This window comes from Crocodylus porosus, unplaced genomic scaffold (genome assembly GCF_001723895.1).
Source record: "Crocodylus porosus isolate Cpor-Errol unplaced genomic scaffold, CroPor_comp1, whole genome shotgun sequence".
NCBI lineage: Eukaryota > Metazoa > Chordata > Crocodylia > Crocodylidae > Crocodylus > Crocodylus porosus.
In genome coordinates this window covers 74,959,240-75,031,328 of record NW_017728949.1, presented here as the reverse complement: position 1 = coordinate 75,031,328, position 72,089 = coordinate 74,959,240, and the positions used below count along the sequence as shown (strand labels likewise).

General features: G+C 40.3%; 1 long non-coding RNA gene across 1 annotated transcript; it reads left to right on the top strand.

Annotated features, from left to right (window-relative positions):
* The first annotated feature begins 12,030 nt into the window (after positions 1-12,030).
* On the top strand, positions 12,031-24,469 carry LOC109322554. The gene is made up of 3 exons (XR_002104397.1): positions 12,031-12,041; positions 16,138-16,141; positions 24,028-24,469. It is a non-coding gene; the product is annotated as an uncharacterized LOC109322554 (long non-coding RNA).
* Positions 24,470-72,089: the final 47,620 nt, after the last annotated feature.

Below are 72,089 nucleotides of genomic sequence, written 5' to 3'. Positions count from 1 at the left end.
CCCTAAGTTACTTGGTTCTACTAAAATCCATACGTCTAATAAGTGTACCATGCTGATATTCATTAATAAGGGGCGTGGGGGGGGGGCGGCAGAACCTGATCCTTTCTTTAAAATGATGCATGAGATATCTTGAAATATCTGGAGGAAGACCAACTTATTTAAAAAAAAACAAACACAGAGGTGGATATCAGTTTCATAGTTGGTTCACATGTTTAATGAGAATTGTAGAGCATAGTGAAGAAAAATATAACCACTAGATTTAGACACTGTCATCCAAATCTCATTCTCTCCTTTTGCTCCAATTACTATTTATAGGAACTAGAAGAGTTTCAAGAGAGGTATTGAAAAACCTACCCAATAACCTGGCTTTAGAGCATTCATTTGAGTAGCTGGCCATGTTCCCTCTAAGCTGTGTTGTGTGTGCAGCCGTGCAGGCATGGCATGAGTGCACCTGCATGGCCATGCACGCTGCACAGCTCAGGGGGAATGCTGGCTGGTGGCTGGAAATATCCATTCAAGTCCTTCAGTCAGAGAAGAGAATTAAACTCGGGTCCCTCACAGTGTATGTGAATACGCTAGTCATCTAGAGTGAGCTGATGGGTAAAAGAGAAATAGTTGTGTCATGGTTCTGCTCCTGCTGTTTTGTGTGGGGTCAGACCTGGGAGGTGCTACAGATCAACTCTGTAGGAAAGACAGGGAAGGTCTGTGTGTAGACTGGAATTCTACTTTGCTGGACTGAGTGACCTCCAGGTGTAGGCAGCAGCTGAGCAAGTGTTTTGATGATCCAGATTTGGGACTTTGCCATATACAGTGGTAGATAGGCAGAATTTAGACATGCATATTCTTTTGTACATGTAAAAAAGATACATATAATAGCTATAGAAAGAGTTCAGAGATGGTGATGACCATGGTCAGTAGCATAAGATGATGGGAGAAAGACTGTGACTAGTATGGAGAGAGGAAAGGCCAGTTCCTGTGCCACTTATTGGGTGTCTAAGTGGCCTAAATGCAATTCTGTTCCATCCTGTCCAAGTCTCCAAAAATGCATTAATGACCTTGTGAAATCTCTTCCATCACTATTTTTCTATGATCCTGTGATGTACTTTTCTAAATACCATTATCTCAGACTTCAGACTGAGTCACAAAAAAGCAGCAAGAAAGAGGAGGGCCCATCCACTTTTTTTGTTAACAGTATTTCAGGGATCTCAAGCAGACTGGAACAGAACCACAATGAGGCATGAATGTCCACTCATGTGTCTAATACGTGGCGTTGTACTTGACCTCTAATGGATAAGAGGAAATGTAATATTGGTAGACAAAACTTCAGGAGCTTCTACCTATCCTTTTGTGAATGAAAAGGAAGGGACATTCAGCAAAAATGTAAGATTGACTAAGAAAAAAATGCAATTTATAATTAACTTGTGAAGCTCTTTGGCTCGCAATATGATTGAGTCCAAAAATTTAGTTGGATTCAAAAACAAGTTTCAACCTTTATATGAGTAAATCTCTTATGACAAATAAAGAAAAAAGGATGGGATAAAATATTTGGGGTATGAATTTAATACTAAATGAAAGCAATTAAGAATGTTCATTAAAAGAAACTTATTCTATAATGATCTACGATACAGATTTCTTGCAGTTTTACCTTGCATTACCTACTACTGATAACTAACAGAACTGGTTGCTGTACTAGAAAAATTGTTAATCTGATGTAGCATAGCATTTTATTTCCTTGTTTCATCTAAATTTAATCTTGATTTTGTAAATTTCTGCTGGAAGACTGGGGCTAAAATTTCTCACCTATTTAACATGTGGTTACATATCACTTAACTGCTCCTGCCAGCTGCATGAGTTCCCATTAAACAGAATTTATGTTAATACTATCCCAGTTAACCAGTATTCATTGCAATTGTAAGGCTCTATTATTAAAATAAATCCATTCCCTGAAAACCATGCAGACAAAAGTGGTCATTCCATTTAAGTATAATTTCATTGGAACACAGCGTATTGTACTGACAGACTAATTACTGGTGGTTTCTCCACCGCTTTCAATCTTCAGTTTGATGCCTGCATTTCTGTCTTTTTCTTGATAGTGGGAAAGAACAGAAAGAAAGGGCTAAAAGCAGCAATATCATGGTCAAAATCTCAAACTTGGGCTGCCATTGTGCATGCAGAAGCCAGACTGTTTGTTTGTAGACTGCTCATACCAGTGCCCTCTGACATTGAGGAGGGTGTTGCTGACTTCTGAAATTTTATTATGAGGCTCATGATTTTTGTTTTTTGTGGGGGTTCCCGTTGTGGATCTTTTTAGAAGAGCTTTCAGATGTATCCTCTCAAAGTTCAAAAACAAGAAGGCAAATAAGGAGAACATAAAATGTGTTAATTGAAAAAGTCACAAGATATTTTAGGCAACCATGGGATTTAAGGGGGGGACAGCATGTGATTTTGAGCACATATTGTTGTTAGTACCATATAGAGATTATTTTATTGCTCCATGATACATTGCTTCTGTCACATAGCATTCCTGCAGTTGGGTGCCACAGGGGTGGTGATTTCCAACAGCTTTCTTTTTCTTGGTAAGAGGGTGAACATAATCACAAGGGGAAGTCAGGCCCCTAAGTACATGTAGGTATCCAAGAGCCCTGACTTCAGCAAGGAATAGGAAAGGTTTTAATTTAAAATTTGATTTAAGAGAGAGAGAGAGACTTTTTCATTGCTGTAGCAGTTAGTCAGTTGGGAGCTATTGGAAGAAATTAAAGTACATTTGGCAATCTATATGCTTCAAGTGAAAGAGGGATCTATCTACCTATCTATCTAATCACCTAAATACCCTGATATCATAGGATATGTTTTCCCTTCCCAAATTCATTCAAAATTTGGCTATGTGTAATATCTACTTATTTTTAAAAAAATTAAATTAGGTTTTACTATAAGCAATGGCAATTACTCCCCTTTATAGTCTCACAATGCTCATTTTTGTGTTACTAACATAGAATTATTTTTCTCACTGGCAAAGTTTAAATATGACACACAAAAGCTGTTATTTTTTTAAAAATAAGTATGTCTTAGGAACAAAAAATGAAGGGAAGTGAAAAAATATAGTAAGTTGAAGCTTGACATAAAATGCAACAACTAGTTTGGAGTGGGGTATATGTTATGTGCATAACTCCATTACTGACAGGCATGCACCTCCTTTCTCATAGAGCTTAGCATAAAGTTTTGGGGGGGGTTATTTTTTGTCAAAAAAAATTATGAGAGTGTCACTCTCCCTTTGCAGTTAATTCAGGAAAGATCCTCAATTCGAGCAGGGCACATTTTCATGCAAATACAGCAGCACAGTTTCCAGCCCCCTAATAGCTTCTTACAAATGATGTGCCATTACAACGAGGTTTATTTAAACAAATTTAATACATCTTTAATCAAGCTGGAGAGCATTTTCAAAGGTCACGCTCCAAATCAGGATCACTGTACAGAGCTTATCAAAGTATTAGCTTAAGGGGGAGGGAGAATTATTTCTTGGACAAGTAATTTTAGGCAAATCTTTATTTACATTTTTATTCAGTTATTAAATTTTATTCCTTTCCCTCCTCCTCCTAGTCTCCATTTATGAACCTATAAGAAAGTCTGTAAATAGAGCCATAAGCATATCACAGCAGTTAGTGTTTCCAGGGGCTATTCCTTTGAATCTAGAGGGCCTATAAAAGCAAGGATAAAGTCAGATTTTTTTAAACACAAGCTCCATGTATCCATTTCATATAACAAGCCTTAGCCTCAGGTTCTGATATTAGGATAAATATATGATTATATATATTTTAAATTAACAACCCAAGTTAAAAACAAATTCTGAACTTAATGAGTATTTAAGGGTACTTGTGTATTCCTGCTGAGAGAGGACAATTGTTCATGCAAGTCCCATTAGAACTAATGGGAGTTACACTAATGTGTAAAGAAAAATCCACCTTAGTTCTGAACCCTGATATTGTTCATTAGAAATGTATCTTTAAATAGGTCACAAATATTTAACTGCTGCATAACAAGTGAGTTAGTCTTCAGTACCACATGACTTGCCTGTGTCTAAAATGACAGCACCTACCCCTGTTTTGCCGTATTCTCTAAGGAAATGTCAGTGTTTTTACAGTGCAAACTTGTATTCATAAAACACAATCCTTTGCCCTTCTGCTTTGTAAAAGAAACTAATGAGGCACCAGGATTAAAGAAGTGCACTCTGGAAGCACATAGACAGAAATACTCCTGAGATTTTAATGCTCATTAGACTTGGGAGCCTTCAAACTTTTCAACACAGAGAAATAAAACTGGGCATCTGAAAAGATAATGAAAAGATCTTGTGTGGGCTCTGCTAATTCTATTTTAAGGCTCACCTTGCTGCTAGCATTTGACTATAGGGTTAAAGGGAACCATGTTAAACAATAATCAAAAGACTTGCAAGGAAAATCAATTATTGCAGGCCAATGAGTTGGTTAGTTGATGTCAAGCACAGCCCTGCACCCAAGATTTTGATCCCCACAAACAAGTATTTGCTTCTGGCGCACATAAAGTTGACATAGCATCAAGCTCAAAGGCAAGCACATGTACAAAATAAATAAAGCACATACATGTCTGAGAAGTCTCGTGGATTTAACATTCACTAGACATCAGCTTAAAAATAGAGCAGGCAAACCCTGAATATAAGATTTCATTTGAGTCTAATTTCCATTTGTTTTTCTGTTTAATGACTCCTTTTTTTATAAATCACAAAAAACATGGTGCACTGCTTGCTTTCTAGTGTTCCACTAAATTTAAGATGAAAAAAATCTTTGAAGAAATAATTTTCCAGATTCTTGGTTGCAGCTAAGCATCACAAGGATCAAAGCTGGATTAATCATATATAGGTTGATTTTTGATGTAAGTTAAAGTAGCATGGAGGCTTATCCAACCACATCCAACCACATACCAGCAATTACATCATGTGACAGATATAAAAATTCACAAAATTTGGATAGTCACAGTAAAATCATGGTATAACTGAAATCAATGACAAAATTCCCTTTGGTTTTTTTGGCCCAAACCAAGTGATTCATTCTCACTATAGACTGTTCATGATTATCCATTCAGTAGCAAAATAAATAAATAAAAATCAATTCAAACAGTTAATAATATCTTCCAGAAGCAGAGGAAAAATGTGGTGGACAAACATCCACTCATATGTCAACTGAAATGAAGGCTGTAGGAATGGCATTTCTCACACAGTGTAGAGTCCCTGTAAAATGAATGATCACCCTATGATTTTCTGTACCTAAAAGGAGTTGGGAAGCCAACCTGTCTTGGTCACTTCTGTTGGTTTTTTAAACAGAAATATACATTTTAACCGAGTAAGCTATGCAATGGTGAAGTGGTACAGGTTCTACACTGTGGGTATGTTTACACATGCCCCCCACTGCGCAGTTGGTACTATGCCATCAGTTAAGAACTCGCTTTAGGAAGTACTAAATGATACCACAGTAACAGGCATTACTGCACTGCCCCGGTGGTGCACAGTTATTTTTAGTAGCTATGTTGCCGTAGCAATGGGCTACTGATGTAGCATCACGTGTGGATGTGCCCTGTGTCCACACTGTGAACTCAAACAATAGGTGTATCTATACGAGATGCTGACTGCGCAGTAGCTCATTACTACTGTGCAGTAGCATCACGTGGCAGGAAAGATGATGTGACGCCAGTGCGCAGCAGTAACAAGGTACTGCACAGTCAGCATCTCCTAAAAGCCATTCAGTGATGCTACTGTGTAATAACACTGTTAATGATTTATACAAGTACTAAATGATTGCAGAGTAATGTGAGCTTAGTCAGTGTCTTGTGTAGACATGGCCAGTGAGTACATTTACATTGTGTTTACAATTTAGCATACCAAACTAATAGTAGTATATACTATTATACTTATACTATCACTAAAGAATGAACCTTTGCAACCCCAAAGACCCTTCTGCTTCATTAATAGCATTAATACTTCTAGTAAATTGGAGTGGTTAATTCTCAGAGACTAATATATTCAGTGATTTTTGGCATATGGCATACTTTTCTAGAATGTATTAGTTATTGATTTTTTTCTTTTATTTTTTTTCTCAGTTGCTTAATCATGAATAGCTTTTCTATGAATGTTTACCATGAAAGTTAGCTGTGATTGGTTTCATAACTCACATGGTATTGATTCTTTCCTCTGTTTGGATGAGCCTAAGACTTATAGCCATGAGGTCATGAAGAAGCCAATAGTGCTTTAAATTCCAGAGAGAGTTTGCAGAGAGATACCATATCAACAGGGACAGGTACATTAGAAAACATCAACAGCTTGAAAGATTTGGACATGTGATTACTGTAATACTTTACCAGCATCCAAATACATTAGTTTTGAAATTTTCACATCATCCCTTGTTTTTTCTGGCTGACATAAGGTACCCTTTCTAGGAAAAAAAAAAAGACTACTCTATAAGACCAGGCTATCCAACTGGGTCTCAAGCTGCATGTGGCTTGTAACAATTTAAGTTCTGACCTCTGAGCTTCTGCCCAGCTGCCACTCCCCCAATCGCCTTGGCTATGAACAGAATCAGTCAGCAGTGTCTCTAGGCTCCCCCTTCTCTGGATTCTGCTGTATATATATACATACCTCAAGGTACCAGGTGGCTCATGAACACTGAGATGATGGGCCGGATGGAGCATCCCTCGGGAATGCGGGGGGGTCCTCAACACACTCAGTGGTGAACCCAGAAGTGGACAGAAGCACTTCTGATTGACTTCCAGGTCCATCACGGAGTGCGTGGGGGGACCCCCCCCATCCCCTGCCTTGGTGACTGGTGCCTCCTGGGTCTGGGGGGGGGCACCTGGAGTCCTCCTGCAGCTGATTGTCAACCCAGTGGGATGTGGTGGCGGGGGTGTCCCCGCATGCTCAGTGGTAGACTTGAAAGGGGACTGGAAGTACTTTCAGTCAACATCTGGGTCCACTGCTGAGCATGCGGGGTGCCCCCCACACTCCTGTGGGATATTCCATCCACCCTACCATCTCAGCATTCACAAGCCTTGCCTGGTACCTCAAGGTATGTAGAAAAAACATTTAAAGCTGTCTCTGGTTGAATCTCTGATTCTCCAAATCAAAATCACATCTTCAGATTTGGATTCGGCCAAATTGAATTGGGACACTGATCCGAATCAACTAATCAAATTACTGTCCCCTGAATCAGGCTGAACCTGAATCTGAATCTAGTACGGCTCACTTTGCAAAGCCCCATATACTGCTGACTCTCTGTATGTATGGAAAGTAGGTTGGGATTGTGTCGGTACCCAGTGTAGCAGTGTTTGTGAGGTACAGCAGTGTATGTGGGGGTGCCCACATGAACGAGTGGTGCAGCTGGGGGTTCCTACACAGCACGCTGCCCAGTGGGCCCATGACTCAACCTGGTACAGCCCACAAGATGTGCAGCCCTCACTGGTGAGGTTTGCAGGGAGTGTGGCCCCCAGCTGCTTAGAAGTTGGACAATCCAGATGTAAGGTATATGGACCATGTGCAGAATTTTCATTTCATTGCAAAAGAAATGTTTGTTTTTTTAAATGCTTGCATGAGTGAGCGAAGCTCATGTGCACAAATGTGTTAAAAACCAGCACAAGAATATGTGAGTGCATAGTTGCATTGAATTAATCTTTATTTCCAAGTGCACATTCCATAGAAGGTATTCATTCAATACTTACTTAGATCCGTATCAGTAAAAATAATTACAAACATGTCATTTCCATTTTTAGTATACTCTCCTTCTCACATTCCTGCAGACCAAAATTTTACTGTAATCATTAATAAAGTTCATTAGGAAATTTCAGTTTGAAACTAATTTTTTTATTGTAGAACTGTAATTATTTTATACTTAAGAAAAAACAACAAAAAAAGTCAAAATCTAAACAAAACATTTTGAAACTGTTGAAAATAATGTCTTGATTGTCCAGATCTAATTTTTTTTTCAGATTCAATTTACAAAAAAAAGAAAGAAAGAAAGAAAAAAAAAGAAACTTTGGAGTTAGGAAAAAGTTTTGAAATCTCAGATCCTAATGGATATAAAAACTGCATCCTCTCCTTGTTTTAATTGTTAGTATAATCTCTTTTTCTCATCTCTTTTCCCCCTTGTTTATTTTGTAGTTGTTTCAAAAATAGACAAAATATACGTGTTGACACTGTAAACCCTAAGGGCTCCTTTGAAGATACACTCAGTTGAGTCAGAGCAAATAGGTCAGCTTGCTTTGCAGACAGAATTCATGGCCTTCCAGAACTTACATGACCCACCAGGCAGTGGATAATTTTGGCCAGATAGAGCCCTTACATGCTCCAGTGAAGCCAAAAAGACACTTTTTCAGGAAATAACAATAACCGACATAGTAGGGACTGAACATCCATTCCCAGGAAAATATTCTGCTCTGTGCCATGAAGCATTGTTAACACACATGATTTTGATGACATATTTCTATCATTTAGACTATATTGACAATAAGTAAGGTATTATAAGGCTGAAAATTATTGACCTACAAATTCATTACTGTATTACTTTGGTGCAGTTTGCCAGTGCAATCTATAGTCAACATAAACACAATGTATTGACATATGTGTTTAGCCAGAAAAAAAATAGAAATTAGAAACTCTGGGTCTAGACTTTGATTGACAGGTATGTATATGTGTGTAAATTACATATTTGTCTGACATGCATGCACCTACAAACATGGCATATGAAAATGAATTAATTTTTGTTTCTGCGTCAATGAGCAGTACAAAGCTCACTCCTTGGGTCCAAGTGCAATTTTACACGAAATCTGACTAATTACCCAAGTTGTTCCTGAATATTGTTTAAACCCCTTCTATAGTTCTACAAAAAAATTGGAAGGCATTCTTTTCTCTGAAAATTATACCATTGTGCTATGCATATACATGTTTTACATGGGTGTAGGTTGTAGCCTTGTTGGCCTAAGGACATAGGCAGAGAAGGTTCTTTGTGTGAACCTGATATCTTTTATTAGACCAACTTAAATAGTCGGAAAACAATTATTAAGCAAGCTTCTGGGTTCAAAAACCCTTCGTCAGGCTAAGGAAGTTTCAGCAGTTGGTGTGTGCTCTTCCTGGATGGAATGAAAAGTAAAGAAGCCAGAGGCTGGGCTGGTATGCATACAAGACAGGTAGTCAGTGAAAATGTAGACTGAGGAGTCAATGGGTGAGAGATAGGTAGGGGGGATGAATAGTGGAGAGATACAAATATGGACACTGGATTTATGACACATTATAACCTGCCTGACTTCTGATTCCCTGGGTATCTCCTCCATTCTTTCCCACAGTCTTACCCTGAGTTTAGGTGTCAACCTCTAGTGTTTTCAGCATGTGCTTTTGACTGTATTACAAGGCTTACAATGATCCCTGCTTCTACAGTGATCCCTGCTTCGCAGTGGAGGTAGTGTTTCTGGACTTTAGGAAGGACTTCGACGTTGTCTCTCACCTCATTCTCGTTAAAAAATTGGGAGATCGTGGTGTCAATGCCTACACAGTCAGATGGGTCGCCAATTGGCTGGAGGGCTTCACCCAGAGAATGGTAGTGGGTGGGTCATTTTCAGTCTGGAGGGATGTGGGCAGTGGGGTCCCCCAGGGCTCGGTCCTTGGGCCTGCACTGTTCAACATCTCCATCAGTGACTTGGACGAGGGGTGAAAAGCACCTTGTTCAAATTCACAGATGACACTAACATGCGGGGAGGAGTGGGCATGCTAGAAGGGAGGGACAGGCTGCAATTGGATCTGGACAGGTTATAGGGGTGGGAGGATGAGAATAAGATGGGATTCAATACTGATAAGTGGAAGGTACTGCACCTAGGAAGAAACAACCAGCAGCATACCTACAGGCTGGGGAACTCCCTTCTCATCAGCACAGAAGCAGAAAAGGATCTTGGAGTCACTGTTGACTCCAAAATGAACATGGTCTGCCAACTGCACCTTGTCATGCATCCACAGATACATCACGAGCAGGTCCAAAGAGGTGATCCTCCCCCTCTATATGACATTGGTCAGGCCGCAGTTGGAGTACTGTGTCCAGTTCTGGGTGCCACACTTCAGGAGGGATGTGGACAACATGGAGAGAGTCCAGAGGAGGGCCACTCACATGATCGGGGGCAGCAGGGCAGGCCCTACGAGGAGAGGCAACGGGACCTGAACCTGTTCAGCCTCCACAAGAGAAGGCTGAGAGGGATCTGGTGGCTGTCTATAAACTGGCCAAGGGGGGCCAGCAGGCAATGGGAGAGTCTCTGTTCCCCCAAGCACTACTGGGAGTAACAAGGAATAACAGTCGTTATCATTTGACCCCAGCACTCTTTCCTGCCCAGGGCAGGGGGTCATACTGGATCTGCTCAGGTCCTTTCCTACCCTACCAACTATGAAACTTTCCTGTCCTAGATACAGAGTGCCTGGTAGATGCTTTTGTGCAGCTTAAGTCTTCACATGGGCATCTGTTGGGTTTGCTTCAGCTAAATCTATAGTTAGACTTCACGCTAGAGCAATGTATCCCATTCCTGATCACTTTTAATGCCAACTTCATTGGTGGCCCCAACATTATTGTACCTGTAATACACTTCTTTTCATATGCTCATGTCCAAAGGCTCATGTACAACAGCTCCTTCTAGACAGATATGTTGTTCATTTACTCAATGATGCATAGAAAGCTGGGAGAACAGGTTAAACACACAACAGGACTAAACATATAATGCTTGCCTGTAGCTTGGTACCTCTCAAAGGTTGCTAAGTTCATGTACCTTGGACATACCCTATCAGAGACTAGCCTTAATCTGATCACTCTGTAGCATGTGCTATCTAAATCACTATTTTTATCAAGCAAGATGCTCTCTATCTTTCTTCTCCTTTTTTTTAAGAAAGACCAGGACTTCGTTGTATGTTTTAATCATAGTTTCTGTCCTTAGAAACCTAGACTAGTCACTCTTCTGGCAACAGGTAGAAAGAGATTTTTAGTGACTGTTCCACCTATTATTTCTTTTTAGGACCTGGTCTCCAAAGTTATTTCATTTCCTGCTTGTTCCCCTGACATCTTTGATTTAACTTCAGTCAGTCAGTCAAAATACTATCAACCAGGTAAACTGAGGCATGTACAACAGTCCTACAAAGTAATAAGAATATCTCCCTTGTTCTTCACATTACGGCCAAATTCATGGGTAGCACCACACCAAACAGTTACTGCATAGTGTACTTAAGAGATGAGAGAGAAAGAATTCTCCTCCCACCTTCTTGGCCTATGAAAGAGTTGTGGTTCACCTTAGCAACTACAGCATGACTAAGGGAAATGACATTTTTGGCAGCTGGTTCAGGCAGGAAGGGAAAAATGTCAGTAATATTACAGAGTAAGAAAGGATGTGACTAGGTGAACATCTGTATGCAGCGTGGGCAGAGGAATGGAATATCAACATCGGACTTAGTATCGGGGTGGTGGTACAATTATAAAGAGAGGTGACAGGGTTAATATAATGGGTAAATTCCTTGTCCCACTGACATCCAAACTCGCTTTAACTTTTATGGGTTTACAATTTCGCTTAAAGAATTCAGCATTACAGTGAGATAGAGAATCCTAATAAATTATACAGGCCCAATCATAAGGTCCTTACTTGGTCATTATTCATTAATTAAAGCGAAACTATTACCAAACTGAATGGGAGTTCTGGCTCAATAATGACTTCAGAATTTGGTCTAAAAATAGTACATTGTCAGCAGTATTATCATCTTTCCTCCATGAGGATCTTAAGAATTTTACAAGTTTGAATCTAGGCTAAAGAATGCTCTTTGATAATCAACTGTGCCATATTGCTGGAAATAGTTTTCAAAAGCTGAGCTTGAAAACAGATCCAAAATGTGAGTACATTTGCATCCTGGAAAGAGGCTTTAGCAGCATGAAAACAAGTGAGCATCTGTGGAAAAATGGTATTATATGTAGGGGTATCTGGTTGGACATATTTTTGCACTCGTGCACATTTTTGTTATTTGGGACTTTTCAGTGCTACCTAGTAAAAAATAGTAAACTATCTACAGTTTGCCTTCTCTTGGAGTTTGCATCTGAATGGGTTTGACTCGTTTCTCAGAAGTCCTGAGAAATATTTTCTGTTCTTACTGTATATGGAGAAGTAGTCTTACTTTCCCACATTTTAAATCAATCTCAGGTTTAAGCGAAGGTGCAGGCTTAAAAAGTTATTACAGCTCCACTGTTTCCCCTGATAAATTACACGAATAACATTTGAGACCATGCATTGTTAAATATTTATGTCTAGTACTATAGAACCAGAAAAAGCACAAGAACCCCTAGAAGAATAAATATATTTACCTAAATAAATTACTAAGACAAATATACTCCTATGTGCTCTGTACCAATAAACAGTAGGTATTCACTAAATTGTGGAATATAAATGGCTCATTTCCTCTAAATGTACACTGAAAGATCTATAACATGTTACACATTTCCTGTGCTTTGCATATATATTTCAATATTCATCATGAAAAGGCTTGCTTATGTGTCAATATACATTACTTTGCATACATTAAAAAAATATTTTTTTAATTTCACCGTTACAGATGTGCTTTATTATTGGGGGGTGGAATGGGGGTGGAGAAAGTGTAGCTCTTATTTCATGATTAACCCTTTCACAGCTCGTCCTTTTTTATCAACATGACATTTGCACAAAATGAATTGCTTGCTTAGACACAGCTAACTAAATAAAAGCAGGCCAGAGCTGATAGTATGAAAAATGGATTTTCATTACTGTTTCATTGATTCTTGTAAATAAGGGCCTGAGGCCTGCTCCGAAAAGGCTGCAAACAGTAATAATTTAATCTGAGGTGACATAGACCAAAATGTATGTGGACAAAAATCATCCTTGAATATTAAACAACAGCCTCAAGACAGAGAAAAGTGTCGCAGGCGAATTTAAATGTATGCAGATCGGTGGGTAACATATTTAAAAACAGAAATTAAAGATTCCTGTCATAAATCACATTTGCTGCCATGGATATGCCTTGTTATGCTGGCGTTTAAGAAAACCTGAAAGGTTAAGGCAGTTGGTGCATTAAATCGTACAAGGATAATTAATACTTTTCTTGTGGCTATTTATAAGAAATGGAAAATATAGTTAGATCAGCTGTGGCACTGTAGTAATTTGAGGGGGAAGAAATGAAAGCATGAGTCAATAGTTTTAACTGGACAAATGTCAAATGCTTAATGATGCAGTGTCCCAATTTGGAGGCCCTTTGAAAGTTATATGTGAAAAAAATTAGATAAAATAGTTCATTCTCCTATTACAAATATAATTTGTTTGGCTTCCCTCATCCACACTGTTTAAGAAAGATATTAATTACTTCATTTTTTTTTTTTTTACTTTCCCACAAACCTTCATAGCTGAAACAAGTATAAGTTAGTTCTTGAAACTAGACCCATGAACTCTGTCTTTTAACATCTCCTGATTGGAGTATAACAGTACCAGTGGTCACAAATGTTGTCCTAGTGTTGTTGAAGCTGTAGTATTTGGGCCTGTTACAGTAGAATACTGAAGTATTTCGCACAAAGGCTCCCTCATATAAAAGAGTAATGTGAAATGAAATGTTCTCCTCCAACCTGATATAACACTAATTTTTCTTTTATTCTTTATCATGGTGTTTACATTCCTACAACTCCTTCCAACTACTGTAATTCCCCAGAGGAAAATACTCCTTCATCATTCATTGAACTCAGGCTTATGATCGACTTATTATTTAAAAATCCTATTTTTTTTCTTTGCTTTACTTTCATGAATAAAAACAATAAACTTTACTGGTATCAAACATTATTAAAGAGTCTCAAAGCAACAAGACAGAAGGTTTATATGGCCAAGCACTCCTAATATAAAGGGGTAGTATATTTTCAGATGTCACTGCCATTCATTTCTTTCTATCTCCCCATAACTCTCCCAAAAGCTAGGAATTAAGATACGATCACAAATTTTCTTGATATTAGGGAGGATATTATTTTTTATCTGTTTCATGAAATATGAAAAAAAAAGAGTTTTCTTATTTTTCTTTCTCAAAACATAGGCAGCATTATTTTTCTTTTTTGCTAGGAAAAAAATGTAAGTAATCTGCGGGCAGATCTACACAAGGTGCTTAACTTCACTTTAACATATTTTACTGAAAAGTAAAAATGTGAGTCTACGTGTGCACATGCTTACTTCACAGTAAACTTCCCTAATATTGAATAAATTTGCTACCTGCAAATACAAGTAGCAGATTTACTCGGCATTAGTAATGGTGCCATAGCTCTCATGTAGGTGCCTGACTGGGAGCAAAATATACTTCTGGTCAGCCAGTCACCGTGGTGCAGGAGATAGCTCCCTGTCCCCAGGAATGGTTTGCTGCTCGGGTGGGCTCCGCCACAGAAGCCCAGGTAGGGACTATGTCCAAGCTCCTGGATCGCCATTGTGATTGAGGAATGAGAGCTGGCAAACCCTTATCTCCCAGGCTGAGCTCTGTGGTCACAGGGCTCAGCCTGGTTATGGGGCTCAGATTGGGAGACAAGGGTCTCCCAATTCAAGCCCCATGATCATGGAGATCAGGCTGGGAGATAAAGAATCCCACCCAACTTTGTGAGTGCAGAGCTGGAAGAAAACAGGCTAGGGAACTTGTTCCTACCTCCACCCCCCCACCCCCCCCAAGCTCTACGCTCGTGGAGCTGGGTGGGAAACAAGTTCCCTAGCCCCTGGCCTGCATGCCTGGGTAGGGACAGGGAGCTTCAAGCCCCTGCTCCCTGATCACGATAACAGAGTGGGGGCTGGGAGCTTGTTCTCTGGGATTGGGAACAAGCTGGGACCTTATTCCCAGCCCCTGCTCCTCAATCGCAATTATGATCATGGAGCAGGGCCGGGGAGCTACTTGTATGGGGCACTTCCCCACCCAGCTGGGACCTGCCTCTGAGTGGGAGATTTCCCAGCTAACCACAGGCTGCATGGGGAGGCACATGCAGCCTGGAGGTGGCTGGGGACTGTCTTGTTTTGGGCAGTCCCCAGCCAGCTCTGGGCTGCACATACAGACTTCCCTGCATAGCCCAGAGCTAGCTGGGAACTGTCCTGGTCAGAGACAGGTCCCAGCCCCATGCACCGATTGGGTGATTGAGGCACAGGACTTGGAAAGAGCTGCAGGGGTGGGATAGGTCCCAGCCCTCTGCCCCAATCCACCAGTGGGGCAGGTAGCAGCAAATTAGTTGCTAGCTGCCCTCCTGGTGGATCAGTGCAGGGGGCTGGGACCTGCCCCCCCTGCAGCTCTTTCCAAGTCCCATGCACCTGATTGGTGAGCCAGGACCAGGAGCTCCCTGCTGCCAGGGAAGGCACTCCCTGCTGGCCCCTGAACTAGCACCCACAGGTAGTCTGGAGCTCCCCCCCTGTGGCAGCAGGGGCCCATTGCAGGGCTGCAGGGAACTGGGTGCAAATTTGCTCCCTAATCCTCGCATGTGTTGACACCTACCCAAAAACCCTTACTGTGCAGTAGTTCACTGCACAATAAATCTAGGCTGGAGTAAATGCATGTGTAGATGCTGCCTGTGAGAACTATTATTACTGAAAATAGTGCTTTGTTTCTGTGAAGGTAAATAACTTTTTAGGGTCTGACAAACTTCTGATTTTGTTTCAGGAAAATTTCACCACTGTTACAATGAAAAGATACATTTTCAAAATGTTATTGTTTAGATTTGCAAATATGGGGAACCCCCCCCACCCCAACCTTCTCTGTATGCAAAGTGAGAAGTAGCAGTTTTTCACAGCGGTAGTTAATATAAACTGTCTTTGGCAAGTTCTTCTTTGCCATGCGTGTGCATGCATGCATGCATACACAAACACACATACTATGATGCTTTATGGGTTATATTATTAGTCATTATCCTGATGTGTCATTGGTATGTGGTGTTACACCCAGCTGCTCTCTGGACAGCACTGCATTTATAAGTATTATATAGCATTTTAAACATTGAGGTTTTAGGTGTAAAAACTCAATCTAAACTAAAAAGTAATAAAATTTCTTGAAAATTACTCTAGAAGAATATTTTGCAAGTAAAATATGAGGTGGGTACTGGATTACAGAAGCTATTTTCACATCAGTTTAAATTAGTATGAGTTTCAAAGGGTTGTATGAAATAAAAAAGTTTACCTCTGTGTTAGTCAGAAAATTAAAATAGGTCATAGCTTGAGAAAGAATATCTAAACAGTTTTTAAGTGCTTACATCAAACTGATTTCATTATTTCATGGAATTACTTCCTTAACATTGTTAGGTAAGTATTTCCATGAATGTAATAAGGTTCCTGATATTCTGGAAATGCCATGCACTAAAATAGAAAGAATATAGGTATTCATTGTGCTGCAAGGGACTGAGAATCTGTCTAATTTTTATACTATGACCAAGTATCTGAATTTCAGAGTTGATAACTATTGATAAGTGAATGCACTTATATGTAGCCATATTATACTGAAGGCCTTGTTACATATTGCACTTTGAGCTACTCAAATGCTGATTGGTGTTAGTGCTAGCTTGAATTTGGAGCAATCACACCTTAAGACTAAAAACCTTCTCTGACTGTCTCCTACTCTCTGCACAGCTGTGGCTTGCCACTAGCGGGCTGGCAATCAGGGGCTGGACTAGAAGCTACAGATGCAAGTTGCCACTACAGGATCAGTGAGCCAGGACAGGTTTCTATCCCTGCTCTAGGTGGAGGCGGGGGGTGGCAAGAGATGGGTTGGAGGGGGGAGGAGGAACATGAAGTTGGGAAATGGAGATAGGAATGGGTAATGAGGTAGGAATGGGTAATGAAATGGGAGGTGGAAATTAAATGGGTATGGGTGGTGAAATGAAGGAAGTCAGCCACCGAAGGATAAAATTAGAAGTACAAAAATAGATAAAGGGGAATAAGGAGGAAACAAGTAAAAGAAGGTCTCATATTTGAACAAATTGGAATTTGCTGGTCATGGGGGTTACTGGTTATGCTTCCTGGGGTGGCTGATAGATGATGGCAATGAGTGAAGGAATTTTTGGAGGAGCTACTGCCTCTTCTCTGGAAGGGAAGCCCAGCTTATGGGGACCTGATTCAGCCCCTACCTTGTTCCCCTGCAAACCCTCTACTTCACACTTCTGGATCCCTCCATGATTTATGACCCACATGCCCTCTGAAGGCTGTTTGCATGGGGTTTCACCCCTAGAGATGGGAAGGTCACAGCCCTGGGGGTGGGAGGGGAAGTTGGCATGGTGCCAGAACTGCTCCCTGAGCATTAGAGTTCTGGGGGTGGACAGTTCATCCACACAGAAGAGTAGCGTTGGGGAGGGGACACTGCATCCTGGGATCCTGGAGGACTGCAACTTGAGCAGTTCATCTACAGGAAGTGGCCACACATTAATGGAACACAAGCTGAGTAAGATGGATCAGAAATAAACCTGCCCTGGAGTAGCTTAACTTTAAGCCACCTAAAGTGTTTAAAACTAGTTTCAGGTGTTAATATGTGGACTGTTCAGGGGTTAAGAGCTCCAGGAGACACCTAAAATTAATGTGCAACAAGTCTTTAATTTATAGTATAACTTAAAAGTTGAACATTTCCTACAAGCCATCGTCAATTGATGTTCTCATCACAGCGTTGTGAATCTTATTTAATAAACCAAATTGTTCTGCAACTACTGTATAAATATTTTTTTTTAAATGACTACCTCTGGCTTCTCAACTGTTGCATGGAGCATGCTTTTCATAGAATGAATCTGCTCCGAATGGTAGACACAAGGTGCATACAAGCATCACTTTCAGATTCCACTGAGCTTAGGGTGATTTAATGACTGTGTGCACAAGTGTTTATAGGACTTAGGACTTAGGTTGGCCTAAAATTAGCCAAATCTGATGTTAGTTCTTATCAGACAAGAACTAACATTACATTGGCCTGTGTTAATTTGACCTAAAATGGGTTAACCCATCCTAATGAACACATGCGTGTGTTCCCCACACAGCCCTGGGGCTGAAAAGCTCAGTCACACTACATCACCAGGGCTGTGCTATTTCTATACCCCAACCCTGATCAGGTTACCCCCTACCGGGCATGCCATATGCCTTACACGCCAAGCACCTTCCCCCCCTGCCACCGCCACTGCCTCCCACCCCCAGCACAAACCTTCTTGCCCTTCCTGTTATGAAATAGAGATGAGAAGTGAGAGCCCTGTCACTTACCTCCTACCCACTTTCTTGCCTTGAGTTACCTGTGCCTCCACCTAGAAAGAGGTGAGTGCCTGCATGTAGCAATCCCAACCTCAGATTTAACTAAACCACCTAAACCTGAGCTGGGAACTCTGGATGCTTGTTCACACTCCCACTGAGACAATGGTTTGTCCGTATCATGTTTGAAGTGAACAAGTATAAGAACTGACCATAGATATAACCATAGACAGAATCACAGAAAATGAGGGTTGGAAGGGACCTCAAGAGGACATCTAGTCCAGCATTTCTTAACCCATGGGTCACAACCGAAAAGTGGGTCACAAGGATAATGAAAGGGTCATGAACAAACTTTAAAAGTGAAGTCTCCTTTAAAGGAGAAAAATGTGGGAAACCACAGATTTCTCCATGCAGGCTGGCAGAGTTAAGGCCTGCAAGGAGCTACATGGGGTCCCTCATGCCCCATACTCACACCACACACACTCACCCTACCCTGTATACAGGGGGGGCAGGGGGCAATGGGTTGGGAGTGAGGGGCACTGAATCGAGACTGGTCATCAATGTTTTAAAATGTCCTGGTACAAAAAATGTTGATAACTACTGATCTAGTCCAACCGCCTGCTCAAAGCAGGACCATCCGCAGCTAGATCATCCCATGTAAAGCTTGGTCTACACGAATACCAGGTCTTAAAAACCTCCAAGGATGAAGATGCCACAACCTCTCTGTGTAACCTGTTCCAGTGTTTGACTACCCTCCTAATAGAAAATTCTTCCTGATATCTAAACTAAACTTCCCTTGCTACAATTTGAGACCATTGCTCCTTGTTCTGTCATCTGCCACCACTGAGTCCAGCTCCATCCTCTTTGGAACCACCTTTCAGATAGTTGAAGACTGCTATCAAATCCCCTGCAATCTTCTCTTCCCTAGGCTAAATAAGACCAGTTCCCCAAAGCCTTTCCTCAGAAATCATGTACCTCGGGCCCCTCATCATTTTCATGGCCTTCAATTGGACTCCCTCCAATTTATCCATATCAGTTCTGTAGTGGGACACCCAAAACTGAACACAGTACTCTAAATGTAGACTCACCAGTGCTGAATAGAGGGGAATAATCATATTCCCCTCTGCAACACTTTTTCCAGTGCAGCCCATTAATCCGTTAGCCTGCCTGGCAACAAGGGCACACTTGTAGACTCATATTCAGCTTATTGTCCACTGTGTAACCGCCAGGTCCTTTTCTGCAGAGCTGCTGCCCATCTAGTCAGCCCCCAGTTGTGTCAGTGCAAGCTAAACTTCTCATCAAAAGCATGGCATAGCTTCACTTTTTAAAATAGCTTCGTTTGCTAGTATACAAACAGCAAGAAGTAGCCACCTCACTTAACAGTCTATATGTCCTACTCTACAAGTTTAAGAAGTGATTTGAACACAACTTGGTTTATCCTCATTTGGCCTAGACATCTGCCAGTATATTTTGAGCTCTTGAAGATCAGTGGAGCTGAGCAAATAATTGTAATTAATGTTTTCCTTGAATTATATTTCTTTTTCTGTTCATGAGATACATGAAGAAGATTGTGACATTTTCAAATGTCTTTGTTATTCAGAGTTATTTATGAATTTTTCCATGGCATCTTTTTCCCTATGGGTGGTATTCACTCTTATGCCAGCACAAATCACTCTTTAGGTTGCAAGTAAATCTTCAAAACAGGCCTTCTAAACAGGATGGATTTTACACAAAAAGGCTGCATGCTTGAACAAATTGGTATTCATTTTAGTATGTCAATGAATATTAATAGAAAATTAGTATAATAATAAGCACCTTGCAAGCTCTATAATAGGCAGTTTCAGGGATCAAAACAAATTAAAATATAGGTATCATATGATACTTATGAGTAAAACTTAAAAATGACATACACTGGTATTATCAAATCCTATCCTTCTAGTAAACAGAAACTGCTGCCTTTATCTTTCCAAGGAACATGCTATTGTTTTACTTCAACTCTAGGCTGCCAAGTTCTCCTGCTCTGTGCTATTTTTTGGAAGTTACATTGGGAAATAGATAAGAATGTATTTCTGATTTATAATATCTACCTTCCCCTTCCTTGTGTAGCCTGGAAAGCCTCCAAATTTCTTGTTACCTGTTAAATTATATTTGCAAGAAAGGAACAACCTAGAACCAAACTGTATGCTACCTCTATAATTTTTACACAAAAATCTTGGAGTTGTATGCAGTGGATGACTGCAGCACTAATTATATTGATATATATTAGAAATCAGCACAAAATTTGAACCCATATCAGAAGTGATACACTAAAGTTTGTTAGTGAAGAGAAGTATACCTACCATAACATAAACCCTGGGGCAAGTACTGAAGACGTTCCAATTATTAGAACAATATGGACAACTAATATTCAGTGGGTTCATCCATGAATGGGACTCTTGATACTCAGTGACTGCATCTATACATGCCCCTATGGCACCGTTTACTTCTTCCTTTTGGAAGAACTAGATGATGGCACAGTAACAATCTGTACAGTGCCATGCTGGCAGTGCAGTTATTTTTAGCCAATACAGTCTTGCCCTGTCTTGCAACAATGCACAAGGGAGCAAGGGAGTGTCTTGCTACAGCAAAGTAGCTGCAGCATCACAGTTTGTGCCTGCTGACACTACATCACCATAGCACATTGCTACGGCAATGTAGTGTCTCGTGTAGATGTGCCCAATAATTACAAAACAGGGAATTTTCCTCCTGGTCAGATATAAGGCAGCCTACATTTTCCTTTCCTCTGAACTCAAGCCAAACACAACCCTCACCTTCACCAAGCTGAATTCCCAGAGCTTCCTTGTCTTCTTTTAAATAGAGTCTACTTCCAAGTGGACTTTTCTATGAAAGTCAGCAAAAGGGGATTAATCAGGACTCCCTTTCCTCAAGTCGGATTCTGGGAGCTTTCCCTGCTCCCCTTAATACCGGGGGTGGAGGTGTCTTTACATGTGTTCCAGGGGAGAGGAGGAGGTACTCTAATTAAAGAGCTCACAGAGTCACATGTATGCAGTATCCTGTGCTTCAGCATGGTGGTTGACAAGCTTTAGTTAAAGCACCTCCACTGTCATTTTGAAGCACAGGAACACTGAATATACATGATGCAGAGGCTGCTGGAGCATGCTAATTAGTACACATCAGAGCAGATGTTTGGTACATGTATAAGTGCCCAGGGATGTTACTTTCAATGTTCGCTATGCATAAATAGCTCTTGCTACTGTTCCAGCTGCAGTATAGGTTCATAGAGTTTAAGGCGAGAAGGAGCTATTGGATGATCTACTCTGATTTTCTGTATATTATAAACCATAAAATTTAATCAAGTTATCTCTAGATTGAACCCAATAACTTGTGTCAGGCTAAACTTATTCTTTAAGAAGTGTATAAAATATTGATTTGAAGATACTGAAAGAGAGATTCCACCATCTCTCTTGGTAGTTTTCATCAGTGGTTAGGCACAATTGGCAGAAAAGAAAGGACTCAGTTATGCATTAAAACATTCTAGGCTAATTTCCTATGTAGTGGCATAGTCCCCTGTAGAAAACATGGTATTGGGCTTCTCAAGGTCCATTATATAATATATACATTTAGTAACATTTGTAAAATGTCATCTGAAAATACATTTGGGAATCTTGTTTGAATTGTTTAGATATTCCTGAAAAATATCTTCTATTCAAAAGTTATAATGGTAAATCCAGGAAAATGTGCCATTTTTATTCTTGCTTTCTATGTGAGAGAGCAGTCTGTCATCTTTGTAACGTGCTGCATCAACGATCTCCCACCAAATGGCTGTTCAGACAGATGGACTTCTTAAACATTTAATATTGCTGTGCACAGGAACAAGTTCATTATGGTTTATAGCTAGCATGTCCAATGCAAGTTCCGCCGTCCCAAAGGAGTTAGGCTAGGGAAATGCTTAACACTGTATTCTGAGAAATGATTTGTTTGTTTATTTAATAGCAGTTTAGTAAACCAAATATTATCTCTACCCAGGATTGCATCCAGGGGATGATTCTCACAGATTTTTACAGCACCAGTCAGTTTCCGTTGAGTAAAAGTAAAATAAAGTTCTCTATTTTTTTAAAAATCTGAGCAAAGAATTCAAAGCCATATTTTAAGGTACTCATTAATAAAAAAGGTCAGTTAATGCTGGCCTGTATAATACTCATAAAGAATTAGGTGGCTGCACCTCGGTTTCACTACACATTCTAGACTATTTCCACGTTAGTCAAAGTACTTGTAATAAATAATTGTCCACTGTTGAGGAAACCCTATTTCTATTACATATAAAATAGATCTGGCCATGGTGGTTGGAATGGCTCACAGGAGTACCAGAAATCTTTAACCTAATCCACAATATTCTGTGATGTAAATCACATAAGATGTCACATTTTTAAAGGAAGTATTATTTTTGAATGAATACTGATAAAACTATTTGGCATTTCTTGAAGTGGATGGGAGTATTGTGACCCAGGAAATGCATTATATTTATGGTATTGACTCAGGATGCCATGAAGCCATATATAAAACAGAAGGTCCAAAGCAACATTTTTCTGTGTAAGGTTAAGTCTCACATACCAAAAATCTTTTTGTCTAGCTTCAAGACTCAGGCCCTATGTATTGATATATTTTTCAGATCTTCATTTCAAGGTGAGTGAACCACAAAGAAGTAAGCTTTCATCATAAATAAAAGTATATTTAATGGTGGCCTTACAGGGATGATTAGGGTGTTTTTGAATTAACAAGGGGAAAATCTGAATAATTAACATACTCTACAATAGATAGATTGTATCCTGGAAACTTACCTACTCTCATGTATGCCTGAGTAATAATGTTTCAAGGTACATCTATATAAAGCATGATTCTAAGCCCACTGAAATCAATGGGAGTCTTTTAATTATTTCAGTGGGCTTGGATCAAGCTGACTGTCTTTAGCATGAGTATTGTTAAGCATGTGCAAAATGTTTGTAGGTTTTGGGTCATAGCAAAGATAGAAGCTTGGTTCCTAAATAATTTTCAGACTGTATTGTCTTGTCAGAATATTGGGTCCCCCAACAAAAAATGGCAGAGACATGTTTGCCATCCCCTCAAGTTTTCTAGTTTTGGCAGTGTAGTAGAAAGCCCCCTTTTCCTTTTGCCTGCATTTGCTTTCCCCTCTTTGAATAAGTTTCTTCTCTTCTACCTTTTCTTCCTTCCTCTTTCTTTCGCTGTAAGATAAGGAATTGTGTTTTAAAGTTTGTGCATGTGCATTTTGTATCCCCCTTTGCATTTTGGTATTTTTATCTATTTGTGTGCCATGGCATTACTCTTGTAGCTTATATTTTATACTCTTCACATTCGTTTTAGTTTTAGAAGTTAGTTATATACTGTAACAACATTAACAAGGGCAGGAATCAAACCACGGCTTCCCTGTATCAGGCGGGCCCCTGAAAGAGCAAGTGAATCAGTGATTCAATGTGTAACACAGTAGCGAGCTTCAGTAACAACTGGCAATTAACATGTATGGAAACTGTAGATTAACCAGCAGAAGAAATCAATAGGAGACAATGTAGCAACCGGAAATTCTCTAAACTTCACTGTTCAAGGGCTAGAAGCCCTGGTCTGAGTTAATCAATGACAGGGACCAACTTTTGGGGCTGAATATCTCCAGATCGACCACTCCCAGAGCCCTATTCATGACAGTGGTAACTTAATTAAAATTAATCAGCAGACTCCCAAAACTGCATGTACATGCAGATGACCCCTGGGGCTGACAGATGCCATCCAGTAGCCACCAAGGGGGGTGTCCCATGTGGGTCAACGACCCCTGGATTGGGCAAACCTGAAAACTGAAGAGTCACCAAACTCTGCAAAGGACCGATAAAGAGTAGTGAAAAGTGACCCTCAGTGGTGCCTTCTTGATCTCTAACTTGACCAGCACCTGATATGTTCAGCCAGAAAGACCAGCTGGTGACTCCCTTCTAGGAGTCCATGCTGGAAGAAGCCTCGACTGGCCATCGATGGCAGACCACAGCGCTTGTGGGATAGGTATACCCGACTCTGGTGCCCTCCCCCACAAACATTTGTAGATCGCTACTGTGTGTGTGCATGTGGGGGGGGGGGGGGGGCAGCCCCCAGGTTTATGATTTGACTTCATTACAGTGTTTCAATCCACCTAATAAACCAGAATTTTAAGGATCCTGAGTTAGAAGTTTGAAGCCAACAGCAGAGCCAACGAAGGTAGTGTACTTTCTTGTATACCACCCTCCTCCTCCCTCCCCTGCCCTTCCCAAATAAGACACATCTTAATTTTAGGAAAGAAAAATAAAGAAAATGACATTTTCCAAGAGTAATGGCCACATATAGCAGGGACAGAGCCTCATCTTCAGCTCATTCACCCTTCCTTTCCTGCTCAGGCAAAAGCTATGGTTTTAACCTTTTCACAGATTAATTGTTACAGCTCTTTTGGCTGCTCAGCTGAAAATGTAGCTGTTGCTAAAGACTAGACCCTATGGGAAAATTTAGGATTTTGAAAATAGAAGAAGATAGACTAAAGCTGTTCAGGGCTGTGGAATAGGAGGATAGAGACCAAAAATAGCTGAATTGCAAGTCTACAGTAGAATTGCTGAAGAAAGTATAACCTGATTAGTGGAACATCAGGACACCTAAACAGGAGAATGGGTTATTAACACCTGTTGAGTGAAGAGCAATTTGTAAGAATCAAATGATTATAAAGAGCTATGAAACAATTTGCTCCCATTAGCACTGCCTAAATAGAAATGCCACTGCTGAAAATCAGCTCCCTCAAGACACACACCACAATTTTGGAAGGCTAATTTTTTGTGGGAAGAGGTATGTATGGTATGCAAATAAATATGGCTTCTTTTTTTTTAACAAATCTGGGAACTCTGACAGCATTTAAATCTTTATGCATTTTCGCAAGAAGATGCAAAGCAAAACTAATAAATTTCTCAACTTATAACTGAGGTGCCCCAGAAATGTTTAAGCTTGTGATAGAGTGTGGTAAAAGTCTGGGTGGAAACATAAATGGGTACATCAACAATACTTACATAAAACTGTATGACTTAGAATAAGAAATGCATATCTGTGTAATCACTGGATTCAACTCTTATTTTTAGTCTAGGCAAGGAAGTTAGGTAAAAAAAAAATTTAACTCCTTGAATCCTATAACAGACTGTACAAGAAAAGCCATCTTCATATAATTCCAGACCAAACTAAGCAAAGAATACTGTTGCCTTCCTTCAGAGCTTTTCAATCTACTTTTGTTGGCTCGTATTGACAGGACTTTTATTCCAGCCTTTGGGTGCTTGGTTGAATAGAACCTATGAATCTTTTTGAGATGTAGCCATCACATTACTCAAAACTTACTTTGTCCATAAAGTCCCAAATAATTTTATGCATTTATTGATCGTGTTTAAATAATTTTGGCAAGTGTATGAAAAACACTAAGACTGGTAATAATTAAATCAATGAAATCCTGAGCAAATGTGGACACTTTATTTCAATCTTTTCATTCAGTCAGGATAGTCTAAATAAGATATTTTAGGCACCAAGAATCATATTAATCTTTTCCTGCCTGTCACTGCTCTCTCCAAAATACCCTTTACAATTGTAGGCTTTATAATACCCACCTGTTTCATACCTTGTTTTGTATGTTGTCGAACTCTGAAATTGATGTTTACTTTTCTCAGCCACTGTCTCATTCAGTGACTATATTGAAAGAAGCAAGGATTATGTCATTCTTAGTAGGAAACAATAGAATACATCAATTTGAGAATCTACTATACTTTTGTTTCCAAAGTGGGGGAACTAAGAGGGTAATAAAAATGTAATTTAGAGAGAAATATAATTAGGTTAAAAATAATTTTAATAGGCAATAAAACCCAGATGGAACATACAATGTACAATAGAGAGCAACTATTTACAGCAGTCTGCTTTTAACCACAGCTATAAAATATTATTTTCTTGTAAGAAGCTTATCTCTACTTGGCTAATTTTTGTGGAGCTTTCATTTATACAGTAGGTCATCCTCCCAACCAAGCTTTCTACTGGCCCCTAATCCTCCAAGGAATATTTCATTCTGTGCTTGGACCCGATACTCTACCTCTTTTCCTTACTGGCCCAATTAGCTTTATACTACAGAGTTGACACCAGCCTAACTACCTTGGAGCCATCAGATAAAAGCTACTCTTCCCAAACTACCCTATTCATCATGAATCCAGCAAAACCTAGGTTTGTATAGCCTCTATGAGGAACCCTCCCACTCAATTGATTTTTGGTCCCTAATGAACCATAGGCTGATGGACAATTATTCATCTTGCTGAGACATATGGGACTTTTAAAGCTAGGGTACTTGGGAGCTTGTAAAACTATATGCCTTCCAATTTAACATTAGCTATAATTTTTGACACAAGAAGGATTATAACAATAACACTGTTAAACATCAACCAGAATTGCTCTGTAATGGCAAAAATCACTTTTTAAAACTCTGAAGCTCTCCATTATTTGTCTGCAGATAAACATGCAACAGTGAGGTTTAACAATCTGCTACATTTACAAAAGTGTTATCACCCATCTGAAAAATACTACTGCAGTATTCTACATCAACAGCTCAAAACAGTGAACTGTTGCTATTGTAAGCTGGAGTGTTTTGGACTATTACCCAGATGGATACAATTAAAAAGCAAGTATGATTATTGCCATTATTATATTGCATTATGACTGCTATGAAGTGCTTCAGAAACCTCAGTTAGTGCTTTTAAGCTGAAGTTTGCCACAGTAAGCACTTTAAATATCAGCATTGATGAGGCTAGCAACTAGAAATTGGAATATGTAGAACAATAGTGTTGCTGTGCTTAAACACACCAATAATTAGACAGGATAAGACTGATAATTGTGGAAACAATCAAACTACTGAAGGGTAATATATTATTTAATAAAATCGCTTTGCACAAAGTAAGTACATGGAGCTGGTTGAAAACATGGCTACATAGGATTAACCTTAAGTGTTATCTCACTGGTTATTTACAACTTAGTAACAGAGAGAGAAACAGTACAAAACTACTAGTAGAGTTATGCTAATGATTTCCTTTAAACAACTTTTCTGTAGAGTGTTCTGGGAGTGGGTCAACAAAAATGTAGTTACAGCTGTAGCTATTACTCCAGGCCTCATTCAGTTATGGTATTGCAGTATGATTTTCCAGTCCTTGTCTGCATTGACAATACCGCCCAGCTGTCATGTCCTGAAAATTATTCACTGACAGACAGACAATATTTATTAGCCTTATATGTTTTAAAAATGGCTTAGACAGAAAGACTTGAATAAGAATTTAAAATTATTTTAGTGATAATGTATTATTCCAATGTGATTTTGAAATTTCCAAGATGTATGTATTTGACTAACTCAGAGAAGGACTAGGGAGAGGCAAACTGATTTGGGTAAAATGAGAACTGACAAGAACACTTGGCCTACAAGAATTCTTTTTCTCTTATTTCATCTCATTTCTTTTAATTTTGAAGAATCATCTGAATTACTATCTTCTGGTTGGATCCTGAAACAGGAATGCTCAAATAGCAGGAGAGACTATATCCAGTGATGAGAAATCACGTGTGAACACTTGTTCTTACGAGATTTCCATCCTTCTTCTGCAAAGTGCTCATAGTATGGAAAGGTTGCTGGTTATAGCTATGTTGGTCAAAGGACATAGGCAGGCAAGGTTCTTTGAGTAAATGTGATGTCTTTTATAAGACCAACTAAATAGTTGTAAAAATCGTTCTTTTCAAGCTTTTGGGTACTGACACCCTTCTTTGGGCACAGGAAATGTTTGCTGTTTCTTTGGCCACTTTCCTGGGTGGAATGGAAGCCAGTATGCAAAATGCAGGTCTGTGAAAATGCAAATGCATGGCAGTGAGGATCACAGTCCCTGGAGACAATAGGTGTGAGACAGGTGCAGGGAAGGGGGAAGAATGTGTAGCTGGTAAAAAGCAGACACTTACCTGGCGTAAGTACCTCATCCTGTACTTTTAGAGCAATATTCTGGTCTCTGACTAAACCAGTCCACTTGCAATAAAGGCCAGTGGGTAGAAACAAGGACAGTTCCTGCCTTTTTGACCTTGTACTTTCCAACATACATTATGGTTTTACTGATGGCTGAGATACATGTAGCTTCTGTTAGACTATGCCAAGGCACTTGGTAGAATTTGAAATAGTGAAAAAAAAAATGTACTTTGCTTGAAATAATATTTTGTCATTGGCAGACTCATCCTTGACTCTCTTTAAGGTCCTGTTGCATCATTCTGATGGTAAAAAGTAAATTTGGATCTTTGCTAATGGTAAAGGTTGGGTTTATGCTGATGTGAGAGAACCTTTGAATTACCCATGTAACTAAACCAGTGGTTCTCAACCTCTTTAGACTCCTTAACTTCAGGGCACCCGTCCATAACTTTTGTGAACTGAGCAGTGCCCCATTTCAAAAAGCAACCTATTTGTTGAAATGGTTACCTTCTTGCAGAAGGGGTAGGAAAATGGGTAGGTGGGGAGACCCTGAGCCAGTGCTTCCCTGCCTATCTCCTCACACCTATCATATCTCCTCACCAGGCCCTCTCACAGGTCGGGAGAGGCCCAGGCCACTTCCATTTTTTGAGGCTCCCAGTATAGTAAAAAAATATTAATTCATAGAGCACTACAGATGGTGTGGCCTGGTAATGGGACACAAGTTTAAAGTTGTATGATGAATGTCTTCTTCTTTCAATCCTGTCAGTGTATCTCTGTGTCTGTATGTATAACCTCATTTGGAGATAATGTCAAAAGTCTAAATTTGAGGCTTTCTGTAAATGAGAGGCCTGGGCCAAATGGCCCTCCTGGTCCCCCCTGTGATAGGCCCTGCTCCTCACACTTCACAGCACCCTTCAAAAGATCTCATGGCACCCCGCTTGAGAATTGCTGAACTAAACTAAACTAATTTCTCCTTCTACTCAACCAAGAGTAATGGAAGAATAGGGCAAAGCTTTAACTAATAAAGATCTATAGTTTTGGTGGAAGTTAGAGCAGCCCTGGGGCTACTTAAACATGTGCAAGGTTTCATATAAATCATTGGCCAAATCAGAACTACAGGAGCAAAGGTCGGCATGGCTTCCTTTCACTTCTCCCTTCAAATGTTTACCCCAGGCTCTCATGAATATTGAGTTCTCTATAGTAAATTGTTCTTCAGGGATTTTTTCCAAATTTTGTCATGGAGATACAGCACTTTGCCTTCAATGAAACTTGTGATGCAGTTTGGAAATGGAATCCCTGTGCAAAGTAAAAGCAGATAAAGCTTACAAAAGATTTTTTTTTCTATTTTTTTGTTTATTGTGTCCTTTTCTTTTTGTTAAGGATGCTCAGCTATGCTGTCAGCGCAGCTTGTGATGTTATAATATTCTGAAAATGAAATTTGTGTTCAGTAACTAACTTTCAAAGCAACAACACATATATTTTCCTTCCCTTGTGGGAAGAATACCTATTATATAGGATTGCTGTATCTAGATGTGAATAAAATGAATGGTCCCTGCCCAATAAGCAATGATTTGTAACCATTAAATATGGGCAGATTTTGCCCTTCATTTTATAAAGATCTGACAGACTTATTATAGGTTGAAAAGCCCTTTGCTAAATGTTGGCTTCTTCAAATGACTAAGTCCTACCTCTCGTCATTATTTTTTTCCCCTTTTTCTTACAACTCCATGTGCTTCCAGAATCATGGGGTTGACTTGAAAATCATCAGATTTTTTAAATTTAGAAATCCCTTTTCATATTTTTATATAATCCTTTGATTTAAGTTGCATTTAAGTCACATTTTAAAATTTTTCTCCAGATCCACAAGGGCTAGAAGATTATCTTCTGATCTGAAAGCTAAGATTCATATTTCATATTCATAAGATCATAGGAAAGTAGGTTGAAGGGATGTCATAAAGTCATCTAATCCAGACCCCACCTCAAGGCAGGATCTTCCTGATTTGTTCCTATCCCTGACTTGTTATGGCTAGAAAATGGTATTTAGAGGTTTGCTTTTCTGAATTCTCTTGTAAGTAAAGCATTCAATCAATAAGTTTATGTCTAGAAATAATCTCTAGATTACTAAAATGTATATTCATAGACAGAAATATGATGTCATTGTTCAGTGTTTACTTATAAGAAGTTTCACCTTCTTTAGCTCCAGCTGACTGCCCACCCTCTCATAATGTACAAGTATAGGTAGATTTTTCTCTTACATTCTCTCTCTGTTGGCAGTTTGCATTTCATGCATTTGTGTTCAGGTGATGCCTAAACAAACCAATCTCCTTTTTATTTTAAGACCAACCGTCTATGTTCCACTTACATTCTTCATATTTCCTAGCATAATTTTACCTTTTACTTGGAAGATGGAGCCAGTTTCTAGTTTTCTAAGATGCTCTAGTTTTCTAGCTATAATATTAGTCTTTATGAGAAGTAAGCAGGAACTTTTTTTTTGCACTGGATAAACTGAGAAGAAAGGTGAGCAGACTTGCTTTGTTTTGTGCATTTCACCTGATGCATGGGTGAGAAATCATTTCACTAGCACTAAGGGTGACAGATTGTGAGGTGCTCAGATACTCAGGTAATGAAGGCCATATAAATATCTGAAATAGACTGTTTTATTCCAATTCATAATGTAAGTATTCCACAGCAATTTTTAATTTTTTTTCTCCACCTTTCACCTGACACAAATGTATATTCTTACTCTCTGCTGTCTGCTTGGCATTCTTCCCATTAGTTAAGCTCCATTCTACTTCTAGGTCTATCGGTGTTAGGGTTTTATATTGCCATCCATCAAACAGTATATGAGTCCTTCCATATAAAATTAGTAGCATTAGAAAAAAACCTACTAGATTCCCTAACGCTGCTGGAAGTTCTCCCTTGCGGGGTTAAATATGTTGTGTTTTGATTTATTGGCAAGGAGGCTGAGGGTTGGAATAGACAGGAGATGTGAGCATTGTGTCATTCTGGTACTGGAAAAGCTTTCACGTTCCAAGTGTAATAAATTAAATGTATTACTAAGCTCTTATTCCTCATAGCTTCTCACCTTCTTATTTTTGGGCACCGCTGGCAGCTCCTTTATAAGTTTGTTTCTTTAAAAACTAAACCAAACAAAATGTATAGATCAGTCCCTTCACTTTCTGAACCTGCCTGTTTCTGAGGGGAGGTTTCCGCAGGGAGATAAGGAATCAGAAGAGTATCACAGGAGAGTTTTCAGGAGATAACAAGAAGGGGGGTTTCATTGGATTTTCCAGTCTGTAATACTTACACAGTGTGTGACCTATTAAAGGCTTTGAAATCTTCCTAGACATGGTTCTGTTGCTCTGCTTCTGAAATGAGAGTTGAGTCCCTCTGTCTGAAATCTTGAAAAGTTAAGTTACCTGTGCCTTTAAGTTCAAGCAAGACTAGAGGCTTACCCGAAATCATTAGATCTGAGTAGAAGGATAGGGGCAGGAGGGAGGAAGGGAGGGCAGGGGGGCTTCTTGTAGGCTTAAATATGTTAAAAGTAGATGGCTTCTATTTTTCGGCAGTATCTAGTGTGGGTAAGACAACCTTTCACTAGAACTCTGTTTTCATGTACCTATTTCTCATTCGGCTCAAGAAAACAGAAAATAACATAAAACTTCAGGGGGGAAAAACACCCACAGCCAGGTACAAAATCTTCGTCATTCTCCAAAACTTGATCCATTATTTATAATTTTTTTTCTTTGTCCAAATTTTTTATTTGAACAGTAAAGCCTGCAAAAAAAGTATTTAAAACAAAATTATGCTATGCTATTTTGATCTTTTCAACATTCTGTAATTTGATTGGCTGGCTTTGGACATTCCATTTCTTCTGTTCAAGCCATCCAAGACTGTAAACTTGCTGATGTAAAAACATCAGCCAATCAAATTATAGAATATTGAAAAGGTCAAGGCAGTTCAAAATGTTATTATGATTTACATAACTTACAAGGCATTGCAATTCTAATAGATCATTCTAATGGCAAGGACTGGAATAAGAACATAAAATGGCCAAACATGAATCCACTTTCCTGACAACAAGAAAAAATCATATAGATGTAGCTTCCCCTTGAGATGTGATCATTTAAGAACATATCTTCTTCAATAAAGAGGCTCAGAAGTTTGGTGACACCTATACGTCCAATCACACGGTTGTTTCAAACTTGTGTCATACTGTTTGTGTTACTCTTCAAGATTTTGAAGCCCTTTGGAATTCATTGCATTGCTCAACCTGATAACTTAGAAATGAATCTGGGACCGTCTCAAACTGCTGAACGTCATTCATAACAACAACAAAAGAAACCCAGAAAACCTCAAAACAAAAGCAACAAACAAGTCCTAATAACAGCAAAAATACTCCTCAAAAAATAGTTGTCTAGTGTACCTGGAAAACCTCCATCCCTTTGGGATGCCATTGTTTTAAATAGTTATGACAATCTAAAGGATAGTCTGAGAATTCCAAATCTGGATGACATTTTACCATCTCTAAGTAAGTTTATAATAGATATTGGTTCATTCAGTAAAACGTAATGCAGGATTGATGTTATTTGCACAAAGAGCATTTTCAATACCTAAAAGGAATTAAATGTGGGGTGGTAATTTTTGTTTGGAGGAGTGGTGTCAAATATAAGATCTGTAGGCCAGATCTGGCCCTCAGAGCTACCCCATGTGGCCCATTGTGCTAGTAGTGGGTTACCAGAAGTCGGGGATAAGACTGTGTAGGGGCACATTTGCTCCCTCACCAAAGGGCAAATGTGTGTTCTGTTCACTAAGCAGCTACTTACTGTTTGGCTCTGCTGTCCCTAGACCCCAACTGCCACTTGGTCCCACTGCCCCCAGACCCCTGCCTTGTCACCTCCTGACCTACACCACTTCCATCCCTAGGCACCTAGTGGACCTACTACAGCTACTGGCCCAGCAGATCTGGCCTAGGAGGAGCCCACACTCCAATCCAGTCTTAAGCCTGAGATAAGTTCGACACCCCAGTCTGGAGTATGACCACAGTTGGGACACTCCGCAAGATACTTTTTGACAAAGCTTTTTCTATGGGAATCTGTTTATTAATCTTAATCTGATTGTTCAGTAAATATCCTTGTCTGAAGTAAAGAAATAAACAGGAATAAAAGCTACATATGGCCATGAGCACATCTGCAGTGCCACAAACCACACATTCAGCTGTTCTCCACACTGTAAGGGAGCAGCAAAGGGAGGGGTTTTGACCCCTGGATATCCAGGGGTCAAAAAAGCTGCACAAAGGAAAAGTGGAGCAGTACATATGGGGGGAACATGTGCCACTCAAAGCCAGACCCTGGCTGTCCGGATCCACAATCCAGGTGGCAGGATCACCACTGCTGCAGTCCCAGGAAGCCCCCAGAACCCCAGGCAAGGCTGCTGGGGCCAGGACTGGGCTGGCCCCATCCTCTCTTACCCCACCCGGGGTATCCTGCTATGCACCAGAGGGCACGTGGCACAGGAGTTTCCCAGGGACAACTAGAGGCGGCACAAGGTGTCTCATTTCTAGTGGTCCCTGGGGAACCAAACATCTACATGTGTGTGGATGCAGCCTACATGTTTGTTTAACTTTTAACCTACATGCTATTGTACCTGACAATACACAGGACACGGAAACTTTGTTTTAGAACAAAATAACTGAATACCAGCTAAAGGAATACACAAACTCTCCCCAAATTACCTCCAAAGCCTTAGCTCACCCTTAATTCAGCCCTCCAAGCAACGACTTGAGTTAACAGATAGGCCTTGCAGCATGTCCAGAAGATCATGACAAAAGGAAGCTTTGCCCATGAAGAATGAACTGCCAGATACTGAAGGGTAGGAGGAGGGGGAGGGCATTCTGGAATTGATCTTTTGTGGCTTCTGCAAGAAACAAACAAGGTTATATTAATTTTAGAAACATTTGAGCTTTGGGCACTGACTTTCATTGGCCAAGATGTTAATATTTTATATGAGCCTAAAGCATGCCCAATTAGAGTAAGATCAGAATGGTCCACAAGTATATTCAAAGAGAAGCATTACAGTTTTAGACAGGACCATAAATTCAGATGCCAAAAAATCTACAGTGGGATAATGCTAAGGGTCTGGCAAATAAAGAAATAAAAGCTGGAATGCCATTCGTATAACTCAAGCCCTGTGGTATGCAAGCAAGCACACAAATTCACAAAACTAGAAACTCAAACCCAGGTTTTCCAGAACCAACTAATTACTGTGACCTTTTTCTTGATCTTAATGCTTCCTCAAGCTTGTCACCTCTGCTCTCTGGGCACATCTACACAAGACACTTAATGTGCAGTAGCCTAATAATACTGTGCAGTAGCATACCGGGCAAAAATCGTGCTAATATGATACTGCGCAGTAGCATTAGGCTACAGCACAATAAGCATCACTAAAAAACTGTATGCCGGTGCTACTGCACAGTAACTGTACTTACTGAGCATTTGGTTAGTATTTCGTTAAGCAAGTACTAAACTAAATGCACAGTAACTACCGTGCATTAATGAATTTGTAGACACACCCTCTGTCTCCTACTACCACTCCCCCAAACTTTGTCATGCTAACACCATGCTATGAATCGCTTCACAATTAAAGTATAACTTACTTGCTGACTATTCTCAAAGCACTTAGAAATATATCTATTTCAAGAAGCCTGCTCTTGAGTGTGTGCTGTATAAAAATATTAACTTTCTATGTCTCATTTATCATTCCATCTATACCTTTTTCAAAATCAATACTATTTCTGATATCAAATCCCTCATGTTGTTCTACTACAGAAACATATGATTAATCCCATCCTAGAGTTTAGCAGAAATAACTTTTCAAGTTCAAAGTTATGTTGAGACTGATCCTGCCCCTTGTACTTGTCTTGAATAGCTACAAGGGTAAGCTGTCAGACTCATGGCAGAACTAACATGGACTGCATGGGGTTTTTTGCTGTCTCACATGAAGGTAAAATTGGAGGAGCCGTGCAGCAATTAGTTCTCTGTTCCTCTCTCATCAGGGTCTGAAGTATGGGAGATCTCAGGGGGGTTCAGCTCCCCATATACGTGGCAAAAGCCCCCCCTGTAAGATTTGAAAATCATAACCTGGGGGAGTTCCCTGATTTTATTACAGCATTGTGATGGGCAGCCCAATTTTTTTTCAGACACCCCCAAGAGACAAAGTGTAATTCAAACCCTGTCTCTCATCCTCTTCTGACCCTGTGTGTCTGTGGTTGAAAATCTAGATCATAGACTTGTCTCTAAAGTAATTACAGTTTTTAAAATTATATGAGATTTTGAGTGTTGAACCTAAGATATATCTGTAACCATAAAGTATTTTTTTCTTTACAGTTGCATAACTTAATACATCCTATAAGAGGTTGTTTTTCCTGGTTGTTATTTTTTCAGTACAAAGTTGTGAACAACATTACTCTTGGGCTAAAAACCCCAGTCTGCCAAGTGTTAACACAGAGCAAATTCATACGGCCTCATAACTAGGGACAGTTGAACCACATAGATAAAATAAGAACCAGCCTGCACTTTTTTGCCAATCCTCAAACCAAGCATAAACCTTCCTGAGGCTTGTGAAAGTTTTGTAAACTTTTTGTGTTTATTCTTCAAATTTTCACATGACTTTGCACTTCCTAGTTGTGATCTGGATCTGGAAACAGAAAAGGCAAAATACTACATTAAAAATGCCTGGTATTTGTCAGGAATTCCCTGGAAAAACCTCTTCTAAGATTTTTCACCCCAGCTTCTAAAACTAATAGGTTCAGATAAAAATAAGTAAATTCCAGATAAGCATCCATACCATCCTTTGTTGTGTATTACTGAGCTAATGTTTACTTATTGTTAGGCAATAGAGAATATTGAATATTGTTAGATATTCATTTGTTAATTAACTCCTTGTTAAATACCATGAGACTGATTAGAAAACTCTTAAGATGTCCTGGTCAAAGAAATAAATGTATTCAAATAAAAATAAATATGCCACAGTTCTATTACCAGATCTCAAGACCTTTCTGTACACAAGGCCTTGAACCTGAAGAAGCTTGTATAGATTTCAGTTTGTTGCTAATGCAAAATGTCAATAAGAAGGAACTTGCACAAAATTTTGAACAAACTTGGGTATGTTTAACCAACCCTTATTAACAGTGGTTGCTATATTGTTATTATTGTGCATGCAGAAAAAAACTGAAAAGTAGAAAGTGTTCAATTTCTGTCACTTGATGACTTTATTTTTAAATGTAAATTGGTAATAATTAAAAGGATGAATCTTTTTTTCTCTTTTCCACATAGCCAGCTAAACAGGCTCCCTCAGATGGTATGAAAGTCTCATTCACTGACAACCTGAGTCAATTCTGAGTAATGGATTTAAGGCTGAAAGGCTTTGTGTCCTATTACCAATCCCTTGAGCAATGCAGTCCCCAGAGAGGAAAATCATTGTATTTTTCAATCCCCTGTCTGCTGACATGAGCGGAGAAACCAAGGCAGAGGGATGATGCCACATGCATGTCTGTTTTCTTGTATCAGAACAAAGCTGCTATGTTAATGACAGCTATGTCACAAAGTCTTCAATAACCAATAGATGCAATTTGTAATGGGAGAAAGAGGTAATAAACGTGTCAAAATTGTGTGGTTCTTAATATTTAGAGTCTTCCTTTTTTCTTGCTATTCTGCTAGTCTCCATTTACATGGGCCAACCTCTGAAACTCTGATTCTGATCTGAATTCTTCTAAACCTTCAAGTGTGTGTCTGTGAGTGTGTGTATTTGGAACAAAGGTTTGTGTTCAACATAGGCTGAGTTAGCATATGAATCCAGGCTTCCTGAAAGATTTCAGGAGTGTTCAACTGCAGATTTTGATTCAAGCATGTATTGAATATGCAACATTACTGTGAAGAACACATTAGATTAATTCCTGATATATTAATAACCAAAGAAAAAGAATCAAAGAAAACATGTGCAAAAATAAATACTTTGTGCCTGCTTGCAAGTGTCTATCACAGTTTAACCACTACTTCAGCTTCTCTAGTCTCATAGGTTATAATTTCCTGTTATCAGGGTAAGGATGTTTTAAACAGCTTTTTGTAGATGATTAGGTATTTGCTGATCATTCAGGACAATTTACAAAGATAAATATATGTTAAATGGTTTTCTTGTTAAAACCAATGTAGAAGTAACCCCTCGAGGCCAGACAGTAATTACTCCTAATAACAAATTAAAGCATTACCTACTTCTTTTCCGTTTTTCATTCTGAAGGGGAAATTACCTTACAGAACTGAATGCACTCACAACTGCAGATTCACATATTTTGTTAAAAAACATTAAACAAAACAAAAAAAAATCAGGAGGGGAAAATATTCATGGAAAGGGATGGGTTATAATCCATTTATTTTTACAGTAATTCTATTTAACTTTTGATGACCTTGACTGGTTACAGGGCTAGCTGCACCTCTGTCTCCTTTCTGATCTCTCTAGGTATACACAGGCATGTGCCAGGTCTCATGCTTTTAACTAGGCTCGAATTCTGCAGCTATCCCACCCTCAGACTGGACTTTGGGCTCCAGTAGTCTATATACCTTCCAGTTTTATCCAGAAGCTCTAACTGAATTCACGTAATTGCAGTTGCTCCTTCTGAGAGTCTGCATCTGGTAATGTGTGTGTATGCACGTGTGTTTGTGTCTATATATGTATTTTATTCTTAGAATATTGTTTCATTTGCTTTTTTGGGTAAGGGAAAGACTTTTAGACATATTTAGCCAGTAGGGGTACGTACAGATGTTTGGGAGGTTAGATTGGGTAAAAATGGAAGCCTGATCTAAGTTAGCTTATCTATGTGTGGCTCTTACACTTAGATCTGTAGTTAGACTGATCTACATGCCAAAATGTACAGGCATCCCCCAAAGGTTAGATTGGGCAATGGCTGACCCAGTCCACAGGGGGGATTGTCTGTCTTGGTCTGGGAAGGAGGGTCTGGGGACCAAAAATAGCCCCCAGTTAGGGTTGGGGAGAGGCTCTCTGATCCTGCCAACTCCCCTACCTGACTCCACCAACCTCCCCGTGGAGCAGCTAGCACCCTGATTCCACCAACTGCACCTGCAGAGCCACTAACCCCTGCCCCTCCAGGAAACCCAACTTACTTAGATTTGCCTCCTGGCCCTGGGGAACACCTGTAAAACTAGCACTGGGAGTGCTTTGCAGGACCAGGGGTGGTTTGGTGGGATCAGGGGTCTGGCGGGCAGGTGTGGTCCTGGAGTGGGGGGTGCAGGGGCGAGGTTGGCAGGATCGGAGAGGCTCTCTGATCCTGCTGGAACACCTGCTCTGGATCCCACCCACCCCCCAGGCAGACACTGCTAGTCCCTCAGATCCTGTCCACCCTCAGCATACAAAGGTTGGGCTTTTGGCACTGGTGAAGAGCTGTGAAAATGGCACCTGATCTACCATCTTGTGACTTAAAGTAAGTCACATGATTGTAGATTAGATCCTAGTAACTTCTGTTCTTTCAAGTGAAGCATCACTGAATTAGATGGGGCAGCCATTTTGTACCCAATCGAACCTCCTGAACTTCTAAATGTAATGTCTGTACAAACCCTAAGTCTCACTGGTTTCAGCTGATATTGTTTTCAGTGGTAGTCAGGCATCAAGCTATTGATAGATGTTGCTCAAAGTATCTAAAGAAAAAAGGATTTTAAAACAGTTGTCCTAAAGCCCTCCTTAGTCCCCTGATGCAGGAGGCATCCCTGATGTGTACGTGTATTCCTGGTCTTGTTTGTACCTACCTGCCTCTGATGGCAGAAGTTCTGTGGCAGGCAGCAGCAGCCACTGCCAGGGCATCTGAAAACCTTTCTCCCATTTGCACTTTCAGCTCTACACTGCCCCATTCAGCAGCTGAGCTTCCAGAGTGTAGAATGCAAAGTATACTCTGAACAGACTCTGGCAGCTGGCAGAAGGCACAGGAGTGTCTACATGTGTCTGCTACCAGGCAGCAGCAGAAGCCTTACTCCACTTGGCAGTGCTGTAGTAACTCTGCCCACAGATTAGGCTTCCACCACTGCCAATGCAGAAGAGATCCAAGTGTAAACACACTGAAAGTTTTCCTAGTAAAATGTTGTAATTATACATGGCATCTCTCTAAAACTCTCCCTTATCCTGAGAAAGATGCCTTCTCATGTTGCTAGAAGTGTATGCTGACCTGATTATGGGGATATTTACTGTGTACATATATTGGGTTCATTTAATAGAAATCTACAAGGAAAAACAAGCAAGAAGTGAAAGACTGGCTGAAGTTCCCCACCCCTGAACATACACGAGTGTTCTTAAAAGACAATGGCACAGAGATTGGCTCTGAGGACAAATCTCTTGCTGAAGCTGTAATTTTTTTCTTTGATCTCTTATGTGTGTTCACAGTGATCCTGATCCAGCTCAGAATCACCCCCTGACTATGGGAGCCCTACTATTTTTACACCAGGGCTGAATTTAATCCATGGTCATCACTGAAATCATAAACAGATTCTGCCCGGAAACTGGGTTACTCTGCCCTGCCCCATTGGCACAAAATGGTTCCAAAGTCAGTTCAGCTAGCCTTGGGAACGCCATGCTAAGGTACTGGGATCCCCTCTTGGTGCAGGGCCAGTCAGGTACTTCAGCTGTTATTTGGTTGTTGGAGATGATTGTGAAGATGTCATCATCAAACTGAGTTCTTGGTTGCAGTAACAGCTGTTTGGGGTCACTATGTGAGGTAGGCAACAGTAGTTTTTACATTCCTCTATTTCATACCAATTCACGATTGGTAAAATCAGGTCAATGTGAAAGTGACCCGTTTTTTGAAAAGGGAGTATTTTAGCTCACTTTTACGTAACATGATACACTATTTCACGATGTACAATTGACATGAATTTGTGCAATTCATGTGAAAAAGACATTTCTTCAGTTTCTGTCTTTTCCCTTATAAAGCCTTCTGTAGCTGAGTCTTTCCACCTATCTGTCCTCTAAAGACTTGCATCATATGCAGAACTGCAGTGCCTGAGCATCTCCATGCCTGAAGCTGATTGTAAAAGCATAACATAAGACAGTAGTGCTGCATCAGTTTACATTTGTTGAAGGTTTATTAGTCTGTGATATGTAAAAGTTAAATTGCATTGAAAAGTGTATCTGAAAAAAAGATGTATAAACAAGGAATGGAAGTTCTTAAGCAGAGTCTCTTTTGTCCTTCTTGTTGTTTCTGTAGGCAGCATGTCATTTCAAAAGCAGAGCTACTTGCCTTCCTTTTGCAAGTTATTTCACCTAGACCCTTCACAATGTGTGTGGTCTATAGAGAGATGCAGAATGATGGGAGCACGGATGATTTCTCACTTACCAGTGGCAATTCACTCTGGTTTTGTAAGCAAGCCTTCTGGATATTTTTATTTATGTCGCTCTCTAAATATATCTAAATAAAAATGTATAGACAGAAAAGATGTAGCTGCAAAAGTGAGATAATGCCTGTGATTAAACTAACCTAGCTTTGATTGATAGAGACAGATACTTGAGTACTTGGAGTAATGTAAATACATTAGATATTAATAAAATTATAAATAGTAAATGGATCATATCTTCTATAGTAATATGAAATACATACATTCCTAGCTGGGTATAAATCTCAAACGTTTTGTAGATTTTTTGTATTTGACTAAGTAGACTCAATTTTCCCCTAGAAGATATTAAATGTCTTTCATTAACAAATTACCTGCATGTCATATCTCTTGAGTGTGAGTAAGCCTCAGTGTCAGCTCATGTCCCTAAACATTCCTGCTGCTCACTTCTGCCCTCTTTATTTCCATGAACCGAATTTAACTGGATGCCCTTCACCCACATTTCCTCTCTATTTAAGATCTGCATAATCTGCTGTGTCCATTAAGGTGACACGCTGCCGGCTCCCCATCTCTATCTCATGGTCGTCACTGACAGAAGTTGAATAGCACCCATGTACTTTAGACCTGTATGATCCCTCGGAGAGGAGGAGAAGTTATCCATCACAACTCTTTGGTATCACCCATAAATATTATGGTTATATTACAAAAGGGGAAACTAGGGCACGGTGATCATTAGGGACTGATTCATCTCTTTCATATACTAGTCCTTTGAAATATACTTAGAATAGTCCTACTGCATTTGGTCAATTCCTCATGGAAGAGGCAGAGAGCAACCTGAGAATTCAAATGTCGTATTCAAATTTTAAAAAATACAGATAAATATGTGCAGTGTTTGACACAATTAGTAATTTTCTCAGTTTGTCTTCAAATGCACCATTTTGTTTAGGAATACTGCAGATATATGTCACTCATTATTGATAGATTTGTCTGACTTCCTGTCAAATTTATGTACATTGACAAAAATCTATTTTGTTGTTTTTGTCACAGAAATCTATACTGGCATTTTTCCCCATGGAGATTTGGCTAGTCATTGTCAGCATGAGGTGCCAGCTAGAGCTTTTACTGTTTTTATTGTGCCAGCTGCTTTCTTGGCTTAGGATCTTTTGGTTCAGATTGTAAATGGGGGCGAGACATCCGCATCTACCCCAGCCTGCTCAATGGAATATGACAGGGACTTGATTTTTCATTTTTTGCTGCCTTTCTTAGAACTAGTAGAAGCTGACGTGGATGGCTTTTTTCTGACCATGAGAGATTTCCTGGCAAGAGGGAGGCGCAAGCATAATGGCTGTGAGAAATATTAGAATACAAAACTAACACTGCTCAAATCTCTTGGTCTTTGTGGGAGTCTCAGAGGAGACCTTAGTGCTACAAAGATGATTTGGAAACCTACTGGCAAATGGAAAACCACATTTTCATTTTCCCTGTTTACATTTTACTTATAGCATAGGCATTTTTCTACCTAAAGTACTATCCTTGAATGCACTCCCTCTGAAAAATCGGCCTTTTTGGGATGTCTGTAATGTGGACAGGGGCATCCAAAATCATTAGCTAATTTGTCAAGTACAGATTTTGTATATAAGTAATCTTAGATTTGCTGCCAAAATTGATTTTGTACAGGCTTTCCAATTTTTGTGATTTTTTCTTAAGCCCTACGATATTTGGTGTTTTCCCTAAAACCCAAGCTACTGGTATCAGCCTATTCAACAACGATCTTAGTTTATTTGAAAGTGTCTCTCCAGTCACTGGGTTGATGGAAAAGAAGTTGAATAAGGGGACCCAAAAGGCTCCAACAAAAAAGGGCAAATGAAGAGCATAAAAATATAAAATCCAAAAATAAAACTTCAAATATCATTTTCCAGAAAATCTTCTGATTGGTTTTGGATCCTGATTCATGATTTTTAAATGCTTAGAGCTGGTTAAATGGTTTGCATTGAAAAGCTTTTTTGCCTTACATGCCAAGAGTATAAGAAGCATCTAAACTAAAGAGCGAGGCTGTATCTTGCATTATAAATCTATGTAACAGCAGAAGCAAAAGCAGACTCTTACTTTTATCACTTGTAAAAGATGTCATAAGTGATTCTTCCTTAATAATTGTTTCAAAACAGTCTGGTTTGCTAAAGTAGGAACTGGCATGATAGTGTGGGAGAAACAGGAAAAAAATGTGATGACATTTAGTTCAGCTTAATAAATTAAAGTAGAACAGAAATACCTATGTGTTCTACCACTGGGACTGGGGGTCAGAAGGAGAAGATACTAGGGTACCAATGGGAAATAAGCTGTATGGGGAAAAGGATTTTCTTTGGGCACAGACAGAAGTGACAATTTTTGCGTGATCTAGCCCCTGAAAGCACTCTACAGCCATGACCAAACAGAAGTGCACAGCTGCAAACTGCTTTAAAATCTGAACTCTTGTTGCATGAAAGTTTATATGAAGACATTTCAAAACACAGCATCTTCAGTAACTTATGTCTGCACCTCCTCTCAGTGTCAGAGCTGTTTTCAGAATGAGAGTGGGGAAAGGAAGCGGAGGGTATTCAGTCTGAGTTTTTTAGGCTGGTGCTTCACCTTGTGGGGCTCCAATCCACCGACCCCAGGGGCGCCAATCTATCCAGCCCACTCCAGCACTAGCTGGGGAAGCCCTAGAACGAGCCTCCTCTGCTCCCTTTCCCCCTCCCATTCTGAAAACAGTAGCCGGGCTGGGAGGGAAGAGGAGCCACTGCTGTGGGAAACCAGCTTCAGGCTCACAGCCAGCAGCTGTATTCCCCAATCCCCCTTCCACCCCAGACTCAGAAGTGAACTTCTGTTTGGTTTGGGGGATCGTTGTAACTCAGAATGCTTCCTTTAAAGCATTATGAGTTACAGCGGGGAGCTGCTCTTCTGTCTACATGTCTTGTTTTCTCCACGAGTTTGTTTTGTTGTTCTGTTCTCTCCCCTCATCTCTCCTCAGTTTTGCTGTCCTAGGTAGTCATTATTTTAGGGCCAGCCCTGAGATCAAGTGTTTTGCTAAGATTGGCATTTTCTACATTGTTCTCAACTTGAACAGTGAGCGATTCCATTCAACCCAACATGCATTATCCTGACTTGACAGATAGAAAAAAACTGAACCTGTGCGAGTGAAAAAGTGATGCAGAAAACAAAGCAAAATGAATCTTTATAGCCTTCCCCAACAAATAAGCCTGGTGCATTTTGCCCCCTAACAATCAGAGAATGCTACTAACTCAATGGGGACAAGGAAAAGGCAGAATTGTGGCCCCATTGCTTTACCTCGATATTGGGTAGAGAGGTGTGGAGTAGGATATCCAAAATAGTATAGCAATTCTGCACACTGTCCCTGGGTACCTGAGAGTTCAAGAAGAGGTACAAATGGTGCAACTGGAATACATATGAATGAATTTAAGCTAGCTTTAATTTAGCTAGTTTGGATATCTACAGCAATGTAGATATGTCCACAAAGGCTTCAGTGAGGCCCAGCTGCTCCAAAACATATGCAGGGTCACAAGCACACATGTATACAATCTGTAGTTAGCATCACAGCTAAGTTCCTATTGATGCACAAGGTAGCTTGATTAAAGCTACCTTGAGTATTTCTACATGTACTGATACAGCTATACTTATAACTGAGCCCCACATGGCTTCAAGTTGGCCTTATTTGTCCTTTAAATCCTTACATTTCCAGAATGCCAGTTCACTGTAAATTGCAGGCATTTTCCATTTTCTTTATTTGATTCCAAAAAACTGTCTCTGTATTAAAAACAAATCTTTCAAAAATGTGCATGTATCCTGCTATCCTCTTCTAGTTGGAGTGATTGCATAATTAACCTGGCCTGGTATCAACCATACAAGAGTTGAATGTATCCCAAGTTCAACTGGGGAGGTTTTTACCAAAAGAATGTGCCTGTCCTGAGACTAAAACACAGGTTAGATTTCCAAGTTTCTGAATGTTGCTCAATGAAAAAAAAAATGTTGCCCATGAGAAAAAAAATAAATCAAATGATGGTGTAACCTATAATTAACAGTCCTAATGGGCACAAAAGATTTTAGAACAAAGGTTTGCTGAGTTGGCAAGGATGTGAAAAAGTGTTAGAATCTTTAAAAAAACCATCATACTTACAAAGTCTAAGGAAGCTACTAAAATACAATGAAAAACCTCATATGACAGACTTAGCTTCTTGCATTCCTTTTCTTTAGTCAGATAAGAATGGTTGATTTTTATCAGAACTGCAAATAACTAGTAAGTGTAAAGGGATTTAAACTGTGCAAGTCCTGGCTTGATGTTTTATTCACAAGGGTTTCCTAAACATTGTCTTTTTTATTTCAGTATATGTGGGATTCGTATCCCGTGACTTTTTTTTTCTTTAATTTTGATTGGATGAATCCAAAATCTCTGTTGAGATTCTAGGTTCAAACTGTCTTGTGAAACTCAATGGAGACTGTCAAATTATGTTGAGGAACCACTGTTAAGTTTCACACTACATACATACAAAATCATAAATCTAGACATTTATTCTAAGTTCCTTTGAAACTTTGTGCAGGGTATGTTAAAATGTCCGTCAGACTCATTGATGTTTGTTCCTACTTTCGATTTGGAACAATGTCTGAAAGCACGTGGCATAATGACAATTTTACACAGCTCTAGTATGTTGTTTGTATACTCCCACAACTTGGTTGTATACTTAACTGCTTGTATACTACCACAATTTTGCATACGGAACTGGAGTGCATGCAGAAGAAAAGAAAAGGGCAATTTTATTCTCCTTACTATCTGCAGGTAGAGATGCATGATATTTTATAAAAGCACATATCTTTGTTATCATTCCATGGTACAAAAACAATTCATTACTTAGTCTCAACTCACAAAGAAAAAAGTGCCCAAATACCATACACAGCACTATAAATATGTAGTGCTAGGAAAGAGAAGAAAACAGCTAACAGGCAAGTTTTGGCAGGTATCATGTACATTAAAAGGAACAACAAATGGATGTTTTGACCCAAAAAGTCAACATACAAGTTCTATTATTCCATGCAGTCCTGTGCATAAAACAACGGAGTTAATGTATGTGAGAAATACACTTAGGTATGTGAGAGACAGTGACGTATAGATATTAAAGCAGGTAGAAAAAATTTACCTGATTAAGACCAGGTAGAAAAATTATACACAAACCAGTATAAGTAAATGAAAACAGGTCTAAACCTGCAACAGGACAGTTCAGTGCACATAGATTGGTTTAAAAATGGTGTAACTCAGTCTGAGATAAACCTGGATGGTATAGTATCAGATGTAATCAGTTTAGGTTAGACCACTCTGTCAAACTACTGTCCCAGACCCCCTCTCGATTTATGTCCAGTGGCATCCCAGGGGCCTTTGCAGCCTCCCAACTAGCCTCCCCTCTCAGGGAGACGTGCTAGCACTTGCTGGGTGGTAGGCTGCTGGGCAGTCAGACCCAAGCTGACACAGAAACAGGCAGGTGGTGTGGGGGCGGGGAAGGGGAAGGGAGGCTTCTGCTGGACAGTGGGGTTAGGAGGGCTCTGTAGAAGGAAAGACCAGGCCCCTCAGAGCTCAGCACCAGCAGCAGTCAACAAGATGGGCCCAACAGCCCGGGAAGCTTGTGGGGGCACTTCACAGAGGGAAGGACTGGGCTCCTCAGCTGTTGCTGATGCTGAGCTCCAAGGGGCCTGATCGTTCCTTCTACAGAGGGCTCTTGTCCCTGCTGCCTGGTGTGAGTCTCCCAGGTTGCCCGGCATGTCTTGCCAGCTGCAGCTGATGCCGAGCTCCATCAAGAAGGACCAGGAAGCCCAGAAAGCTTGCATTGGGCAGCAGGGTCAGAAGTGCTCCACAGAAGGAAGGATCGGGTCCTTTAGAGCCCTATCTTTGCTTTTACAGAGCTAGACCACTTCTGATTGGCTGTCAGGCACATACCCACCAAATCCCTGCCATCATCATGGACCCACCCCAATGCCCAGCCCTAGGCTTTCAGCAGAGCCCCAGAGGGTGTCACCATGGCTTGCATGGCCAGTGGCAGCAGGAAGGGGGCATGCCATGGTGACCTACTCAGCAACTTCCCTGGAAGCCTGGGGCTGAGTGCAGGAGAAGATCCACAGTAACAGCAAGAGGTTGGGGGGGAAGTGCCTGACAGCCAAACAGGGATGGCCCTCATTCGACTATCATCTGCAATCTCCGGCTTGCTAGGAGGCATGCGAGACCACCCCCTACCTTCTGGCCTCAGCCGGTGCAGGCATCTGCGTGCCCCCCTACTGAATGGCAAACATGTTCCCTCTGCTCCTAATCCAATATACACAGCTTAGAGAAACCCATAAATGTTTGTTTGATTCAGCTTTAGGCTTTTGACTGTCTGTACCTTGCCTAGGAGTCAAGAGGACTCCAGGTTTCTAATCTTGTTTTGTGGCCTTGATAAATCACTTAACCCTAGTCTATGCAAGGCTATAGAAAGGCATTACATTTGTGCCAAGAGACATGCCTTTCTCCCAGCACAAAACCTAGCATGCTGCCATTCAAGGGGTTTCTTATGGAAAAGAACTGACTTTTCCCCAAGAAAATGAGACCACTTCCCACTAGAAAGATCTGTCTTCTCTCACTTCAGCTTCAATGGCTGTAAACTTCTCCCAAGCAGTATCTGACAGTCCTCCACTCTCCCTTCCCCCTCCAAGGGGCAAGGAGGGAGGGAGGCACAGCACTGACTTCCTGATAGTCTTCCCAACAGTGAGCTGCGAGAGCGCCCCACAGGCACTCTAGTACCTCTGACCGTTCAGGCACAGCGCCCCCCCAAACAGACCTGGCATTCGTCGGTGGGGCAGTCTGTCTTTGGTGTTCCCAGGATGGGTCAAGCCAGGTTGAACATTTCTTTTTCACCAGTCAGCTGATTGGCATGAGATTCCCCTTGTATGAACCATCCCAGAGCCCCGGGACAGTTTCCAACTATGGAAAAATGTCCCAACTTCAGGAACAACTCTAGCAGGGCATTTTCCTCAAGCTGTGCATAGGGTAGGAGGTTTCCCTTGCAGCCATGGAGCGGTTCTAGCCATGGGTGCCCCTGGAATGAGTGAAGCCATGCTTTCTGCTCCCTCCCCTGCACAAGGGTGACCCTGGTCTTAACAGGAGGCAGAGGGTGGAATAAGTAAGGAAAGCAGAACTATAGGGTGAGGGGCTGTTTGTGAGTGCTGTGGCCTGTCAGTGACTGCCAACTGTCCCCTTCCCTAGAAGGGAACAGTTCTAGGGCTGTCATTCATTGGGCACCCCTAAAGACCAGAGTGACCCAAGGAACAACCCTTTACTGCCCCATGTCTGGACAGCTTGCCTGTGCAGATCTCTAGCCAGGGGGCTAGGATGCCTGTATGCCCTAATTGTCCAGTACTAAGAATTTTCTTAGTGCTAAGTATTTTCTTGGCACTGGAAATGATTGCATGTCCATATTCCAAGTGTAAAATGGGCTAATAATTGTTCTCCAATCTCTTTATTTTTAAATGAGCATAAACCAGGAGCATATAAAAGACAGAAAATGCTTTCCCTTCTGTTAGTTACAAGAGCACTGAGTCCAGCTGAGCTTTTTTCTAGCTGAGCCTGGTTAGATTGTGTTCAGGAACCAGAAACAAAACCTGAGTTCTCCATCACATAACAAAATGGATTGTTATTTTTCTTTTCATGTATGTATTAAGTTACTACTTTCTTTTTGGTGCAGACAACTACTTTCCAAAACAACCTGCATAGGTGAACAGAGAGGCTATTAATGTGCTTTATTGTATCTGCTTGTTCATATCTTGATAACAGACGGGCCAATGTGAATTCATGTCCCTCTGAATTCAGTGATTAGGGAGGGCTGGCTGGTTTCGAATCACTGGTTCTGACACTACCATTATAGTTTATGGGATGAGTTGGATCAAAAAGAAGAAAACCCATTTCCTAGTTTTGGTTCATGTAGAGCTGAAGTCTCTCAGGAGCCTGAAGTTCAAGTCCATTGAGTTTTAAAAACAAATAAATCAGTTTTGGCCTGGGTGGGATGTGGGTCACACAAACTGCATGAGAAAGCACATAGCAACATTCTGCTTCTGCTAGAACTGGGATAAAACTGAGTATCAGGAAGGACAAAGAGAAAGAAAGGATGCTCAGGAGAAGGAGAAATGACAGCATGAAAGAATTTGCACAGAGGTGGAATTAAGAGAAAGGCATGCACAGGAAATGTTGCAAAGGAGGTAACAGGCAGATTTGAAGAGCTAGGAAATGTGAGAGGAGAAGGAGATATGCTGCATAGTGTAACACAAATTGGCTGGGATTGTAGAGGGAGAGGTTTTTTTATTCTCAGTCTTAAAGTAAGATAAGGGTCATCTGATTCATACTGACCTGACTAGGACCAAACTAGGAGACCTGGACTTGTTCCACGTGAGTCATTTTCCTGAATCCTGAGCCATTATTATTCTTATTAAACCAAAAACTACACTGTGTTCACATGATAAGATTTTGAGAAAAGGAAACACAGAAGCAATGAAATACAGAGTGGAGGATTCAGCTTATTTATTCTCGTCCAGGTTTAAATACTTCAAACTGTGTAATGTGATCACCCACCATGTACAGTAACTCCATAGTTCCTCAGCAAAATGGAGTGAATTATGGATAGAGCAGAAGGTGTAACATTAAACTACACTGCTTTTTAGGAGATATAGTATCATATGATATAACCTTTCATGTTAACTGGACAAAGTTGCAGAAACCTGCATGCCAGATACAATTCAGAGAAGCACCTAAACATTTGGTTGCTTATATGAAATTGTTTAAACTACACCAAGGCACAAGATTTGGGTGTAAAATGTTTTTACTGTGACTCAGCACTTCACTTACACATGGAAGTGGAGAGGCATACTGCAGCAATAAGCTGAAGCCTATGTTTTTTACATGTCAGAAAAAATGTTTTCAAGTTATAGTTGAAGGCTTTGGCTAGCTCATATTGTAGCCAAGTTGGCTCACAAATCTGTGCAGTCATGCAGATTTTTTTGGTATTAGGTTTTTTTAGCTTTCAAAATGTGATTGGTTGTAAGGTCCAATGAAGGCTCTGAATCAATGAGAAGACAAATGGTCCCTATATTTTTGCCATTCCATGAAACAAACAAAAAAAATGTGTTGAGACAGAGAAAAACTGCTCACCTTAGAAACCACTGCCTCACCTTCAGGAACAGGCAAAAACAGTAGTTGGAGAAAACACTAGTGAAGGCTACTGTTCACTTCAGTCTAAAAATGAGAGCAACATCACTTTATGTACACCTGCCATCTGCCATCTTAATGGAAAGTATCAGTAAGATCACACAGGTCCGTAAAGACGGGATCTACTTTCACCTCATCCATTGGCTTGCTATCACCAGTGGATTTGGGAAGACTGAGTATCTGGAGTAGGGAAAGGGACCAGGGGGAGGTAGAGTTAAGCCATTTCTTCTCATTCTCCTAGATCTTAACAGCCAAGGGGATTAACTGAAATGTCTGAAGCTATGGCCATGTTCACCTTATGACATTAGTTGTCAATTGGGAGAGACTGTGGCTTGGTCAAGAAAAACCAGGCGCTAGGCATGGTTTTGGTGTCAGGAGTTTAATTGTTAACATATAGGAATGATGGCCTCTGTCTGGGTACAGGGGAATACTGCTGTTGCACAACTCACTTCACTATAGCATTGTTTCTGTTTTACTCTCAACCCTGCTTCCTTAGTCAGTGATAGTTTTCCTGCATGACAACCTCAAGTTGTTTGGGGGGGTGCCAGGCCATGAAAGACAGAATTTTTTCTTAATATAAAGACAAAAGTGCTAGTTGTGTTGTTTTTTTCCCACCCCAGATGTTAATTTCTATTTCTTTTGATGACTTTATGTTCAGTGAGAGCTTTAAGCACTTTTGTTTAATATAGCAATGCCAGCCCCTCTGTATAACTATAGGCATAGACATTTCCAGTCAACAGAGGGGTACAAGTAACAAGTAACTGAAGGAGAAGCAAATTTTAGAATTTGGGGTAAGGGCCTCAGTATAAGATGCCTTGCACTTTAATAGGAAAAGGAAGCTTCCCTTCTCACATGGGATTAGGGTTGATGTAGTTACACGTCCCTTTGTATGTGTGGCTGTCACTAGTTCCCAGCTATTGCTGTCATCAAGACTTTTGAAAACCATGCCTGAGGGTATTTGTAAAAAGGCTGTGCTGTCTACTCTGGGTGGGGAAGCTTGGGATTGTGATGGTAGTTGAGGGATAATAGTGAGTGGGGATTTTGGAAGACTGAGTATCTGGAGTAAGGAGAGGGACTAGGGAAAGGTAGAGTTAAGCCATTCCCTCTCATTCTCCTTGATCTTAACAGCCAAGGGGATTTTTTTCAGTTTTCCCATACTTAGTGCTATGGGAAAGGAAGGGTTTTTTTCAGAGCTTAGTGACAAACTCCTAACTTTCAATGTCTAGAGTTCTGGAAACCACAGGTCCAAATCCATACAGAAGTGACTCAGCGCTTCATCGTTCTAAGGTAGATACAATGAAATCCATGTGGTTCGCTGTGTGGGAGTCTTGTGGATGAGACTGTAGAAACCAAGATCCTGTCTTTCATTCCATTTTTCATATGAAAAAAGTTTGTACCAGTGTCTCTGGTCAAATTTCCCCGTCCTCTGACTCATGAAGTATTGTATTGTATGCCTCATTGCTGCTGTCATCTATGTGAGTGTCTCCATTTGATGTGCACAAAATATGCATTGTATATATGCATTCATGTATGTTGTTCAGCCCTACATACATGTAGAAACCAACCATGCAGTCCTTACCACAACAAACTCCCATATGGTTTAGCTGTACTAAACATTTAAGGAACAGGCCTATGGTCTGTGAAATGTTTTCAGTTATCTGGAGTAAAAGATGCTATATCCAGTAAAGACAAGATACTACTGAGAAGGCTGATTTCATCTGTACATGTTCTTTTCTCTTCGCTACCAGAATCCTGATATTCCAGGCTGATAACACAATAAGCATGTTACACTGGTTCACCAGTACCTTATTTTCCACCTTATCCAACTAAAATAAGACAGTGGAATTACTTCCACAGCATGAGTAAGGTGTCAAACTGAAGCTTTTTTTATTTATTCAGTATCCAAAGCTTTAATAATACAAATGTATTGTCAATATTGGCTGTTCCTGTATTCATTGTCATGAGACACCACCTCATCTGTTTGTAGGCACTAAATTAGTGACTCTCTAAAATCCTTATGATCTGCCATGTAAGAGTTGTGTTATACATCATAGCTTCTAAAATACATTCAATTCTGTGGGATACTGTCTCAAGTTGCTGAACAGTGATTTACATCTATACCCTTCATAAGCATATACTGGAAAGAAGTGTAACTTCCTTTAGCGCCGAGGAGAGGAAATATCTACATCTGTTTATTTTAAGCTTTTAGCTTCTCAGAGCAATGTCAATATTTCTTATGTTGGAAGTAAGAAGGGCAGCAGTACTGTATATGTCTCTGTCATTTCTTCTGATGTTTGGCTTCAGCAAAACTTAACTTTATTGAAAATATCTTCAGAATGCACTGATGCCCTTCAGCTCACCTTAGTTATAGTTCTTGTTTCATTCCACTTGGGATGTGGTAGGCCAGAGCTAAAGCCAAGGTCATTATTGCTACAATTTCTATACAAACATATTTTTAGTCTTTTACTTAGGGATCAGACAGAAGGGAATACTTGGAGGAAAATGACTGGGAAAGAGAGTAAAGATCTATAACTTTAGTCTACACAACTCACAGCAAAGTTTAAGGTTAAAGCATCTAAGGCTAGTAAAAACCCAAGATGAATCAACCCAGGCAACTATTTAGAGGATTTAGCACTAAAATATTGAATCCTGGTGCAAACACTTACAATGTTATCATTCCAGAGCTATTAGTTACTGATACCATGATAGTGATTTCTACAAAAGGGACTTTGTTTTACAGGTGGATTGAGATGCTGTTTTCCTACAATACATAGATCTATATGAAATAGAAAATAAAAACTTAAAATCAATATAACTGGTCAAATGTGTAACTGTTTTTAAAACAGTTCTGTTTGTAAAACAGTTCAGTTATGAGAGGTAGTTCAGATCTAAAATATATATGTATCCTGAGATTCATTCATACCAGCTTTATTTATGCACAGACTGTCTTTTCAAGTCCTTTTTTTTCTTCTGTTCATAAACCATTTCTGGCCAATTCTATCATACTTAAATAGAGTAGTACCTTAGTTTATGAATTATACTATTGAAATCTGGGTGGCAGAATGAAGCCAAAAAGCAACAAAGAACATCTGTGGGAAAGACAGGAGTAGAACTAAGGTCTTGTGTCTCCTATTCCTATGCACAGCCTTTTCCCCTTTTTGAAGTAGTTCAGATGCAAAATTTGGACTTGCACATGAGTGCATTGAATGCTGTTGTATGTACTGCTTTGGAAGGGAAGTGTCTTTTGATTTAAGAATTATGCACCAGAACTGAGGACTCTGACCATATCTGAAAATGAATTGTAATGAGATATAAGCACCAGTGAAAATCCTGGACTTGATTTTGATCTAAAATACAGTAGACACTGCACATACCACAACATATCTTGTCAAATCAGCCAGTGTGCATGTCTGTGCAAATAAAGCAGGTTTGAACAGATGTAAGGCCATGTATGTCATAGATCTCAGATCTGAATCATATGCCTACTCTTATAATAATTATTATAAAAAAGCTTGCAAACATTAATTTATCAAGCTTACAATTAAATGTTTCCCTTGAAGATCACCCAGAAATTAAGTGGCATCTGAAGACTGGACTAGCACCTGAAGACCTTCCAGATTCAAGGATGGCTAAAATATTCCAGTTTCTGTGATCTTTAACTTGCCTTCATTATAGCTTGTATGATCTATAGCTTCGTTTTTTATGTAGACCATATGCAGTTAAAAATAACTAGAGTTGCCTTATTTTATTATGCCTTTGTAAGCACTTCCAACTGCAAAGGGAATTTTTATAAATAAAAAAAAAACCCAGCAAGTTTTATGTTTTCATTTTGCCTCTTCCTTTTTTTTTTATAGAAATGCTACAAAGGGGAACTTTTGATAACTATTACCAGCAAAATCCAGTATTGCAACATAGTTAACTGCTGCACAGTTTCTATTTAAGGTTACCTGGCATAGTCAGCTTGGCCAGATGTAGTTCTGCTATTGGATAATTTGATTTGCTGACAATATGCACTGCCTTAAAAAAAAAGGAAGTGCCTAGGTGACTTATATCCAAATTACACATATTCTTTTAGTTAAGATGAAATGTGAGCCTGAATTTAGCCTTTAATTACATTTCCTTCCCTACCTCCAACAAACAAATTTTTATAACCTTTCCAATGAAGAAAGTCATATTTTGTGAATTACTTACTTGGAAGCTTACCAAGAACAAAAGTTATTTAGGAAATTTTCTATTATTTGTATTAATCAAAGTTGTAGATTCTTTAGATTTTAAAGTATTTCATCAAGAACATTATTCTTTTAAAAGGTTCTGGTCTGTTTTTTATTTGTTGGGGGGCGGGTGGGGGGTTGTCTGTTTTACTTTTATCTACACTGATACCTGGCAAATGGAAATTATGCTTGTGAAAAAAGAATGCATACCATAAAAAAGGATTTGTCATATCATATTTGAGGAACATATAATAGAGTTCTTATAATACGTTAGAAACAAATCAGCTCAAAATCTTATTTTTATAATAATTTATGAAGCACTTTCAGGAAAATATATCAACAAGGGGCAGGAAAGAGTTCTGTATGTATTGGAAACATAAAATAGTATTACTTAAGTGAAGCATTAAAAATAAGTATTACTTAAATTATCTTCCTTAATAAGATATGCCTGTCATTTTTTTCATTTAGCTTTGGCTCTGCAAAGATGGTATTGTTCTGTCAAGATTAAAATATGAAAAACCTGTCTGCATTTTACCATGTGCTTAAACAAGCAAGACTAAGTATTAAATCTGAGTCTTCTGTACTTTGAGAAGCATTTTTACAAGTGGAAAGTTATTCAGCTTAGATAGTTCATCCATTTTCCAGAGCCTTTTAAACCTGCATAATATATTGAATGTCAAAAAGCTATAAAATCTCTTTAACTATTGATATCTATTTGTAGATAGCAATATAAATCCTGCCATAAATTTGAATAAGCAAATGACTTTATCTAAACAAAGATTTGGTGCATTGCTATACTATTACTATGACATTGTTGCCTTGTTAAATCGAACACCAAGGGTGCAAGATTTTTTATACAGTCATGGCTCCTAAATTATTGCCATTGAAAATCAATACGGGGAACTTGCTAATAAAAATATTGTTAAATGCATCCGTTAGACAAATAGCTGCAAATATGTACTGGCAAGATAACACACAGACACTATGCATGTCTACAGTGCACACAGTATATGCTGTGATATACAAATGTACATGTATTTGTAGGTATGTAGTTGGTATATTACAACAATTTGTTTTTTTCTAAAGCCAGTTCACCAATCTTTCTTTTCTGAAACTGGATGACATTTGTGAACATTTTCTGTTCATTTTCTGTGATCTTGTGAGTGTATTTGGCAAAACTATTTATAGGAAGTTAATTGTGAGCCCTCTCTGTATACAAATAGTCATATTTCAAATTAACATTTGAGACATTAGTGTTTGCACACCCACCCAACCCACTATCCAGTACCATATGAACACAATGAACTGTGAAGTCACGCTCAGTTTATAAAATAAAAATAGCGTAGTATTCGATGCTTTTTGCATAAAGAATAAAAAAATCTTTCTATTTTTTTGCTCTATTCTGTGAACAGGAAAGAAGGTGCAATTTGTGAATAAATTCTTAGTTAAAACCATCATTTTATTCAGTGAAAGTCATGGATCAGACATCCTTCTTGTTTCACAATACTGTCTACCCTCTTTACCAGGAAAGCAAACTCTTTGTTTTTATAATCATTTAATGTGGCAAAAGTGTATAAAGAAACACAACCAAGTGAAGGAGTCTGGCTGGAAACTCTTTATCAGTTTACAGACATTGTCTGTTTGCCTAGGCAGCCTTAATACTGGAGACTTTTAAACCTTTATTGCATCTCAAGTTTGTTTGGCTTTGCTTTTTTAGAAGAACAAAATCCTTTGGATTCTAGTAGCTGCAGCTCTGCTATAGTGCTCCATAACCATTGCATGGATGTTAAGCCCATGCTTTAAAGATTGAGATTCTGGTATTACCTTTAAGACATGACAATCTTTGCAGTGTGCAAAGCAAGTGAGGATTGTGCATCTTCATTACATAGAAACAAATATGTTTTGTTCTGTCCCCTCTCTGCCTATCTGCAGCCAACCTCCACATGCTCTTTTCCAGACAACAAACAGGAAAACCACAGTTCTTCATCAGCAAGCTTCACTATTTTCTTGAGAGCGAAGCCTCCGAAACTCAGCATAGCAGTCACACGGATTTGCCCTCGATGTTTAAAATAACCCTAAAAAATATTAAGTCTTTTAGGTTACAAATCATTGTGATTGAACTACTGAGTAGCGCTAACTTCAGAGTGCAGCTCGGTGGGAAAGACAAAAGGTTCTAGGGTGTTGGGTTTAAAAAAGGAAGAGGAGCTAGTGGAGAGTCCCTCCAAGAACACGCAGTATTTAATTCACATCCAATGTGTGAATTGCCTGTGAGAAGTTTGTCATAAAGGCTAGGGAAAGAAATTACACATAAACTGGCATAAATGATTGGAAACCAGTTGAAATCTCTAACGCGACAGAAGTTCAGTGTACATAAACTACTTTCCAACTGTCTGAAAGCCGGTTTAAGATGAACCTGAGTGAATGTAATATCAGACTTAACTGATTCAGGTTAAAGTGGTTTATTTAACTTCTGTCCCAGATCCCCCTCCGGATTCAAGTTAACTCTCAGTCCCCCAGCATCCCAAGATGCTTTGCACCTCCCCCGCAAGACCCTCCTCACAGGGTGGGTGGCCAGCCTTGTCTGCTTCAGCAAGAAGGGAGATGTGCGCTAGAACCCCCCAGCTTCTGACCTGGGCCACTGCAGGGAGGTGGCTGCATTTCTGGAATCAAAAGTGAGTGCCTGTTCACTTGCTTATTGGTTCAATACACGCAGCTTAGGCAAACATGCAAAGATTGAATCGATTCAGCCTTGGGCTTTTTGGTTGTCTGTACTTACCCAAAAAGAATAAGGTGAGGCATGAATGGGACTTATAAAATAAGGAATGTGATGATGAAGAAAATTACTAATTGTACAGTTAGTATTTGAAATATTTGGCTCCCTGAAAATCTTCATATCCACATGACTCTCAGCAAGCTGATTTGTGCAAATGACGTGCAGGCTAGAACAAAGGGTGGTGTGATGATGAGCAGGCCCTGAGTACTTCAGGGATCTCCCTGGTGGTCAGGTAGATAGTGTTTGTAGCCCAACACTTTTAGGAGGTGCAATTCACTCCCCCTCCACATGGTTTCACCCCATCCCTCTCCTAACATTGCCAAGTGTAGTATCTGGCTATCTTAGATGTTTGTACATCAGCTCACAATCATATTAAACATGCATATTCTCAATACCATTACCCTTATTTTTATAGATAGGACTTGAGGCACAGAGAGATAATGCAACTTGCCCAGGTCAGGTAGGGCGCACAAGTCACAGAGCTGGGAATTTAATCTACGCCTCACAAAACAAAGGCGAGTACCCTAACAACTGGAGCAACCTCACTCCCCATAACTGTACCTTCTATTCTGTTAAGCAGAAGGATTAGATTTCTTCCTGGGCTTAAGCAATCTGGGCAACAATTCATAGTAACCAACTTACCATTTCTAATACCACTGTGTATCTGAAGAAAAACATAGCAGACTTCTGTCCTTAATAAGCATTGCACCATGTGTCTCTGAAGGACAGGCTATTATGCACATTATGCATATGGGGAAACTGAGGCACAGATGGGAAGTGACTTGCCCAAGGCCATGCAATAAGGCAGTAGCAGAACTAGTTACCAAATACAAAAACCCTGATTTCTGGTCCACTGCTCTTATTGCTACTCATGTTTTCCTTTTTCATTTTAGTCAGTACTGTGATTCATTCCTAAATCTAAATCACAATTGTAGCTAAGAATTGACACAGTGAATTACAAAGAAAATGTCTTCAGGCTTATTGCTATGGTCTAGAACATGCCTATTATGGCAGAATCTTGCTTAAGAGGCAACACAAGGTCATGTCACCACAGGGGACACTTGGGGAGGAGCAGCGCTTCTGGGGCATATAACCTCTGCAATCCAGCCCACACTGTCATCCTTGAGACTGGTACAGCCCTTTCCCCTCCTTGCATTTTTACCACTCTGTAGGATGGATACAGAGGAGACTGAGGCCATTGCTTTAGTTTCCTTTTTTTCTTTCCTTTAAATATAGGGGAGTTGGGGGGCAAGGAGGGTGGGAAGGGGAGAGTTTTCTCAGCATTGGGGAATATGTCTGTGTGTGCCTCTTGTCTCAAAGACTGAGGAATATACAATTTTCCTCTACCCTCTCCCAAAAGGGCACAGCCAGGCCGGACACAAACTCAGTCCATCTCTATGAAGCACAAAAATGTACCATTCATTATTAGATATGATTACAACACTGCAACATAGAATCTGTTTAATCTTTGAAGAGTGGAAAGGTTTGTAAAGGGTTAAAATAAGCTAACCTCACTTTTTTTTGTTCACAATTGCAAATGTTATTTATATTAAAAAGAAAATCAGCATAGTGCTGCCAGATCCAGCTCACTTCTCTTTGCCAGCTAAAACACAAAGCAGAGTTACTGCATTTTTGGTACCTGCAAAACAATCTGAACATAACATTCTGTCATCCTTTGAAATGGCAAATGGAAGTCATTTAAACCAGATGAGTGACTGAATGGGGAATTACTGCACCTACAGCATAGGATATACAGTACTATGCACCTATTTCAAGGGAACTAGAGTGGGTGGCCGGAAGAAAGGAACTTTTTCCTCATTTAACCTGTAATTTGACAACATCTGCAAAGAATTATCCCTAGCACTGGCATTGTAATTGTTGTATCTAACATCAATCACTGGGGAGAGAAGGTTGCTTTAAATAGATCTTAGCTACATTACAGTTTAAAAACATGAAAGCAAAAAAAAAAAAAAATGAAAGGAATGAGATATGTAAATTGGAATAGAAATTAATTACTGGAAACTTAGACACTAATTTATTGTTTAAATAAGAAATGCAATTGGCCAGTATGGCTGACTGTCACTTGGACCATTTCTCCTTTGGTAAGTGTTAAAAAACAGAGTGCTGCTTTATCCTACTTTATGAAACTTGTAACCTCTGTTTTCAACATTTCAAGTCTCTATTAATTTACAAAACAAGAAAGAGATCAGACAATTGACAGTTAGTTTGAGGTGAGAGAGGACACCAAATGCGAAAAGTTTTCATCAAGGGTTTGCTTTTAAAAACAAAGGCCCCAAAACTGCTTCCATTGAAGTCATCATGAATATTGCCTTGGACTTCAAGGAAACATGATTAAGTGGGCCAAATTGTGTAAGGTTTTAGAAAGCAAAAATGTTAATTCCAAGCATGCTTCAGAACTACAAAAGCAACTTAGCAACCACAGAAATAAATTAATGTTCACGATTTATTCAATTTCCAGCATGTATCCAATTGTCTATTGGGATTTGATTCATATTCGTGGCCGATTATGAATCAGATTCAATATTTGTTCCTGAGAAATGTTATAGAAAATGAAATCTTTTGATGTGTGAGATTTCTTAGCCAAATACACAGTGCTCTACTCTATCTGATATCCAGAAGAATGATCATAGAGACTGCAGACCTTGATTTAACCTGGCAAAGTATTTCAGTGGAAGAAGGAGAAAAACATTATGCTGAAGTACCCACCCTAAACCAGCAGTATATCATAGAATCATAGAAAATTAGGGTTGGAAGGGACCTCAGGAGGTCATCTAGTCCAACCCTCTGCTCAAAGCAGGAGCATCCCCAGCTAGATCATCCCAGCCAGAGCTTTGTTTAGCCGGGTCTTGAGACGGCTGATGAGACAGATCTGGGATCAACAGACTCTGCTGCAACTTGGACACATGTTTCCATATGGGGTGGACTCCAGATTGTTGATTCAGTCTACAATACACTGTTTCTGCTGATCCTGCTTTTCCATCTCCTGTCATCATTGTACAGGTTCAAAATACTGAGATTTTTGCAGCAGACTCTTCCTCCATTTAGTGTGGTTCTGGGAGATAGCCTCCCACAAGTTGATGTCAATGTTTCATTGTTTCAAATTGTCTTGGGGGCATCCTTGAAGCACTTTCTCTCTCCTTCTCTTGAGGGTACGTTTTGACTAAGCTGGGAGAATAGAGCTTTCTTTGGGAGTCTGGAATTGGACATCCAGATGACAAGGCCAGCCCAGCAAAGTTGATATTGGATGATCACCACCTTGATGCTCATGGTGTTTGCTTGTGAGAGAACGCTAATACTGGTGCATCTATCTTCCTACTGAATTCCAAGGATCTTCCACAGGCAGCACTGCTGGTACTTCTCCAGCATCTTGCGGTGTTTTTTGTACATTGTTCATGTCTCAGCTCCATAGAGGAAGGTGGGAACTACAACTTCTTGCTAAACCATGAGCTTGGTTTTGGATCTAATGTCACAATTTTTGAACACCTGTTTCCTCAAGCATTCGAAGGGGGCACTTACACATTTAAGGCTATGTTGGATTTCTTTGTTGATGTCAGCCTTCTGCGAGAGATGGCTTTCAAGGTATAGAAAATACTCAGTGTCCTTGAAAGTCTCACCATGAATCTGAATTACTGGAGCTGGAGGCTGCTCAGAAGGACCTCAATCTTCTGAATGTTAAGCATCAGTCCCATTTTCTTGTATGCCTCAGTAAAGACATTGATGATAATCTGATGGTCTGCTTCTGAGTGAGCATGGACTACAGTATACTGGAGTTCGATGATTGAGATTAGGGTGGTCCTGGTTTTGTCTCTGAGTCAGTTGAGATTAAATAGTTTACAATCCATTTGTTAGTTTAATTCCACTCCAACTGGAAGCTTGTTGGTGGTCAGATATAGCATTGTAGTAAGGGATATTGAGAACAGGGAAGGTATTAACCACCCTTTTGATTGCTAGAGCACTTCTTGAAAATGGAGAAGATAATATGGAGCATTTTTGATAACTGGAACTCCTCAAACATGAACACTGCCTGCCCCCAGCAGCTGGAGGGACACAGCTGCAGTGGGAGCATGATGATGGTAAGTGGGGCAGCTCCCACATATGCCGCCAGCAGCGAGGGAATGGTGAGCGCTGACCAAGGGTTGGCGACAACCTACAGCTGCCACCAGCAGCATTGGCAATGGCCAGCAGGGATAGCAGACTACCTGCAGACACCACTGGCAGTGTCAGTGGTGGGGTGGTGAGTGGTGACTGCCCTCAGGGGATGCACTACCATGCTTTTTGCAGCCCCTACACCTCACGCCTGCCCCGCAAAATGTCAGATATAATTTATATATCCATATGCCCCTGCCCTGATTCTGAAAATACTAGGGCATAACTTTTACTCACCTGAATAATTTCACTGAAGTCAATGAGGCTTCTCAAATGCAGAAATTAAAGCACATACCTAACTGTTTACAGAATCAAAACCTTAGGCAGGTAACTTGATGCATGTAACCAATGCCATTGAGTTAAATAGGATTATTCCCATGAATGAAGTTATTCCTATGCATGTTTGTGGGATTCACCCCCTAGTAAGTTTCCTTCTTTTTGTCTATGATTGCCTCTAAATTATATCATTGATTCAACAGTTTTAAAAGATAAATATAAAGAAGGGCATGTGCATGCACACACAGAGCTACTTTTTAGGAACGTATACCCAACAAAACCTAATATTGATTAATGAAGGTATATAATTATATGCATAAAACATAATTTATTACTTAAAAAAATCTTTAAGTAGTTTTAAGTTTTTTCATGTATAGAATAAACAGCATGAACTGTTCTAAAGCGGTCCAGATGGAAAACCTGGAGAGGTTTTGAAGCACACAGTGCTCTAAAAGCAAATGGAATGAAAAGTGGTCACATTGCATAGGTGGTCTCTTGAACAAGTTTTAATTAAATTGAGTAATAACATACTGCCATTTATGGTGAGAAAGAACTCATAAAACTCTGGCTTGAACGCCAGGTAATGTTTGCATTACTGTTCATACAGGGTTTAGATTTTGCTGTTTTCAGCTTTTATAAAATCCTTAACTTCCACTGAAGAGGACCCTTCTAATCCTATCCCTCTTTAAACATATTCCAAGTGGAAAAGGCTCACGCCGTAGACTCCAAGTAACCTGAAACAAAGGAAAAGGTCATTTTGGATAAGCTAACATAAATTCTGTCTTGATCCAACAGTTGGAATCTTGCTGAAATTTTGAACTCTCTGAAGTATATAACTCTTTAAGAGCAGCAGCAATTAAGCCCAGGACTTGCTAATTTAGGGTTTCACTGAGCACTGTGTTATATTTGCAGAGTAAGTAGCATTATAGTGTCTGTGAAGCAAACTGAGAAGGAGAGTTGGAAGAGGAGTGTGACTCAAAGAACCTATTTTACCACTGCTCTGAGAAGGGAGTATAACCCAGCACACCATATGGTCCCCAACATGCCAGCAAAGCTAGACCACTGGGCATGATCAGCATGCAGAGCCAAGATTCTGCCTACTCTCTACACTTGTCTACAGGAGAGACATAACAGCTTTGCAGAAACTGCTTTCCCTCCCACGCTGCTACCCGTAATGTGGGGAGCTGGCACTGAAATTTCAAGGGGCACACCTGTATTGCCATGCTAGCTTGGCTGTGATTCAGTGTTTAAAAGCTGGACTGAACTCCTGGTGTGTGGATCCTAGTGCCTTCAGAGCCCCCTTGAAATCAGTTGAGCTCTGTGTGACTGCAACAAGGGTCCTCAATGGCAAACTCAGTGCAGGATGGGTGTAGAAATAAAAGAGAGTCTCGCACGCTGGCAAATCAGTACATCTGAGATGTGCATGTAGGTTTTAGATAGGGTTACCTGATCTGTACCAAAGAAGTAAGTGGAAGCTGAGAATTTAGTGTCAGGTCTTGACATATAGGGTAAATACAGCCATTACATTTAGATGAGGGGTACTCAGCTGCTGGCCCATGGACCAAAGTCAGCCTGTGAAGCCATCACATCTGGTCTGCAGGGCTCCCAGTGGGTTTGGAAATTTTGGTGGTGGGAGGAGCAGTGGATATTAATATGGCCACCCCTGCCCCCTGCCAAATTCCCAAATGTCAAACCCTGTGTGGCCAGTTAAGGCCAGGTCAGGTTGCACCCCTTTCTCCATGGGGCTGGACCATGCCCCCTCCCCCAGGGCCATACCCGTTTTCCTCCTGAAGGGCTGGGTTGGAGCCAGGATGCACCCGCTTTCCCCTGCAGGGCAGAGCCATGTCCCCTTCCTCCTCCTGCAGGGCTGACTCAAGTCACCTTCCCATGTCAGACCAGGTTGCCCCCTCACACTTCTCTGCATGGCTGGACGGTGCCTGGTTCATGTGCCCTGGCACACGAATCCCTGGTAATTGGGATTACCAGCCAGATCCAGCCCATGGACCGACCAGCCACTGCTCTTCTTACCCCATTGCAGAAACAGGTTGAGCACCACTGATTTATATCAAAGTAACTAGAGTCAGGTCAATCTAAATGCACATATGTGCAGGCATTCAGAGAGGTTAAATCCAGCAAAATATGGCAAATGCAATCTGAGTTAGTTTACCTGAGGCAGTGAACTAACTTAGATTGGGAGTAGGTTATCTTGATCTATCAAATGCCTGTCTGCATTCAGAGTGCAGCCCCAAGCTTGGAGAAGCCCAGTGGCTTGAACTAAACCTTGGGCTATGCTCTTCCTGCTGACCCTGCCCTTGACCAGGACATTTTTGCTTCCCTGTCTAAATGGGGCAGTCCATCCACCCCTGCCTCTGGACAGACAACCCTTCCCCACCCAGCCTGTCAAACCCACTGCAGGCTTACTAGCTGCCCCCCATCCCCCCAAGTAATTTTCATGACCATAGACCAGGTGCAGTGAATGGCTGTATGAAGCCATAGGCTGCATCCAGATAAGCAAAGGTGTGCATTTGCAGCAGCATGAATAGTAGCGGCACAGATTTGTGCCACACTTTGTGCCACAGCACACACCCCTGCACATGTGCTTTGTTGAGGAAAAAAAATGTCCCACTTCAGGCAAACCGCCCATGCCCAGCTCCTCATGGCTCCCATCTGGGCTGCACATGCTGCGGGGAGAGCTGGCTGGGGCTGAGGGTGCATCAGTGTGGGGCTAGCAGGCAGCCCCTGCTCTGAGGCACCTTGCGCCCCAACCAGCAGGGGAGTAACACGTGGAGACGGGAGAGCAAGCAATCCAGGGCTATGTGCTCCCCCTGTCTCCACATGCCTCAGCACAGGGGCTCTTCAGTTGAGCCCCCCTCTCCTCCCACCACTGAGGTACACAGAGACAGGGGAGCAGCCAGCCCTAGGCCTAGGCTGTCTGCTCCTTCATCTCCATGTTTGTCTGGGTATTTTGGGTTTTGGGGGGGCAGGGGTTTGCTACCAAGAAATCCCAGTAGCAAATTTTGCTGCCATGCTGCAAATTACCAGTGTAGCGTATGGCTTCACGTGCAAGGTAGGCTGTTTGTGGTGCCACAAACTGCGTGTGCCTGCATGTGTGTACACATAGTATCAAAGTTGATAGCAGGTTGGAATTACTCTACATGATTTAGGAGTTGTGTTTTTGTAGGTGCGAGCCGAAAGAAGGATCCATTCTCTGTCTCCGACGAAGGCAGGGTATTTAAACGGGACATGGAGTGGCTGGGAAAGTAAACAGAAGCTCTCATTTGTGTGAGGTTTAGAGTAGCACAGCACAAGGGGTTAGCTGAGTGTAATGTTATTTTTTTCTCTTTTTTTTGTCAGGGATATGAAACTGGCCATTTCTGGTTGGATTTCCAAACCTAGGCCACACTAAATAAAAATAAAGCAGTTTATTGGCTTGTGCTAAGCAAATGTCTTTAATTAACTAATAATTTCCCCTCTTTCTGTTTCTTTTGCTGGGGCAGAAGACAACAGGCCTGTGTATGCGAATGCATGTCTTCAGTTGTGGTGTGTGCAGGGGGGATCGAATGTTTCATTCTGTTTTTCTGAATGTTTGTTCTGAAGTTTGTAAAAGTTAATTAGCAAAGTCTGACTCAGTTAAAATGCACTGTGCCCCGGTTCTGTGTTTATGCCATGCTTCTGTATAGATGAGATCAGCCCCGCACTGTCTTGGCACTAGTCTAACTGTTTGGGCTGTAATGTGTCAATGGTTTCATCTGTTTAGGCTAGGAAAATTGTGGAGATGAAGGACCCATCCTAGGATGGCTGCTTTGAAGCTTGTTAGGAGGAGGTAAGATAGGAAGTAAATTGTATAGGTGAAGCATAGTGAACTGAAGCCTCTTTTAGAAAACCTGTACCTGGTCTGTGCTCCCAAATCCTGGATCTTTGAAATGCACATATTTGTTGCTATACTCAAATCCTAGGTACTTATAAACCCCACATCATTGCTTATGAGCATTTTACAGTCTATTAATATAGTTATTCTATCTGTTGATGTGGGGAAGTGCTATTATCTCCATTTGAAAGATAGAAAACTGAAATTAAGAGGGACTAATAATTTGCCTAAGATCACAGAAAGAACCTGTGGAGCAGTAGAGATCTTCCAAGTCCTAGGTCCTAAGCTCACATCTTCCAAGTCCTAGGTTAGTGTCCTAACCACTGTACAAGCTTCCTTTCTAATCAAACCATACATGTCAGTGCCACTGAGTGTGTATATATGAGTACTCCTTCAAAGCTTTACAGTTAACAATTACTATTATAGAAATGAAAAAGAAAGGAGGCAATTTCACATATAATCTAGTTATATAGTAATCTGATATATTATCACTCATCATAAGTATCATAAATTCCCTTCCCATACACTGCAAATATTTACAATGCATAAAGGGCTTTAAGCTGAAAACGTAAGACCTAGGCATACAATGGATACAAACTTAGTCAAGGAAAAAATGATAAAAAGATGAGTTTATTTATTACTACAGGCCAAGAATAAGAGTAAACTAAGCCCTTTTTATAAAAGTGTGTGTGAGAAAGATAGAGAGTAAAAACATGGGGAAAATGAGAAGATACAAATGATCACTGGAGGGTGGGATTTCATGTAGAGGGGCATTTCTGTTGTATTACCTCAGGCCTAGTTTGTTTCTGGTTGCATCCTCACTCATCTTCTGTCAATCCTGTTGATGCTCTTACAACAAAAGCACTTAAAAAGATGAGGTTCAGTTGATGTTCATTGTCCTTTTTGATGAACTTTAAGTCTCATAGAAGATAAACATTGTTTACTTTATACCTCATGCAGTTCATTTGAGATCAACAGGGCTTCTGGAGAAGGGAGAAAGTACACCACGTGAGTAAGAGTGACAGAGCCAGGCCTTTTATCCTTCTTAATTATCCCACTAATTCCTCATCATACTTTACGCTTCCAATCCACCCCCACCCCCAAATAAAATCCATTTCTGATGCATGATCTCACTCTGCATATATTATTTCAGGCCAGCTGCATCATTGGGTCCTACATTTGCAGAACCATAATTTCCCTGCCAGCTCAGAGGCTTTCTCAGTATTTTTTTTTCAGACTCATCTCAGTTTTGGCTACCATAAAGCCACGAAGGCAAAGACTATGAGGCCAAAAGAAGAAATCATCTGACCTTTGCCGAGCCGGTTCTCCTGAGCTCACCCATGGAGCATACAGTTCACTAATTACTTCAGATCTGTTTATGAATTTGGACAGCTTTCAAACGTTTAAAAAGTCACTGAGTTTATTTCAGGTATGTGTACTTCCAAGCCATAAACATTTAGTTTTAATATATCTGCATCAGAAAAAAGAAAATGAAAATACTATCATGTAAACAGAGAGTAGTGTTTCACCCATACATCTCCCCTTTTAAGTGCCTGCATGGGCACATGAAGAGTGAACAATTCTCAGATATATAGCCCACCTAGGTAAAGCACTTTCAAATGTACTTCATTTATTTATTTTAAACCATTTTTGGCTCAAAATCATCAAAAATTACTGTCTCTAGTTTCATTCTGCCCTTTTGAAATTGTCCAGATTTTGTGCTAAGAGTCTAAAGCCACAGCAAAGAGCCAGGCCAAGAGGGAAAGCTTTTGAAGAGTTCCCACAGCTGTGAAAACACAGGCCTCAGGCTGTGTGTAGAGTTACTTCAAACAGCTGCTTCAGGTGACTAAACACCTTGAGTCTCATTCATCAAGTGTTGTTTATACTGGCTGACAGACCAGACTTGGAGAATTAACTCTGAGAGAAAAGATGTACTACTTACCAAGTATGGGAAAGGAACTTAGCTCCCCAAATAAGAAAGAAAGAAAGAAAGAAAGAAGGAATCCATTTAAAATAAAACAGCAGGGCTAATTTTGTTTGATGCTAATAAAGCCTTGTGATGCCCTTCACTCCTTTATAATCAGAGAAGAAACAATACCGACCAGCAGCCACTTCATGATCCTGCAAATAAAAGTTTGAATGGTACCTGACAGCCATTATAAACTAAAAAAATCTCAGCTACCCCTGTACAAATGCTCAAGGTTAATTAATAGCTTTTAATATCATATTAGAATAATATTTTTTATTGAACCAGTCCTTTAAATGAAAATGGAGAAAACATGCCTAATACAGCTGCCTCCTTGTGCTCACTATCATATGATTGTAAAGATTCTATCGGTGGTTTTGGTACTGGGCTTATCACTCAGCTTGAGATAATATTCTTTCATCTCGTATACATATGAGAAGGTGACATGATAAGATATTTGCAATCGTGTAACTGCTTTGCATGGATCAAAAGAAGAATGAAAGAAAATGACATGAGTCAGTGTCAAGTGAAGTGCTACTAGTTAAGTAAGCTTTAAATATTGAAAGGGATTTTTAATATTTCCTTTTAATCTAGAAATCTGTCACTTGGTGATTTTTTTTATAGCATTAGGGTTGTAACTAACAACATTTTCCATGGTTTCATTGAATCCAAATGCAAAAACCCACCCTATCACAATCATGGCAAATGTGGTCATTTATACTGGCAGTTTGTCATCTACACCAGAGCAGATTTTAAGGAAAAGGGCATGCTTTTCAGCCAGGGGACACTGTTAGGATGATGATATTTTAACATTCCCATTAGAACACAGTCCAGCACTAAGATTTTATTGCTTTTCTTGGTTTTTCATTTAACAGCCAGCCAAATTGAGAGAGCAAATCCTCTTGAAGGGATAAAAAATAAAAATGTGCTAAGAAAGAGAGAGCTTCACAGTGGAAAGTATACCACCCTTTAAAATTTTATTTTGAAAGACACATGCATACAATATGTTTACTTTCTATCCCATTTTTGGAGATTGTTTCTGAGAATGATTCCCTGACAAACTAGACAAATAGATTGGCAGATATATAAGCTGGCTGATTTACATATGAAAATAGGTATCGAAGGAAAATACCAGGTGGTACAAATTTTATCTATTTTTAATGAAAAGGAACTTGATGGCAGCAGTTTTGCATCCTATTATCTGGAAAAGTTTCTCTGGAAAACATGGGAGTAAAGAGTAAGAAAAACATAGCAGTGTTAAACATTTATGTAAGACAAATTAAAGATCTGACTTCTGTCTTTCTGCTGAGGAAGTAAATTCCATGATGAGCATACATAGAGCCTTCATTAAGTTGCTATACCTGGGCTGAAAAAGATAAATGAAATTCTGTGCAAAAGTCACAAGTAACCCAGTATATATAATACTAAAATAAAATAAAATAAATACCCCATACTGCCACCGTTCACTCTTTTCCTCTCTATCAAACAATACTATCAGTTTAAAATGAATAGTAAATGAGGTTTTATTTGTCTAGGACCCATGTCTGCAGTTACACCTAACTATATCTTCAGTGTTTTCTAAGCAGGGCTCAAGGAGGGGCAGGGGAGAGGAGAGGAAGGCTTATTTGGTTTGGTCACATTGGGTGTGTCTACATAAGATGTCTTACTGTGCATTAGACTAATCTACTGCACAGTAAAGTGTCATTGTCTACAGATGCATAGCAATTCCTATGCAGTAGATTAGTCTAATGTTCCATTTGCCAGTACCTACTAGAAATTGGCGCATTAAACTAATACACAAAATGCACGTGTAGACATGACTGGGAGCAAATTGCTCCTGGTTAGTTTAGGCAGCAGGGGGGCCACAGAGGATGAGAAGAGCTGTCCTGGCTGGGTGGGATGCTGCCTCCCAGCCACATGGAGATCAGGACTCGTCTTGATCTCCATGTGGCTGGAAGGCAGCTGCCCAGCAGCTGGAATAGCTTTCCCCTTGTCACCTGGAAATTGGGACCAGCCTTTGTGCCCCTTGCCAGCCCAGGGCTGGCACTTGGGGGAGCCTGAAGCTCTCCCTGGATGCTGCAGGAGGGGCAGAGCAGGGGTGGGAGCAGCCCTAGTTTGAATTACGCCCATCAGGAGCAAAGTTGCTCCTGACAGTTGCATGTGCAGATGCATATGGAGGGGCCAGTTTAATGCACCTGAATTTTCTGCACAAAAAATTCAGGTGTGTTAACTGTACATGTAGACATGCCGATTGGGTCTTTGTCACATTCTGATTTCAGCTGATACCTGTAAGATAGATATTGTCTGCCAAAAACTTGAGGGATTCTGGGACAGATAGTCCAATGTTTATGGGACTATAGTCTGCAAAGAAAATTTACTATAGAAAGGCTTGATTTCCTGAAGAAGATGATAAGTATCTGCCAAAGAGGTGACTAAAAGGGAGGCAATCTATGAAAGGACTTGGCAAATAGATAAAAGCCTAGGAACAAGGAATGATTTGAGAGCCATGTATGATATGGAGAGAATCTCTAAGAAAGGCCCACCCAAATTATTTGAGTCAAGGCTGTAATCCTCACAGATTTCCCATTCTTCCCTGTGGAAGTACCAGAGGATCTAAAGCACAGAGCTATACAAAAAGGCCTCTTGTGTCCATATCATATGCCACTGTACTGTGCTTCAGCTTCCTTTCAGTAAACCTTGAAACCCTGTTGCTTGGGATTTTTTATGTGCTAGGACAGGGGCAGGCAATTATTTTGGGCAGAGGGCCACTTATTAAGTTTTGGCAAGCTGTCAAGGGCCACATGGGTAGCCCTGCCCCTTGACGGGTGCTCTGTCCCTGGACACCATCTTGTGACTGGAAGTCCCACCCCCTAAACCCTGACCTTTCCCACCAGTAGTCCCTCCCTTTACCCCTGGAAGTACTCCTTTCAGCAAAGAGCTTTGCCATCTCAGAACCTGAAAAATGCCAAATTATATTTTAAAAAGCGAACATCTAGAAAATTAATTAATTTGATTTCAAAAAATATTTTTCCCCGGTTTACATGTGGTTGTGTAGTGTACATAGAGCTGATTGTATAATAGCTTAAAATGAAGTTTATTCTTGTATACAGGGGGGTATAGGTTTGTGGGGTGCTGTGGGTGTGTCTGTGGGGGTGGATAAGTGCGGGGCATGTAAGTGTGGATTAAGGGAGCGTGTGTGTGTGTTTGTGTGTGGATATGTGGGGTGTGGGTTGGTGTGGGGTTTGTACAGGATTGTATGTGAGGGGAGAGTGGCTGGGGTGTGTGGGAGGCTGTGGGGGTCTGTGTTTATGGCAATGCAAGGGGGTGTGGGTATATGTGGATAGTGAGGTGTGTGTGGGAGACTCACCGTATGAACACACACACACAGAGTGCCTCCCTCCCTCCCTCCCTACACACACACATACATGCGCACACACACACAATCCCTCCCTACACACACCACACCGTAGGTAAAGGTGTGGCCTTATGCTCCATGGTCTGGCAATGTAACCAGGAGCCATGTGGTGCTGGAGTGTGGGGACAGGAAGGCAAGGAAATGGCTGGAGGTGGGGTGGGGCTGGGATGGGATGAGCTGCTGCATCCTGCTACCAGCTCCCCCTGGGTCCTACTGCCCCTGTCTCCTGTCATCTTTGACAGACAGCCAGGAGCAGATAAATATTGATTTTCTAAATTGGGGGGGAGGGGGGGGGTCACACAGGCCAGATAAAATGGCCTTGTGGGCCAGATCTGGCTCATGAGCCATATTTTGCTTGCCCCTATGCTAGGACGTAGAAACGGGCACTGTGTCATATTATGTGTTGTACTGTTCCTAGCACTAGGAGGCCGTACTGTGCCCAAAAGGCACTACTGCAATTTAAACAATACCAGCTAATATGTAACTGTGGTTGTTCATGAAATATTAGTTCTTTTTCTTTCAGAGTGGAGACAGAGACAGTTATGCCTGAAATGCCTTGTCTAACTCATTTTTCATTCTTTGGGAAAAATTGGCTAGGTTATCCTGTGAAAAGCCTTCTAAATGGTTATAGCAAAGCAGAGCTACTCTTAGCTAGGAATGAGGGAATCTCTAAAAGCTTTAGTAATTCAGCTCTCATTAAAGTCAGAATATTAGTCTAAGTTTTAATTAATACCCACAAACAGTACCCACAATCCTAGGCAGCTTTTAGGCTTCTTTGGGGTGCATGCTAACTGGGATGCTGGGTCGGTGGCACAGTTCCAATCTCCCCAGCACATTCACTTTTGGTCCATTTTGTTAATGGCATCTCTTGTAAAAATTTCCTGCTTCTTGGAGTAGCTCCAATCTCAGTCTCTTGAAAAGCAGTCAAATAGGCCAATCTGTTTAGTGGCCCAGGTGTTACTGTTTTATTAGGTGAGTGCTTCTTTCTCCTTTACATCAATGATATTCTCCTTGCCAGACCTTGAGTGCTGCCACCCTGTCTCTTCATCCTGACTGGGGCTGCCAGGAGCCACTTACACTTTTGTTGCTTGCTGAGAGTTGAACTGTATCCAGGTCTCTTGATTTCTGCTCCCCTTTTTCTCCCCTCCCCTTCCCCCTGCCTTGTTTTCTCCTTAGGTCTTCCTCCATCTGGTATGATCAGCAAAGTAGGCGTAAGAGAGATGGGAGGGACACCTTGTCATTGATTCCATAGCCTTTGAAATTAGGTGGGCTGCTGTTATATTGATGCTCTTTCTTCTTTGCTTGAAGCCAGACATCCTCTCATGTTGATGTAAGCAATAAAGAGGGATGGCAACTGTGTCACTAGAAAAAGCTCTAGAGAACTCTTTTATTTTCAGTGCAATACGATTAATGTCATCTATGTGACAAAATATTTCTGCTCCATCATCTTATTTGAGTTTGTGCAAAGAGGTGA